At 38.9% G+C, this 69,890-nt stretch overlaps 5 protein-coding genes, 1 long non-coding RNA gene, 1 other non-coding gene and 1 pseudogene across 26 annotated transcripts; 5 read left to right on the top strand and 3 right to left on the bottom strand.

Annotated features, from left to right (window-relative positions):
* LOC130744263 (uncharacterized) overlaps positions 1-4,812 on the bottom strand; it is a 6,270-nt pseudogene extending 1,458 nt beyond the window's left edge.
* A 4,426-nt stretch (positions 4,813-9,238) lies between these two features.
* On the bottom strand, positions 9,239-15,003 carry LOC130744262 (uncharacterized). The gene is made up of 8 exons (XM_057596453.1): positions 14,973-15,003; positions 14,759-14,787; positions 11,250-11,495; positions 11,082-11,159; positions 10,819-10,944; positions 9,795-9,888; positions 9,497-9,554; positions 9,239-9,245 (listed from the first exon to the last, which is right to left on the bottom strand). The coding sequence occupies exons 1-8, from the start codon at positions 15,001-15,003 to the stop codon at positions 9,239-9,241; spliced, it is 669 nt and encodes a 222-aa protein (XP_057452436.1).
* LOC130743177 (uncharacterized) lies at positions 11,680-21,057 on the top strand. 18 transcript variants are annotated; one of them, XR_009021384.1, is made up of 9 exons: positions 11,680-17,405; positions 17,686-17,791; positions 17,910-18,003; positions 18,961-19,441; positions 19,638-19,738; positions 20,437-20,489; positions 20,592-20,665; positions 20,809-20,896; positions 20,980-21,057. XR_009021384.1 is itself a non-coding variant. In XM_057595313.1 (7 exons), exons 1-6 carry the CDS (start codon positions 17,202-17,204, stop codon positions 19,714-19,716), a joined length of 600 nt encoding a protein of 199 aa, XP_057451296.1. In that variant the 5' UTR covers positions 13,199-17,201; the 3' UTR covers positions 19,717-19,738; positions 20,809-21,049. The 18 variants fall into 18 exon arrangements, 2 of the variants coding, with proteins under 2 accessions (XP_057451296.1, XP_057451295.1); XR_009021383.1 differs by lacking the exon at positions 20,592-20,665 and having other exon boundaries at positions 20,437-20,464; XR_009021381.1 differs by lacking the exon at positions 20,592-20,665.
* Positions 21,058-21,134: 77 nt separating this feature from the next.
* LOC130743179 (uncharacterized) lies at positions 21,135-22,024 on the top strand. The gene is made up of 2 exons (XR_009021391.1): positions 21,135-21,202; positions 21,774-22,024. It is a non-coding gene; the product is annotated as an uncharacterized LOC130743179 (long non-coding RNA).
* Positions 22,025-25,949: 3,925 nt separating this feature from the next.
* On the top strand, positions 25,950-26,056 carry LOC130709597 (small nucleolar RNA R71). Its single transcript, XR_009010075.1, has one exon. It is a non-coding gene; the product is annotated as a small nucleolar RNA R71 (small nucleolar RNA).
* Positions 26,057-35,877: 9,821 nt separating this feature from the next.
* On the top strand, positions 35,878-56,461 carry LOC130743176 (plant intracellular Ras-group-related LRR protein 6). Its single transcript, XM_057595310.1, has 21 exons — positions 35,878-36,005; positions 36,084-36,147; positions 36,289-36,425; positions 36,549-36,635; positions 41,681-41,756; positions 45,539-45,613; positions 45,699-45,768; positions 45,873-45,950; positions 46,036-46,096; positions 46,226-46,304; positions 46,404-46,494; positions 50,980-51,040; positions 51,125-51,186; positions 51,289-51,359; positions 52,056-52,193; positions 53,080-53,184; positions 54,311-54,435; positions 54,568-54,664; positions 55,106-55,180; positions 55,498-55,553; positions 56,069-56,461. The coding sequence occupies exons 1-21, from the start codon at positions 35,941-35,943 to the stop codon at positions 56,142-56,144; spliced, it is 1,749 nt and encodes a 582-aa protein (XP_057451293.1). The 5' UTR covers positions 35,878-35,940; the 3' UTR covers positions 56,145-56,461.
* A 3,069-nt stretch (positions 56,462-59,530) lies between these two features.
* LOC130743174 (uncharacterized) lies at positions 59,531-64,632 on the top strand. 3 transcript variants are annotated; one of them, XM_057595306.1, is made up of 6 exons: positions 59,533-59,834; positions 60,182-60,286; positions 61,379-61,502; positions 61,880-61,930; positions 63,194-63,245; positions 64,236-64,632. In XM_057595306.1, exons 3-6 carry the CDS (start codon positions 61,383-61,385, stop codon positions 64,424-64,426), a joined length of 414 nt encoding a protein of 137 aa, XP_057451289.1. In that variant the 5' UTR covers positions 59,533-59,834; positions 60,182-60,286; positions 61,379-61,382; the 3' UTR covers positions 64,427-64,632. The 3 variants fall into 3 exon arrangements, with proteins under 3 accessions (XP_057451290.1, XP_057451289.1, XP_057451288.1); XM_057595305.1 differs by lacking the exon at positions 60,182-60,286 and having other exon boundaries at positions 59,534-59,834; XM_057595307.1 differs by lacking the exons at positions 60,182-60,286; positions 64,236-64,632 and having other exon boundaries at positions 59,531-59,834; positions 62,509-63,244.
* A 1,519-nt stretch (positions 64,633-66,151) lies between these two features.
* LOC130744261 (uncharacterized) lies at positions 66,152-67,585 on the bottom strand. Its single transcript, XM_057596452.1, has 3 exons — positions 67,415-67,585; positions 66,736-67,090; positions 66,152-66,633 (listed from the first exon to the last, which is right to left on the bottom strand). Exons 1-3 carry the CDS (start codon positions 67,583-67,585, stop codon positions 66,566-66,568), a joined length of 594 nt encoding a protein of 197 aa, XP_057452435.1. The 3' UTR covers positions 66,152-66,565.
* Between the last annotated feature and the right edge of the window lie 2,305 nt (positions 67,586-69,890).

Raw genomic sequence — 69,890 nt, 5'->3', positions numbered from 1 at the left:
CTCTTGGAGTAAGAGCATCCATCGGATCAACCTAGGTTTTGATTCAGCCTTCTTCAACAAGAACTTTAGAGCTGCATGGTCAGTGTACACAATAATTCTAGAACCTAGCAAATATGATCGAAATTTATCTAGAGCAAACACAATAGCTAGAAGTTCTTTTTCAGTGGTTGTGTAATTCGCTTGTGCAGAATCTAAAGTTCTAGATGCATAATATATTACCCTAGGCAACTTATCTACTTTTTGAGCAAGGACAGCACCCAATGCGTAATTAGAGGCATCACACATAAGCTCAAAAGGGGCTGTCCAATCCGGTGCCTGAATGATAGGAGTGGTGGTCAAGGCTTTCTTGAGGCAATCGAATGCCTCTCTGCATTTCTCATCAAAATCAAACGCCACTTCCTTCTGCAGCAAGTTAGAAAGAGGAAGGGCTCTCTTGCTGAAATCCTGAATGAACCTGCGATAAAAACCTGCATGGCCAAGAAAAGAACGCACCTCTCGCACGCAAGAGGGGTAAGGAAAATGTGAAATAACGTCTATCTTGGCAGGATCCACCTCTATGCCTTTGTTAGAAATCACATGACCTAGAACTATGCCTTGCTCTACCATAAAATGACACTTCTCATAATTCAAAACAAGGTTAGTTTCAATGCACCTATGCAAAACTTTATCCAGATTATCTAAACATGTATCAAATGAAGATCCGTAAACAGTGAAATCATCCATAAAGACCTCGATGCAACTCTCTAAGAAATCACTGAAAATACTTACCATGCATCGCTGGAATGTACCAGGGGCATTGCATAGGCCAAAGGGCATCCTCCTATAGGCAAAAGTTCCAAAGGGACAAGTGAATGTGGTCTTTTCTTGGTCCTCAGGAGCAATGTGAATTTGAAAGTACCCAGAAAAACCATCAAGAAAACAGTACTGACTTTTACCTGCTAAGCGCTCAAGCATTTGATCAATGAAGGGCAAAGGAAAGTGATCCTCTCTGGTTGCTTGATTGAGCCTCCTATAATCAATGCAGACTCTCCAACTGTTTTGCACTCGAGTAGGGATAAGCTCGTTCCTCTCATTCTTCACTACGGTAAGTCCTGTCTTCTTAGGGACCACTTGAACTGGGCTCACCCAAGGGCTGTCAGAGATCGGATATATAATTCCAGCTTGTAGCAGCTTGGTGATCTCCTTCTTCACAACATCAAGTATCACTGGGTTGAGTCTCCTTTGTGGTTGTCTTACTGGCTTCGCTCCTTCTTCCAAGAGTATTCTATGCATGCACATGGATGGACTAATCCCAGGAATGTCAGCTAAGGTCCAACCAATAGCTTTCTTGTGCTTCTTTAGTACTTGCAGCAACTTTTCCTCTTGAATTTCACGAAGGAGAGAGGAAACAATGACAGGGAGCTTCTTATCATCCTCCAAGTAAGCGTACTTGAGGTTATCTGGCAAGGGCTTAAGCTCCACTACGGGTGCCTGCAAAACAGATGGAACCAAACTAGCAGATACAGTTTCTGCAGCTTGCACTTCAACAACTGGGTTAGTGCAATCAGATTTCTTAACATCTGAGTCAACAACAACAGTGTCCAAAAATTGATCAATGCAAGAATCACACATTTCAGTAGCAGTACATGTATGACAAGTGTATGACCCAGTTAGTGAAGGAAAATCAGAATCATGTAGGAAATCAGATTCATGTTCATCAAGCAGTTCATCAAGCAAATCAATATGAAACACAGAATAATCTTCAGGTGGATGTTTCATAGCATAAAAAATGTTTATCCTAACCACAATATCACCGAATTCCATAGTCAGTGTACCAGCATAAACATCTATCTTGGTTCGGGCTGTCTTCAAAAATGGTCTCCCCAAAATGATAGGAATTGTATTACGGGAAGATCCTTTTTCCATTTCAATCACATAAAAATCAACAGGGAAAACAAGTTCACCAACCCTAACCAAGACATCCTCTACCCAACCAGCAGGGTGTGCCGTGCTCCTATTTGCTAATTGGATGACAACACCCGTAGGTTTTAGAGGTCCAAGTGAAAGTGATTTAAAAATGGACATAGGCATCACATTAATTGAAGCTCCTAGATCTAGCATGGCATTTTCAAATTTAGTATCACCTATGACACAAGGAACAGAAAACGTACCTGGATCCTCACATTTTTCAGGAACATCAGAAACAGGAGCAGGTTTACCAGCTTTACCTATGATTGTAGAAACGTTTCTCCCCATGCGAACTCTTTCATTTCCCTTCAACTTCCTTTTCTGAGTGCATAATTATTTCAGAAACTTTGCATATCTTGGAATTTGCTTGAGTGCATCAAGTAGAGGTATGTTCACCTCCACTTTCTTGAATATCTCCAAGATTCCCTTATCTACCTCTTCCTTCTTTTTGCTTGGCATAGCTTTCGGAGGGAATGGAATAGGAATGGAAAGTGGTTGTACTTGGAAGGTTCATGTGGCAGTGGTCTCTGTCTCCTTTTCAGGTTCAGGTTCAGGCTCTGGCTCTGGTCCATGATCTGCATCAATTTTCTTCCCCGACCGTAAGGTGATGGCGCTCACATTTCTTGGATTGACAACCGTCTGAGAGGGCAGCTTATCAGAATTCTGGGACTGTAGCTGGTTTATTGAAGTAGCCATCTGTCCTATCTGGTTGGTCAGATTCTGAATAGAGGATCTGGTGTCTTGTTGGAACTGCATGTTTTGGGTTGTCATCTGCTTCAACATATCCTCCAATGAAGATTCTTTAGATTGCGGTGCAGCAGGGTTGTTAGCCTGTTGTTGCATTGGAGGAGGAACATATGGTCTAGCATTATTCTGAAACGGTGCTTGGGCAGGTTGTGACTGATCAGACCATCTAAGATTTGGATGATTTCTCCAGCCAGGGTTATATCTGTTAGATGACAGATCATAATTTTGCTGAGGTCGATTATTGAAAATGTTGGCAGCATATGCTTCAGGATTTTCATCTGTAGGTTCCTGCAGAGAAGGACAAACATCAGTATTATGGTTTTTAGTGCAAATGCCACAAACCTTTGCCTGTTGTGAAGGTTTGTTCTGGTTCATGGCCAATTGAGTAACCAAGCTGGCAATGGTTTCCATCCTCTTCTCAAGCTTGTCCATCCTTGGATCTGTCCCAATCTCATTAACAGTTTTAACAGCATCATTACTCCTTGTGTGAAACTGCTGAGAATTAGCAGCCATCTTCTCAAACAACTGCCTGGCTTCAGTAAGAGTCATGTCATTCAATGCACCTCCACAAGCAGCATCAATGAGATGTCTCTCCATGTTGAGCAAACCCTCATAGAAATACTGAACTAGGAGCTGCTCGGAAATCTGGTGATGGGGGCAGCTGTGACACCCGGGGCTGACGAGGGCGGGGAGTGATCGCCGGTGCAGTGAGGCACGGAAAAGGAGCGGCTCCTGGCAGGCTTCTAGGCGGAGGGTCACAGAAATGAGCCGATCTCACACCCGAACAAGAGGTATTCCGAGACTGTGTAGGGATGGACTATACAGTTGAGGAGGGCATATATGATTTGATTGTACTACCCATAACAACAAGTTGCAACTTCTTTTCGGGAGCCCAACTGATAAGAACTCCATGGTTAAGTGTGCTTGCCTTGGAGCAATATCGTGATGGGTGACCTCCTGGGAAGTTTTCCCGGGAAGTGCGCGAGTGAGGACAAAGCGCACTGAAAAGACTCGTGTTGTTACCGTGAGGCCAGTCGTCAGATCGGGATGTTACAAGTGGTATCAGAGCCAACCTCTCCCAGTACGGTGTGGTTCGAGGACGAACCAAGCGGAAGCTGGTGGGCCTGTGACACCCGGGGCTGACGAGGGCGGGGAGTGATCGCCGGTGCAGTGAGGCACGGAAAAGGAGCGGCTCCTGGCAGGCTTCTAGGCGGAGGGTCACAGGAATGAGCCGATCTCACACCCGAACAAGAGGTATTCCGAGACTGTGTAGGGATGGACTATACAGTTGAGGAGGGCATATATGATTTGATTGTACTACCCATAACAACAAGTTGCAACTTCTTTTCGGGAGCCCAACTGATAAGAACTCCATGGTTAAGTGTGCTTGCCTTGGAGCAATATCGTGATGGGTGACCTCCTGCGAAGTTTTCCCGGGAAGTGCGCGAGTGAGGACAAAGCGCACTGAAAAGACTCATGTTGTTACCGTGAGGTCAGTCGTCAGATCGGGATGTTACAGCAGCTCACACATAGTGTCTTGAATCTTTCCCAGTATTCATGTAGAGTCTCTCCATGTAGCTGCCTGATTCCTGAGATGTCTTTTCTGATTAAAGTTGTCCTAGAGGCAGGGAAGAACTTCTCAAGAAACTTTCTTTTCAGGTCGTCCCAACTTGCAATGGATGAAGTAGGCAGGTCATACAGCCAAGTCTTTGCAGTTCCCTGAAGGGAATGAGGAAAAGCCTTCAAACATATATGATCTTTGTCAACTTCAGGAGGCTTCATGGTGGATATGACAGTACGAAACTCCTTGATATGCATATGAGGATCTTCACCTGCAAGACCACCAAACTTAGGCAATAAATGGATTAGTCCAGTTTTGAGTACACATGGTACATCCTCAGGATACTGGATACACAAGCTTTCGTAGGTGAAATCAGGTGCAGCCAGCTCCCTTAGTGTTCTCTCTCGCGGTCCTTCTTCAGCCATGTTTTCAGAAACTGCAACAAATTCAGAATCAGAATCACTTAAATGAGGATCAGTAACAAAAGCTCTACGTGCTCTAATTAACCTATGAAATTCTCGATCTATTTCAGAAATAAATGGATGCAAAAACCCAGGATTTGCCCTAGTCATGCAACACTAAGTATCCCAAATAGAATAAGAATGAAAGTAAATTTTTTTTTTTTCAAAACCCTAAAAAAACTTTTGGCGGAAGGCCTTTTTTTGCGTTTTTAAGAATCGATCTCACGGCTAGCCATCACAGATGAATTGGAATTTTTTTTCTACCCCAAAAGCATATAAATTATGTTGAATTCCGAGTTCTGGAGTAAAAGATATGGCCGTTTGAAGTTACAGCCTAATTATCCTTCAAAATTCACTAATCCTTACCTTCACAGTACCTGCGTCAGAGATCGAACTTGTTAATACTACTAATAATAATACTAATACTACTAATACTACTAATACTAACTCTATTAAACCTTTGGTAAAGACGATACTCCCCGGCAACGGCGCCAAATTTGATCGAGGTCATACCCGATACAAATAATTAATTTAGAAAACTGTAGTAACTAGGAAGTGACTCCTAGGTCGTTTCCCAAGGATTATCGTTTCAACAAAGACTCAGTATTAAGGACGCACAACGCACACACACTGGGGGGTTTTGTGATTCAGCTCAAAAGATTAGCAGAACATAAAAACAGATTAATATGATACGTAAAGACGGACGAATCCCTTTGTTCAGTATATCGCTGCTCAATCACGGGTATCTAAAGATCAATTCTTGTTATTAGTTTCCTAGTTCGTGAGAATTAATTAACTAAGCGATAACTAATTCACAGATTCCTAAACTAAGCGATTAAGAATCTTTTACGCCCTAATATGAACTAAGCGAACATACATCATCTTCTATTTCTAATCATAAGGAATTAAGCAAACCTAAGCCAAAAGTAGAGATGAAGAAAACTAATCAGGCGAATTCTATTAAGCACTATACCTCAAGAGCGCGATATACTTTGCAAAGGAATTCGTTCGAAGGGAATTAGCCTTCCATGGATGGGGCGAATTCAGCAATTAATTTGGAGGAAGCAGGGAATAAAAGCATAAACCCTAGCAGAGCTCTAATAATTACTGAAAAACGAAAATTATATTAAATAATAGCAGAAGGCAAAAGGTAATTGTTTCTCTCAGCACAAACCCTTAAATAGGAGCTGAGATCACAAATCCTAATCAAAATCAAATCCTAAAAGATAACAATAAATCCTAACAAATCCTAAAGATAGAGTTTTAAAATAACAACCTAAATAAGTTTGAATCTGAAAGATATCAAACTTAATTTATTCCGAAATTAAATCCTAATATTTCCTAAAATACAATCTTCACTCAGCACAATCAAATCTTCATTCCGCAAATCTCCAAAATGCCCTTGATGTCAAATAAAACCTGAAAATAAGAATAAACGTAATTAGACCAAATAATAGAAATCTCTGTCAAACAAGGTCAATTAAGTACGAATAATCATTAATAATGACAAATTAAGGCTATATAAAATGGGTATAATATTGCTCATCAGTCTTATTCTAGCAATAATCAACTGGAATCTGGAAATCATATCCTCAATGGATTCGTCAGGTTCCATTTGGAAGGATTCATACTGCCTGATCAGAGACAACGCCTTTGTCTCTTTCACCTTTTTGTTTCCTTCATGTGTCATCTTTAAGGAATCAAGGATACACTTAGCGGAATCACGATAAGTAATTTTCTCATATTCTTCATATGAAATGGCACTTTGCAGAATAGCTCTTGATCTGTGATGATCTCTGAACTCCTTCTTTTGATCTTCACTCATCTTCTCCCTTGGGATCTTTACACCATGTTCATCAACAGGAGGGGTGTAGCCATCAACAACAAAATCCCAGAGATCAGGATCAAAGCCAAGAAAGAAGCTTTTGATTCTGTCTTTCCAGAAATCAAATCTCTGACCATCAAAGATAGGTGGTCTTGCATTGTATTGATATTTGCTTGTAGTAGTGGTGGAATCCATGAGTTTTTCACACTGGCCCGGATCTACTGATAACTGTTAAGTGTGGTAATCAGAACTTGCGCTCTGATACCAATTGAAGGTATGAAAAACGACTAGAAGTGGAGGGGGGGTTTGAATAGAGTTTTGAATATAAAAACTTTCCCCTTAAGATTTAAAGTAAATATTTTCGGTTTATCTGAGATAGATGGTGCTGCGGATAAATATAGAGAGAAGAGAGAAGCACACAAGTATTTTATCCTGGTTCACTTAATAAATCCCTCAAGCTAATCCAGTCCACCCGTTAAGGTGATTTCTTCCTTCTTAGAATGAAGGCAATCCATTATTCAGAGTTTGTTACAACTGCACTAGCAACCTGCTCAGTGACTAACAATACAATGAACTAGTAAACACTAAGATTCACTCTCTTACTCTTCTCAAGGATACTGACCTAACTGGTCCCTTAAGGAATCACCACTAAGATACACAGATCTTAGTCTTCTTAAGGATATTGACCTACCCGGTCCCTTAAGGTAAAACAAACAACTGTTTGAGGTTGGTGTTTACAAAGGTTTTCTTCTGAATAAGCTAAGTGTAAACTAAATACGAACAGATGAACAAAGTGGAGGCTTGAATATTTTCTTGTATTGCAGCTCTTGGTTTCTCTCTCTTGTCTTTCTTCTTTTCTTTAGCCTTAAATAGTCCAAGGTGCAAAGGATATTTCTGTTCAGAGAATGTGACCGTTGGAGGGCATTTCTGGAACTTCCAGAACCTGCTGTGGCTTAACCTTGGTAGGTAGGCTTGTCAGAATAGTACACTGCTCTTGTACTACTTGATAGAGACATTTTCCTTTAACCATTGACTTTGTTCTGACGACGCTTCAAGTTGGAACTTGTGAAGCTTGGTGATTAGAGTCAGAGGGAAGCTTGGATCCTCTGACCTTCGTAACTTCTGCTTCTGGACCTCAGAGTAGAAAGTACTTGGTCTTCAGAGCCAGCTTACTCTTGGACTTCAGAGTTTTCACTTCTTAGCTTCTGGACCTTCCGAGCCTCTGGACCTTCAGAGCCTCTGGACCTTCAGAGCCTTTGGTCTTTAGATCTTCTGATCCTCAGAACTTCTGATCCTCAGATCTTCGGATCTTCAGATCTTCTGATGAATATATCTTCTGGTATCAGAATCAGAACCTGTTTGTCAAAACACTCAAGACAAACGTTAGAGTACCATAATTGTTCATCCACAAATAAATACTTGTTATCATCAAAACATAGAGTTGTACCACATGACCAAATCTTGATCTTACAATGGGATGGTCATTGTTGATGACTATAGCCGCTGGACATGGGTACAATTTTTATCCCGCAAGACTCCTTATGAATTGTGGAAGAAAGTAAAACCCAACATTTCTTACTTTCATCCTTTTGGTTGTGTTTGCTATGCTCTGAATACTAAGGATAAACTGCATAAGTTTGATTCTAAATCTTGTAAATGTCTATTACTTGGTTACTCTGAACGTTCCAAAGGCTTTAGAATTTACAATACTGATGCAAAAACTATTGAAGAATCTACTCATGTTAGATTTGATGATAAGCTTGACTCTGATAAGTCAAAGCTAGTTGAAAAGTTTGCAGATATGAGTATAAATGTTTATGATAAAGGCAAACACTACAAAAAATTCGGCTTTTAGCGGCGGTTAAAAAGACTTTTAGCGGCGGTTCTAGCCGCCGCTAAAAACACTTGAAATAACTTAGCGTCGGCTGGAAAAGCGACGTTAAACTTGGCAACGCAAAAAATTTTGCGGCGGTTAAAGTTCAACCGCCGCTAAATTTAGCGGCGGCTAAAATTATAATTTAGCGGCGGCTAAAATTATAATTTAGCGGCGGTTTAAGCCGCCCCTAAAGAAATAACTTTCTCTTCTGTTCCCAACACTTAGCGGCGGTTACAACCACCGCTAATGTGCAAACTAGAAAATTTTAAAAACTCTGTTGTTGTTTCAACCACTGCTTATATTGCATTTTTTCAGAAATGATAATTTAAAATCGATCGTTAATAACCACAGATAAGACTACCAAGTTCAAATCTATTTGTCACACAAGAATCATTTAAAATCAATCAGCAATCAAAATTATCATGCACAAGATAAAGGTAAAAACTTATATATGCAACAGAAAATCCTAAGGTCATACCAATATTGGCTAAGAGTCTACCATGATTGAACTACATAAAAGGCACAATAATTTAGCTCCATGGTATATTCATCCATTTGAACTGCATAAAAAGTATATTTATTGGCTGGTCTGGAGCACATTATGTTTAACAATCAACCATTGGGAGAATGAGAACTCAATTAAAACTTTAGAAAAGATAAGATTTCCATAAAGGAAGATAAATTTGTAAAACAAACCTCACAAATTTGTAGATGTTGTTTTCTCTTCTACTCATGCAGCTGATGAGACTCAGCTTTTAAGCAAAGGTACCATCCAAGTAACTCAAGGCATTACTTTCTCTAAACTCTTCCAAGTTCCAAGTCTACCTCCTGCAAATGAAGAAAAGTAGGTTAAGAAGCATATTTAAAGAACTTGAAAAACAAAGAAACCATTGATTGTAAAAATGAAATATACAAATAAATGGGAATTTGAACTAACCATAAATTTCTTTGACCATCAAAATAATATAATGCTGCCCTTGATGTGCTCAACACCCAGGATTTTGTTCCTAACTAGCCCAGGGTCCAGCTTTGGAGTTCAGACATTAATCAAGTATAGCAATTAGCAAGGAAACTCATACCTCTTGTTTTCAACCTTTCCTGCAGATTTTAATTGTTTAATGGCAGCAGGTGCAGATGCTGCATGAGAGAAGACTTATTTAAAGGATACCAATATTAAGGTATCCTTTAAATAAGGTTTATTTAAAGGATATGTGATATGTCACTTAGGACATGTGTATAAGCAAAAACTATTAGTTGTCAACATAAACACTTATCAAGTTTCCAAATAGATACCACTAGCTTCGCTTTTAATTCATATGTCTAAGGGTGCACTATAGCACATGGAAAAGAAAAACCAATAAGGAAGTAAGATTTTACCATTCTCTCCTGGCTTGAGACGACCACTAGGGAGTTTGCAAATTGTGTTTCCAATTTGTAAAATAAGTGCACGGAGATAATTGTGCTCTTGAACCTGCAAAATTAATGCATAAAGCTGAGACATGACAGTAAACCAAATCTTCAAAGAAATTAGATGGAAGTAATGCCATAGACAAGAATCTAAAACAACTGGTAAGAAACTACAATACAAGAACAATAAGAGAGATTAGCACAGAGGAATTTTCCAGAGTTACCTTGCTTTGTATGGTCTGAAAAATCAGAAATGTTCCCGTGACACTACAAGATAACTTGCAGGAAATTTCACAGCTCCATAATTAATGAAAATGATCGAGCATCGGCAAACAAAGCAGAACTATCAATTCATTCACTCAAAATCAAATCGGCGCGAAGGAAAAGAGATAAATTGGGATTTGACGACCATGTAATGGAGCCAGCCAGAGAATATTTCTCAAGTTCATGGAATCATCATGTCACATTGGTCCCTGAAAGAAGAGTGGCAGATTAAAAGAAAAACAAGCTTCTTAAAAGAGTATCAAGATAATAGACAACAAAAAGTTTATATATGTGTGTGTTTACAAGTAGTTGTTAAACTTAGCAACATAAAGATTATCTCCACTCTCCCCACGTCATGTTCTCTCCCTCACAAGCAAGTGTGCACAAAAACTAAGAAGCATCACAGAAGATTTACATAATATAACACTAAATTCTTCCAAACACAGGGCCTACAAAAAATTGGAAGAATAGCATAGATGACTGTAACCGGAACTATTCATAACATTTATAGAAGCAGATAGTAATTCACCTTTCTAACAAAAGCCCAAATTGTACGGGAATACCCTCATGGAATCTATCAAACAAGAAATCATTGGACTTTCATTTCTAACAAGCTGAAAAACTTTCACAAAGTAAAATATATCTATGATACAGGAAACAAATCTGCCTCTTGAACATGTAACAATCAGAGAAAGGTATCGCTATGAACATACAAGATACCAAGTCTTACAGTGTCCACTGCCAGAAACATGTAATCGTGGAACAAATCAAACTGGTTCAAGCTAACCTTGAATCCACCAGAGGGGCCACGATCAGCAATGAGTTCAAACAAAAACTTAAGAAACAGGTTCAACTCCTACAGAACAGTGATGTATCTAAAAACATAGTTTCATCATAATAACTGATTCAAAACAGAACAACAACTATTACACTAACTATATAGCTTATGAGTATAAGATTGTGTAATGTGTAGATTGTTCATCTAACAGAAACCTGAGAAATGAAGTGTCTGCCATATGGAGTTCTGGTGAGTTGACAGCGGTTTTTGTTTGATCCTTCAACATCAGGTACCTAAGCAATGACATCAACAACAAAGAGTGCAAGTTAGGTTACAATGGTGAATGGTGAGGAAGCAAAGAGAAGCGTGAGAGAGAGAGTAACTGGAATGGTGGTTGGGTCAAGAGCGCGTTGAATGGCAGCAGGATCACCACCGGAATCGACGGCGATGCGCGCCAGATCCAAAACGGGCTCTGGCGGAAACCAAATTAAGTTTTCCGCCGCGTCTCTAGCAGTTGGGCCGGTGAGATTAGTGCCGGCCGGGCCAAATTTCTGATGACGAGACTCCGGCGGTGAAAGAGGAACGAGGACCTTGAGGTGGCGTGCTACGACAAGGTTGACAGTTTGAGACTGAGAATTGGAACCTAACAGAGATAACAAGTCTGAGGGAGTGGCTTTGGGGATTGGATTGAAGGTAAGAGGAGCGTCGTCACGATTGGAGAAGAAGGGTATTGTCACTAGGGCAAATTGATGTGGGTTAAGCGGTTAGAGGGAAGATTGGGAAAAGGAGAGGGAGAGGGCGAGAGTCTACTAAGGGAAACACTAGGGATGGTGCGTGGTGGCTGCGCACAGTCAGTGACTGAAGGGTTTGGAGGTAGAAGAGCGAACAGGGATGAAGAGAGTGAGGTGAAGATTGAGGGGGTAAGAGGTTAGGGATTCTTCAGAAATGTGTTCACATAGGAAAGTGGAAGAAAGGGGGAAAACCGTGTTGTGTTATAGATATTTTGTAATTTTGAACCCTTAGGGGCGGTTGAAAGCGACGCTAACGATAAATCAACCGCCGCTAAGTGGAAACCCTGAATCCTAGTTTAAGACGATAGCGGCGGTTGAACGAGCCGCTGCTAAAAAACCGCCGCTAAATTCCGAATTTTTTATAGTGAAAGCTCCAGAGGAAGCTGAGCCAGAGGAAGACTCTCCAGAGGAAGTTGGTCCCTCTGATTCACAACCTCAGAGGAAGAGCAGAATTGTTGCCTCTCACCCTAAGGAGTTGATTCTGGGAAATAAAGATGAACCCGTCAGAACCAGATCAGCATTCAGACCCTCTGAAGAGACCCTACTTAGTCTTAAGGGATTGGTATCCTTAATTGAACCAAAATCAATCGATGAAGCTCACAAAGACTGGATTCTGGCAATGGAAGAATAATTGAATCAATTCTCCAAGAATGATGTTTCGAACCTTGTCAAGAAACCTCAAGGTGCTCACATCATTGGAACCAAATGGGTTTTCAGAAACAAGCTGAATGAAAAAGGAGATGTAGTCAGAAACAAAGCAAGGCTAGTTGCTCAAGGCTACAGTCAGCAAGAAGGAATAGATTATACTGAAACATTTGCTCCAATAGCAAGATTGGAAGCTATCAGGCTGCTGATCTCATTCTCAGTGAATCACAACATAATTCTTCATCAGATGGATGTTAAGAGTGCCTTCCTGAATGGATACATCTCAGAGAAAGTGTATGTGCACCAACCTCCTGGTTTTGAAGATGAGAAGAACCCTGACCATGTTTTCAAATTGAAGAAATCTCTCTATGGTCTGAAGCAAGCTCCCAGAGCATGGTATGAGAGACTTAGCTCATTCCTTCTGGAAAATGAGTTTGTAAGGGGTAAAGTAGATACAACTCTCTTTTGCAAAACTTACAAAGATGATATTATATTTGGATCTGCTAATCCATCTCTTTGCAAAGAATTTTCTGAGATGATGCCGGGTGAATTTGAAATGAGTATGATGGGAGAACTCAAGTACTTTCTGGGAATACAAGTTGATCAAAAACCAGAAGCTACTTACATTCATCAGAGGAAGTACACAAAGGAACTTCTGAAGAAGTTCAATATGACAGAATCAATAATTGCTAAGACTCCTATGCATCCTACATGCATTCTGGAAAAAGAAGATGTCAGTGGAAAATTATGTCAGAAGCTCTATCGTGGAATGATAGGTTCACTTCTATACTTAACTGCATCTAGGCCAGATATTCTGTTTAGTGTACATTTATGTGCTTGATTCCAATCAGATCCTAGAGAAACTCACTTAACTGTTGTTAAGAGAATTCTCAGATATCTGAAAGGTACCACTAACCTTGGCTTGATGTATAAGAAAACATCAGAGTATAAGCTTTCAGGTTATTGTGATGCTGATTATGCTGGAGATAGAACTGAAAGAAAAAGTACTTCTGGAAATTGTCAATTTCTGGGAAGTAACTTAGTCTCATGGGCAAGCAAGAGGCAATCTACTATTGCACTATACACTGCAGAGGCAGAATATATCTCAGCAGCTATTTGCAGCACTCAGATGCTCTGGATGAAACATCAGCTAGAGGATTATCAAATCTTTGAGATCAACATTCCAATTTATTGTGATAATACTGCTGCAATCTCACTCAGTAAGAATCCAATCTTACACTCAAGGGCAAAACACATTGAGGTAAAGTATCACTTTATTAGAGATTATATTCAGAAGGGCGCACTTCTTCTGAAGTTTATTGATACTGACCATCAATGGGCAGATATCTTTACAAAGCCCTTAGCAGAGGATAGATTTAAATTTATACTGAAAAATCTGAATATGGACTTTTGTCCAGTATGAAGATGGATCAGAACCTCGGACTATGATGCTGTATCATCAGAAGATGTCTAGTTTAGAAGGTAGCTTAGTCAGAAGCTGAGTACCCATTGGTGCTTACTCTGAGACAAGACAGTAAACGTGTGTCAGTTCATTCTGATGCGTTGTTCCTTATGCCTTTCGAATAATCTGTTGTAATGAGTGTAGTTGTGCTTATTCTCCACCGTGTGTTTTGTGTATTAACTGTTCATAATGATATCTTTAATTTTCAACCGTTGATTTTACTTTTGTTTTACAATCAACAACGGTTACTTTCTAAAAACCACTACACACACACGTTCTCCATCACTTGTGTTATTTTCTTCTCTCTCCTGTTTGCAAAAAACCCTTACCTTCCTCAATTCTCTCTATCTCTCATTCATCCCTCTTCTTCCCAAACCTCCAACCTTCAACAATGGTGAGATCTGAAAGAGCTGATTCCGGTGAAAGGTCTGATTCCGCCGATGGAAGAGTGTTTCCAAGAATGGTTGTGGGTCTTCCAACAGGGCAAGTAGGTTCTGTTCTGCGTCCCAGATCGACAGAGGGTGCTCAAGCACAAATCCAAGATGCTGAGGATGTTATTCCTTTGTCCCAAAGAAGTTGTGCAGTTACATGCGTCTTTCCTCCAGAAGAACTTCAAGTTCTTGCTGAATGGCGTTTCGACCTAGACAACATTGCTGCTAATGGGGTCGATCTTCGTCCTGAAGTACAGGCTCAAGGCTGGGAAGGATACTTCAATAGATTGCATGGTCCAGTCTATGATAAACTTGTGAAGGAATTCTGGAAGCATGCTCATTGCAACGAGTATCAGGTGGTGTCTTTTGTTCTGGGAAAAAGGATCATCATATCAGAGAAGTCTTTTGCAAGACTTCTGGGTGCAGATACAAGTCGTGGCTACAGATTTCAGATGCAAGAGTCCAAAGTCAAGACAAGTACCAAGGAGAAGGTCAACAGGGCCTTATACTCTACATGGAGACCGGGCAAAACTGATTGCAAGACTAAGGATCTTCATCCTGACCTGAGAATCTGGCACAAGATCCTCCTGAACTACATAAATCAAAGACCAAAAGGAAGCTCTCCATATTACATCAATTTCACTCAGAAGGTGATGCTTTTCTTCATCAAGGAGCACAACAAAGTCTGTCTGCTTTACTTTCTCCTCTCCTATCTGAAGGAGTGCATCAAGAAGTCAAGGACTACTGCTTCACCAAAGTCTGCCATCAAGTAAATACCTTTTGGCAGATTACTGTCGGACTTCTTCATTGAGAGCAAGTTGATATCTGCTCTGACCAAAGCTGGGTGCATAGAAGACCTAACAACAATTGTTGGAGATGTCTTCACTCCCACATCACTGAAGAGAATGGGCTTAGTGGAAACAAAAGTTGAGGTTAACCCTGCTACTTCAAAGTCAAGAGGAAAAGACTCCCTCTGAAGGACTACCCACTCTGGTCAAAGGCTGATGATCCAGAGGCTATCATGATCTATCTTTATGATCTGAAGCAACAAGGCTTTGTGATTGACGTGGATGAATTCTTCAGAAATCTTCCAGAGCCTCCGGATTTTGAGTCTCCCAGAAAGAAGAAGACCAAGAGAAAGCAAGTGGAACCCTCTGAGACACAGGATCCCTCTGATGGTGATGATGATGATGATGATGAACCTCCACCTCAGAAGAAAGCAAAGAAGGTCAGAATTGCAAAGCAAGTCATTCATCTGGAACCTGCAATCTCTACCAGAGTCACCAGATCTGCAGTCAGAGCTTCAAGTAAGTTTATTGCTCTTTCTGATGATGATGATTTAAATCTGATTGATGCAATTTCTGCTACTTCCAACCCCGAACCCTCACAAATTGATCAACCTACATCACACACTTCCCCACCTAGGGCTTCATTCTTTCAACCCTCCATTGAGGAAGAACCCCTCTGGAAAATGCTTCAAACCCCTAAGTCCACTACACCAACCTCACCCATTATTCTTCCATACAATCCACAAACCTCTGAACCAATGGTTTCTGAGACACAAGCTCAAGAGATACCAAACCCTGAAAAATCCAACTTTGAGCCTCAACCCTCTGATCACTCAAATCAGGAACCCTCTGATAGAGAAATTCTCTCTCCTGCTCCCTCTGTTTCCTTTCCAACAAATGTTCCATTTTCCTCTCCTTCAAATAAATCTGAAGCTTCTCGCCAATTCTTTCAACTTGCCAGAGAAAGAGTTTCAGAACTTCCTGAACATTTCTTAACTGTTCCTAGTCCAAACCGCTACTCTGGACCAAGGCCAGAACCTCAGGAAGCACCTGATTTTCCAATCCATGTTGTCCCTCTGTCTTCAGTAGCACCACCTCGTCCTCTTTCTCCTCCACCTCAAAATGAAAACTCTGTCTCTGACTAATCTCCAAATCCTGAGACTGAAGTTTCTCATCAAAACCCTGAGACCAATCACTCTGAACCCCAAACTGTGCAAATTGGTTCTCCTCATGGTGTTTCGAAGCTACAAGTTGCAATCATCCCTCTTCATCTGAAACCCATCTTTCTATTGTTCCCTATACCCAAGTCAGACCAAACACCCTACTTGATTGCATCAACTTTTTTAATCATGAAGCATCTTTAAGGGTTCGCAATGTGCAAGGTCGCACTGACCTTAGTGAGAAACCAGACTTAGTTGCTGAAGACTGGGATCGTCTTTACGCTTGGATGCTTGACCAAGCGGCAGTGATGCTGGGTTTCCTGACTACTGAAAGGGATCAAAGAGTTGAAGCTGCCAGTCAGCGTTTCAGAAGAAGAGCAGCTCTGAATGAACAACTGTTGAGAAATCAACTTCATGCTGCTATTGAAGAAGTTAGAAAGAAGAAAGAACAAGAGGAAAAAGCTGCAAGGATTGAAGTAGAACAACGTGAAGCTGCAAGGTTGCAAGCTTTGGAACAAGCAGCTAAATTACAAGCTGAAGTTGAGGCACTAAGAAATCTATCACTTGGAATCATTCCATTTACTGATGTTGCCTCCACATCTGCTAAAGTTCCTCACTCTGATCAAGCTGGTCCGTCTGCTCAACCTCAGTCAGATTCAAGACTTGATCTAATTGAACAAAGACTTGATTCTCATGAAGCTCTTCTTCAGAGTCTTAAAGAGATGTGCACAGAACTTCTGAAGAGGACATCCAAGCCTTAGTCTTTAGGAACTCTCTTTATTCTGCTTTTCTACTATGTTACTATGTTTTTCGCGTTTAACTCTGGTTCTTCTATTCAATTATCGTTTTTATATATGCTTGCATAATTCTTGTTTATCATTACTTAATTCTCACTCATCTACTACTTCTTATTCTTCTACAACTGTAGCTAAAAGACCTCCAATGGCGGAGCGACACGTGTCCACTTTTGCTGAATGTTGTTTTTTATTTTTTTTTTCTCTTTGCCAGCTGTAATACGACGTCGTTTCTCAGTTTAGGTTTATTTCTCTTTATCTCTCATGAATCTCTTTCTACCTGCTCCGCCGGAGCTGTCGTGTTTCTCCTCTCCCTTGCTACCAAATCCGCCGTACCATTCGTCACCTTCTGATTTCCTGATTTCTCTCCTTTGCGACTGTAGCAGCGTCACATATTCCCCGCGTTTCAGCTTCTTCACATGGCTTTTCCGGCGTTGGCTATCACGTCGCCCGTCAACTATTACACCGGTAAGCTTCATAACAATTCTTCATTGATCTCAAACCCAATGTTGTTGAGCACATCTTATATGTTTCTTCCTAATTTTTATCCTTTATTTGAATTTTCTATTGATTAAATGTGCTTTTTCTGGGATTTGGTACAACCATTCCCCATTGTTAGGTTGGGTTCATCAGTTTTTTATGCATCTGTCATTTCCCATTCTGATTTGAAGTTAGGATTAGGTTTTTAGATGTAGGGTTATAGGTGAAATGCTTTACACAACCTCTTCTCCTTTTAATTTTTCCTCAGATTCATTTGCTTATAAATGCTCACACAACCCTCACTCCAGCACCATTCACACAACCCCTTGCTGCAGAAATTGCATTAACTATGGGTCAATCTGATTATTTGGTTGGTGAGTGTACTGTCACTCATTAAAAATATGTTTAATTTGATTTTTATACATTTTATCTCTATATATGAAGATGTTTATTAGTCCATTTGATCATTCAATTTTGTTTTTTTGTATGAAGATGTGATTGCCTTGGTAGGTGTTTCTGAGGAGAAGCAGTATCTGAAGAGTTCCATAGTTACTAGGGTTATACAGATTGAACTAACAGATGACAGGTATTCATGGTCCACCTTCACCCATGTTTAAATCATGTTGTTAGACCCATAATTGAAGCTTTGCCTAATCTGGAACTATAAGTTTGTAGTAATCTTTAAAATATTATCCAAGTCTACTAAAATATGTGTATTTTCATTGATCTAATCATTAATGAGTTATTTCGTTGATTATATTTAAGAACGAATTTGACTACATTAATAAAAAAATTGTTTTTCTCATCCCATGATTACTTGTCTTGATTAGTTTTTAGTGCTCTTGATTAGTTTTTAAATAGTATGCATCAAAGGTAAATGTAGCTCAGGATTTCCCTAAATTGTATTTAGAATGTGTTATAATAAGGATCATGTACATATCAGTACAGACTGACATTCTCTGTTCTATATTTTTATGTTTTTTTTTGGATAGTTAGCAATTATCAGAAGCAAAACGGAAGCTATTATTTTAACTCGAACTAAGTGATAAGATAAAAGCATCATTTTGATGCATTCAGTGAAATTTCAATCTAATAGGATTAACCCCTTAACCTTTTAAAACAAGTATAAATCAATATATATTGCACCAAATGCTCTTCTGGTACCATCAGATTTGCTTTACTGCAATGCTGGATTTATATAGAATACAAAATGGGATTATATTTAACTGTAGTGCTGAATTTAGCTTTTCTCTTTGAGTAGTGAATTATAATGACTCAAAGCATGATAAATGATGAGAAGGAGAGCACCTTATCTAAACTCTACGAGAAGGAACCAATAGAAGATTTCATTTTTAATAAGATTTTAAAATTAGCATTCTAAAGATTTTATTATGTTTCTATTTCACGGTAACTAGCAGTTGCTAACTCATGTCTGTGTATTCAGTTATGATTCTTTCATATTATATTCATACCAATTCAACTTTGTTCTTTACATGCTCCTCCCAAGAAATTTAATTATTTTCTTTTTGAGCAAACTCTGCAGAACACAGAAAGTGGAAGGCAAACAAGGAAAGTGTAAGTAGAAATAGCACCACTCACAAAAAATGGTAGTTGATTTAACTGGTAGGTGATTCTACTTTTCTAAAATCTGTATGAGTTGATGTGAAGTATGCTTTTGAATTTAAAATTAATAATTCTTCAGCACATAGAGCCACTAGAGTGATTTGAATTTTGAAGTGTCTATAAATGATGCTAACATGCTGTGTTTGTTCATTGACAACTGTCACTTTCCTACAATTTTCTGGTTGCAATTGGTATGAACAAAATGGTTTATTCATTCCCTTTATTTCTATCTGGCTGTGTTTTGCATCAAAATTTCAAAGTACATGGGGTTTTATGCAGATTTATTTGGTTTTATATTTTTTATTGCTTCTTTCAGGTGTTTCAAATTGTCAAATTCCAATTTCCTATACTTCTCTCACTAAATCACTATGTTGTGAGCTGGTTCTCATTGGCTCTGTTAAGTACATTTTCTTTCCTCCCTACATTTTCTACCTCAAAATCAACTTCGCTGTCTGCTTTAATTACTTTTGGATTTGTTATGTCTCTATTTACTATTATTGCTAATGTCCACTTGAAGTATATTAGGTAATGCAACTATTAATATTTTTACTTTGAAGTAACTTTTTAACACTCCTAATTCAATATCTTTATTTGCAGCATTGGTTTCTATTATATGGCAAAGATCGCAGTAACACCTTCAATAGTTATGCACTCATGTAGAATTTGTTCTGTATAGGAAGAAATTTTCTTGGCCCAATGTAAGTGTATTCACTTTAACTGTGTCCCAAACCTAGAGAAGATAATTGGAGAATTGATCGGAATGATTAAATAAATGAAGAAAAGAAGAATTGTATTGAATTGTGGAGAACCAAAACAATCTTCTAAGAATTTCCCGTTCAACAAAGAATTTATCCTTTGACATGAACTTTCTAAATCCAACAGTGAATCCTTTGTACTATTTTCCCTTATTTACCTGATTAAGTCTCCGCTAATTAGCTACCTTAACTATTTTAACCTCTCTATTTTATCTTTATATCCTAAAAGACTTTGCTTGGGTATCAATATAACCATATATTGATAGTAGTAAATAGGAGTGTAATGGGTCTGGTAGAATTAAGGGGCTTTATAATTAACTGATTTGGAATGTGTGAACATTTTGTTCTATGAACTCTTTGTCAGCAAGCATCCATTGTTTTGACATAAAATAAATGCTTGGAATAGTTAATCCCATCATTTAATTATGAGGTGAAGTGTATGACTTAAGCATGTCTCTTAAATAGCCTCTACCCTCTTGACTTAAGCATGAAATAGTTAATCCTACAAGTTTGTAGAAAGTAACTTAGTGTCTGAGTAGATTTAGAGGGAACTGGCCTATGACAGCAGCTCAAACTCAATATAACCAAAAGGGTTTAGTCACCTTAGTTCCTAAGATGTATATATGTTGATGATGATGCAGGAAAAATTGAAACAACTTGGAACAATAGGTGAATCCTCCACTGTTTGCAAAGAGTAAGCAAAGCAAAATAATATCAATTGCATTCCCCTTTTCAATGGTTTGGTATATTACATACAAACAACAATTTTTATTTTAGTTACTTTTAATTATGCAAGTGATGGTTCATCCATTAAGCTATTTGAAGTGTCATTTCAAGTATTGAATCCATTGCAGTACCTCTCCTTCCATTGTAAGAGACCATCTTCATGTTCATGACAAAACTTTTCAGGATCCAATGTTCTGTGAATTTTCATATAATAAAGAAAGTATATAATATATTATTTTCCAAAAAGAGGATATGAATTGATGACATGTAAAGTGTTTGGTTTGCAGGGATCTAGCTTGACTAGCAAAATCTTATCAAAATGTCTACCTATATGGAAGGAGCAACCTGCATTTCACGTGTCACATGTGTATCTAGGTTTTCTATTTTCATTGACATTTTGATTTTTGATATAGCCAAATGGCATAGTGTAATTATTTTATTTTTCATTTGTATTGTAGATACTTTTCATTGCAATGGTAATCTTTGGGTGACAACGGAACAATATGTCTTTCAAGCTTCTGCCTCATTAGGCATGTATAATTTGCTTTATCTTCCTATGTTCATTTCCTTACATGTTTTTAATGAAACTTTTTTCTCCATGAAATGCAGATATACAAAATAGCTAGATATAAACCAGAGTCATCTGAAGCTACATAAGATATGCATTGTTATATACTTTATGTATGGATCAAATTTAGTATATTAGTCAGAACATGGATTGAAGAGATCCTTTGTGTGTCTGCAAGAATAAGAAAGCATTTTCCTCTATTGTTATATGTTGATAGCTTAAAGAGGTCAGGAGTGGTTACATGAAATTTACTGACAATGTAAAACTTTATAGTAATTGTTATGAAGATATATTGTGCAGTAATCGTGATAAATTAAATATGTTGTGGATATAATTTAATAGGGATCACCATTGGGCTTATGGGGATTGTGGTCTTTTGAATGGAGGGACTGAGTGGGTTCAATACAAGATATTTGGTGGTTGTTAAGGGATTGAAGCCTTACGACATTGAAGTCTAATTTTGATAAACACCCTCAACCACTAACACTTCTTTTTTCTTTCCATTGGCTGGATTTTTTTATTTGTTTTCATTTCAAATTCATTGGGGCTTTGAAACCAGTTATTTGATGTTCTTTCATTTTAATTTACACGCCTTCTTTTCTATTCTTGAAGTGGTAACATCTTCAACTTTGTTACCATATTGTGTATTTTCACTGATTTCTCCAATGTCTGGTCCTGCTTCAGCAAATTCGAAACTTTATACCCTGGAAGAGAAGCATGAAAGATCAGAGCAAGGGTTATCAGAAGGGGAGCTCCATAGTTGGCAGTTATGATCTTGAATTTGTTGTATTTGCTAAAGGATTGTCTGCCACTGACATCAATGATTATATAACTTTTATCACATAATTAGTCTGAGCAAATTGTTGAACATATTGATGCACGGGTAACAGGATAATTTTCCTGTGTTTGTATAAATATTTTCTTTTAGTTTCAAATATCACCCTTATATACTAATATGTTATTACATTTCAACCAATTTTTCATCTTTTACAGTTAAGATTGCGTCAAATTACAAGTCGACACGGGGTCAAACACAAATAACATTTGAAACTCATCTAATTCATATATATAAGAAAGCTAAAACATTTAAACATAAACATAAGATAATAACAATATATAAGTGGAATGTTAAAAAAAAAACGTGCTTGACTAATTAAAATTGTATGTTTTAGTAAATACATCAGACGTTCAAAAAAAAATACATCATTGTATTATTTTATATATATTAAATTATCAATAATTGTAGTTAACAGTGAAGTTCGTAAAAAATTATCCTTGCATTGCACGGACAAACGGGTATAATCCTAGTACACATTAATCAACAAACAAGCTTTTTTATTTATTAATAAGATAATTCATACAATGCATTGATACATTTAAAAGGGAGGATTTTTCCTCAATACTCTACATTGCCTATGCATCGCTGCTTTCTCAAGCTCCAGACAATGCTGCCTATGTTCTAAGAGGACTAAGCTTTGGCGCAGCTCCTGCCTCTCAGGACCCTCCGCCACAGTCTCCAGAGCCGCCTCTGTTGCTCTGATCTCCTCATAAAGCTCCAGCTCCTTCTGGAAAAATACTTGCATTTCCTCCACGAATCTGAGGAAGTCTCTGAGGATGTTGTCCATTTCTGGACTCAGGCTCATGCCTAATAGCCGGTTTGTCAGACTATAGACGCTCGGTTCCTCTGGATGGCGCACATTAATGAAGAGATCTTCATCAAAGGCCTTCTTCCTCAATTGCTCGATGCATGCTATGAAGGATGCCATTGCAATTTTAAGTTCAAGTGAAAACGATATGTGAAGACTGTTATGCTTTAACTGATATTTATAAGCTAAGTTCAGTCAACAGAAGTTAATGCTGAAGCAGTTTCTCGAGGATTGTTTATTGGTAACAGATGTTTACCTTTAACTCCTTGGCCGGTGGTAAACGTTCCACTCATTCATTTAATCTTCTGCATATGCATTAATTAAAAACGTTTTCTTTAATTTCTAATTCTTTTCTCCATCTTTTTACACTTAGACCTTTTCTAAGGGGGAGTACTTTGTACATCAAGCTAAGTTTTTCACACCCCGTGCTTTTTGCTTATGACAAAAGGGGGGAGTATACAACCAGTTTTTGATGTGTAAGCTGTGTTAGTGTGATTTCTTTTTCTTTTGGAGAATTTAAGAGTTCCACTTCCACTCTTTATGACCATAGATCTGTCCGTGGGCATTTGCAAGGAATACATTTTCACTTCCTCTGAAGTGATCATATGCTATATTGGTTAACTCTGATAATTTTACCTTGCTCCTGACTCTGAATATTTATGCGCTCTGATATTCACATATTATCTATGTCATAAATTTCACTCTGAACTCTTCTATTATTTAGCTCCGAATCTGGATATTACTAATGTCTTCATTAAGTCTTAGATTCAGGGGGAGCTAAGCTCAGAATCAAGCTGTGACTTGGATTCAGAATGAGCAAAATAAACCATTCACCTCAGGATAAGTTTACCTCTATTCTCTAAACTCTGAGTGAATTCAATTTATTGTTTAAGAATTGTTCATCAAAATACTTGGTTTTGTCATCATCAAAAAGGGGGAGATTGTAAGATCAAGTTTTGATCTAGTAATACAACTCTATGTTTTGATGATTACATTTTAACTATTATGTATGAACAATTATGGTACTCTAACGTTGTTTTCTGAGTGTTCTAATGACAAGCCATGACTCTGGTCTTATTTCACATAATTCAGAAGCACTTTGCTAAAATAGTAACCTCTGCAACGCTTTCGCACGTACTATGTTCAATCTGAACAGTAGATCAAGCTTCAGAAGATCTGAAGGTTATAAAGCTCTGATATAGATTCAGTTCACTAGAAGCTCTGAAGGATCAGACGCTCTGAAGGATCAGAAGCTCTGAAGGTCCATAAGCTCTGAAGGTCCAGAAGTTGAGTAGTGAAGATCTTGAAGTCCAAGAATAAGCTGGCTCTGAAGACCAAGTACTTCTCCTCTGAGTCCAGAAGCAGAAGATACGGTACAAAGGTCAGAGGATCCAAGCTTCCTTCTGACTCTGATCACCAAGCTTCACAAGTTCCAATATGAAGCATCACTCTGATCAGAAGTCAACAAGGATAAAGGTCATGTCACTATCCAAAGTACAAAAGCAATTGTACCATTCCTGACGACCTTACCTAACTTATTCAGCCACAGCAGAACCTGGAAAACCCAGATCTGCCCTCCAACGGTAGCATTCCATGCAAACTTCCAAACCTAATTCCTTGGAGTATATAAAGAGGCTAAAGATGAAAGATGTCGTTTGAAGAAACTTTGTAGAAGCTCACGCGAAAATCAAATATTCTCTCAAAGCATTCTTTCTTCACATTGTATTAATTGTGTTTACTATTAGCTTTCTAAGAAGCATTTCTTTGTAAACCCAAACCTTCAAACAATTGTTTGATTTTCCTTTAGGAGACCAAGGTTGGTCGGATCCTAGAGAAGAATAAGAGAGTGAATCTTAGTGATAGCTAAGTCAGTGTATTGTTAGTCACTTTGCAGGTAGCAACTGCAGTTGTAACAAACTCTGATTAGTGGATTGCCTTCATTCTAAGAAGGAAGAAATCACCTTAACGGGTGGACTGGATTAGCTTGAGGGATTTATCAAGTGAACCAGGATAAAATCATTTGTGTGCTTTCCTTAACTCTTATCTTAGCACTTTTGTCCTTGGTGGTTGAAGAGATTTATTTAAATCTCAAGTGGGTTGAGTTTTAGTTTTAAAACGCTATTCAAACCCCCCCCCCCCTTTCTATCGTTTTTCATACCTTCATCAACCCCTCTATCTCCACTGGGATAGTAAAACTCCCAGGATCCCTTCTCTTCTTAGGCATTTTTCTTTGCAAAATAGCACTACACTCCTCGATCATCATTATAGTTTCATCAACCTCACTCAACTTTCTTCTTTTACTTAGGATATCCTTCATGAACTTAGCATAGACAGACATTTGTTCCAAAGCATCGGAAAAAGGGATATCAATATGGAGTTTCTTAAAAACAACCATAAATTTTGAAAACTTTTTATCCAAATTCTTTCTAGCCAATGCTTTAGGAAATGGAACTTTGCCAAGTTCAGGAATAGGATCATTCATCACTCTAGTTTTAATTGGAACACTCACTTGCTCCTCAACTATTTCCCCACTTTTTTCTCCCTCTGCTTTCTTTTCTACCCCATTCAACACTCTACCACTTCTAGTAGTCATAGCAGAAGCACTTTCTTGTTCAGGATTGGGGATAGTATCGGAAGGAAATTTACCTTGAGGCCTTTCGGCTATTTGCTTGGCCAGCTGGCCAAGTTGGTTCTCCAAGTTCTTGATAGCCGCCTCTTGGTTCTTATAGTTGCTCTCCGAGCGGTTGATGTAGCTCTCCAATAGCTCCTCTATGTTTTTCTTGCAACCACCATTTTCACTGACTTGCTCTTGGACTTGTTGAGATAGTCCAAAGCTAAGACCTTAGAAACCTTGATTAGTCATTATACAAAAATTACTAACATGAGGCCCTCCACGAGCCACACACTCCACTTTGGCTACTGTAGCACCGACCAAATTGGTCGCCTTTATGCGATTTTGAATCTCCGCATTTGTTCGGATAGTTGCATGTTGGAGGCCAAGACCTTGTCATAAGCTTCAACTTCAATCATACTCCTTCGGGTTTGGCGATCATTTTCAGAGTTCATGGCTCTCGCTGCCATCTTTTCTATTAAGTCATACCCCGCTTGTGGGGGAAGAGCATCGAACTCCCCACTTGAAGCCGCATCTAGGCCAAACCTCCAAGAGTATTATTGTACACCATCATAAAATGTTGCAAACAATTCAGCTTGGGTGAGATTGTGTTGAGGGAATTTCCTCAAGAGCTTCTTTAAGCGCTCCCAAGCTTCATAAATATTCTCTTCAGCGGTTTGCACAAAAGTCATGATGTCTTTTTTCAACTTCCTCAAAATGGCTCTTGGGAAGAACTTTGTTGTGAACTTTTCTGCCAAGTCCTCTCAAGTATTGATACTCCCTTGAGGTTGTGAATTCAGTCATTCCTCAGCTACATCCTTTAGGGAAAATGGAAACAGGCTCAACCGAATTGCATCCGCCGGAAACATCGTTCACCCGATAAGTGTTGCAATTCCGGATGAACCTCTCCATATGTGCGTGAGGATCTTCCAGTGCACCTCCACTATATTGGCTTTGGCTCACCAAGTTGATGAATGTCGGTCTCAACTCAAAGTTTCCCACTCTCTCGGGAAAAAAAATGCTCCCGGGATAATCATAAGAGCATCTGCAACAAAGAAACTTAGAGTATCTTTGTGACATGTCATTTGAAATAAAGTTTCTTAACTGTTGCAGAAAATGAAGTTTCTCCACGTGGCAAGCAACTTTGCTCCAAAGTTTCTTTGTAGAGAAACTTTGCTCAAAGTTTCTCTTCCAAATTTAATGATTAAAAATAAATAAAAAACAAATAAAAACAAATAAATAGGTAACTGGACTTACAAGAAAGTAGTGGGGTATATTGTAGGGTCCATTTAAGAAACTTTTTAGAGTTGCTGGGTAGGAGTAAAAAGTGAGTAGAGTTGATTAAAGTGGTTTAAATGACGTGGCATTACCAAAATTTAAATTAGAAACTCTAATGAATTTCTTGGATAATGATGGTCTAACTCATGGTAGCTGAAGTGAGTTCCCGAAGAGACCGGTTGGCATTCTAAACTTCTTGTTCACATAACCGGAGGGTGATCCCCTCTTGGATTCTTGCCTCAATATGGGCTTGCATCTCCTCCTCCGTCATTCGGCCATCCATGACGGTATCTCCCGTGAGACTTACCTGAAAGTGTGACACTAACACAGAGAAAGATTAGTAGCACCAATTATAGACAAAGTTCAAAACAAAAATAAAACCACAAACTAAAAACTTAACCAAAAACCACAAACAATCCCCGACAACAGCGCCAAAAACTTGTTGGTCAATCGGCAAGTGCACAGATATCTCCGGGTTTTAATATCGAATCCACAGGGATTGTGAGAGTAGTGGGTTTAAGCGCAAAGTTTGTAGTTGCAAAAGCAATAAAAGATTTAATTGTTTGGTTTGGTTGTTGTGACAAATTGTCAAGAAAGTAGTAGTTAAAATGATGAAAATATCAATTGATAAAAGTGTCTTGGGTTATCGATCATCTAATCCACTCTAGCCAACCTATCCTATGCAAATGAGACCTTGATTCATTCCTTGTTGTTCTAGCCTAGTTAACTACTTGTTGATGCCTCATACAAGCAATTCCCTCAAACTGAAAGTTAGGCTCAATTCCTTGTGTACCTAATCATGCATTTGAGGCTCTAAGTTCTTTATGTTCATGCCAACAAAACCCAACCCTTCCTCTATTCCTAGTAGCAAGCATAGAAGGATATTCATGTCCCCAAACTACAACAATCTTCCGATATGATTATAGTCTAGTCTATAGCAAGATGTACTGTAACACCCCGATTTCGGTGGCATCACTTTAGTAACCAAAAAGAAAGTTAAAAGCGGAAAAACGTGAATATTTTTTTTTCGATCGGTAATTGTTTTAAATAAGTAAAAGCTTGCCGAACTAATGAAACATCGACAGAATATAAACATGACTAATGTACAGATATATTTACAAACCCCACTGCTAGCAGCAAACCACGTCACGAGTAACCTCCAGTGACGGGTAACCGACAGAAAGTAGTGCACGTAGGCAAATAGGTACAAACCGGAACAAAGTGTCAAGTGTGCAAGATACAGTCCTCCATAAAAGATAGGTCAGCCAAAATACCTCCTAATCTGACCAACTCACTGTGATCCTCGTAAAGAGAACCACAAGAAAAGCTAAAGGTCGGAAACCTACCCTGCCCAAAACGAGAAACTGTAGACCAGAGCCAAGACGCTACTCCTACTCTAATCCCTACAAAAGGAGTACTATACACCACCCCCAACTACGCACCACCGTGGTCGTCGTCTGAAACCGGATCCACGACGATCAGGTCGATGACTGCATCGGTCCTCACAGTGGGAACTACGGGCACTGTACCCGATCTCAGGGCAGCAGCAGCCGCGACTGTGGGTGAGCTAGACTCAGATGAAGCCCCTCCTACAGGCAACTCTTCTGAAGGGTCCTCCTCGTCCTCAGCTGATGGTGGCGGTACCTCAACTCCAGGGCCATAGTGCATGCCTGGTGGTAGGTTAAAGCTAACCGTGTGGCGTCTCAAGACTCCTTGCGTCAGGTTCCCCAATCGGTCCACGTGGTCCTCCATTATTCGCCCCGTGTAGATGGCTCGGTGAGTGGCGGGGTCGACCACCCACACACCCGGGGTGTCGGTATCCAGTAACTCAAACCTGGTCCCCCCCGAAGGGACGACCATCTCGAACCATTCGGCCATGGACATCTGACAAAAAGGGCATACATAGCCCCCCCATACACAGGTAGCACGCGCAAGGGTCAACTCAAGGAATTACATAATAATACATCCAATAGGCACAACTTAAATAATAGCCACATAGGCTCAATTATGAATAATAACATTTTAAATTGTATATCCTGTCAAATGAATAAATAACAGTTGCAAGCATTTAACATGTCTTAGACAACGATAACAAATAGCAAACACATCCAGCAACTAAATCAGCATGAATGGTGCATGAAATGCAAATGCTAAGGAACAAGATGCATTCCGGAGGGATGGGCACCAACGAGTCAGTCCTAACACCAGCCACGGTGGGACCATTTCCGCTCGCGTGTCTCTTATACCAAACAAAGTGTAGTCAGATCAGCAGTAAACCCTCAGGCCTGCCATTTCCGTCTGCTACCAAGAATCACCGCAGTGTTCTTACATGGAAATCCGGGTCTTATGACCATTTTTGGAATCCAACGAGGTCCGGCAATCCCACCGTGTATTAACCCCAATGAGTGCGTGAATGCAAGTGGTTAGCCAAACAACGTCTCCGACCTCACTCGTCACGTCGTCACGTGTTCTAGCTAACTAATTGTCTCTAAAAAGAATACCCTAAGGTAAATGTCGATTCTGCGACAAAAGACAATTAATTACAAAAGTAACTCATGATGATTTCTCGAATCATCCGACTCATCTCCATCCAATGGTCAAAAACTGCTCAGCGAGCAAAAGTACCAATGTACTAGGAAACTACCCGTTTCCGGCTTATCCTCAAGATAGCCCAACAACAAATCAGCTCATCGAGCGAAAGAGCATCAAGGTACTCAAAGCTTATCAATTCTTGACTTATCCTTTAGATAGTCGAACAACAAAACTGCTTCTCGAGCAAAGAGTATCAACATACTCGGAAACTCATCAAGTTTCCCCAAACTCGGACTCGGCGACCCTTCTCATTTTCCAAAAGCTAGTATTCATGTCTTAAGCTCTTAATTGAATTTGTAATCATTAAATAAAGGTTTAGAGGTTGTTTAATGTCTTATGAATTTTCCCTTGTGAAATAACTCCCATTTAGTTTTATCTCAAGTCCTATAAATTTCAAAAGATCCCATAATCCCAAATTATTCCCAGAGAAGGTCTCGATCCATCAAAAACAATATCAAGGGTCCGAACCTCGGTCCGTCCCGTCAGACTTCCAAAAAAAAATCACGATAAATCCGGCATAATCGCCCGTTATCCTCACTCTGTCGATTAACAGATATATGTGTACTTGCATAATCAAGACAGTACAATCCAACAGTCATGACACATATATCAACACATTGGAGAATAACCATGTATCACATAGCATATAGGGCAGATATCACACATCCTAGATTAACCAGGTAGCACATAGCACATAGGGCAGATATCACACATCCTAGATTAACCAGGTAGCATTTAGCATGTGAATCAACCTCAATACAATCAAGCAATAAAAGATTATCAATTGTCAGCCGTAGCCTCAGAAAACATTTTTCCCAGTCAAACACAATCAAGTGCATAAACAGTAAATCAAGTCGAATTCGTCGACACCTAAATCATTATCTAGTATTCAGTGAGTAGCCCTCACCTGTAGGTTCTCCAGGGTGTTTCTCAAGGTTTCCTTCACAATCCTCCTCTTGAACTTCACAAAGTTCTTCAAATGAGCCTTAAGACAAATTCACACAAATCAATCACAATGAGTTAGAAACTCATGAAACAATACGTAATAGGGTTACACGTAACATTACTAACTCCAAAGTACGACAAACTACGCGTTAAGACAAGTTTTCGAAAAAACGAAATTCCCCCCCCCCCCCTTGATGGAGCTCTCGGCCACTCTCCATAAATAGGAGGGCCGATTTTTCTTCGATCAAACTTGGTTCCTAGGTTAACATTAGGCGTAACTAAGACGGTTCTAAGCTCAGAAAAATTTTCGGATCAAAAACTGTCGCAGGGGTATTTTGGTCATTATTTTCAGCTCATAATTTCAAAACTGGATTTTCAAAAAACAAATTGGATGGGGACGTCAACAACGACGTTTATGACGACTAATCCTACTAGCACGAAGCTAAGTCGTGAATTTTTAACGTAAAGAACGGAACTTTGCCCAGAAATGGGTTTTTCCATCAGAAATTGATCCCGGCGGCATTTCGGCGACTTTCAGCAAAATGTAATCCACTAAACACGCTCAGGAGCATGCAGGGAATAAACTTAGACACTGAAATCAGCTTATTTGGACAGTTTTACAAAAAGCTCAAAACTTTGAGCACAGAAAGACATAGAGAAAAGCGATAGAAACGACGATCAGAAGAGAGATATGGTAATCCTACCTCAAGGTCTTCGATTTGCAACGATCTGTGCAGCAAACGGGCAAGAAATGAAGAAAATCAGAATCCTCTCTCTCTCTCTTGGGGCTCGCGGGTTTGGGGAAGAAGGTGGGGTGGTTTTTGAAAATTTTTCATTTTCCCGCTATTTATAGGTTTCGGGAAATTTGGAAAAATGAAAATTTCGCGATTCCGATTTCTCCTGCGTAATCCTCGGAGAATTCTAAGATAGGTTCTGGCGACAGAATTCCAAAACTCAAAGCAGGTTTCTTGGAAATTAATCAAATGATCAAAAGTCGGTGTAAACCGGTTTTACCCGAAAACTACTTTTTGCAGTTGATGTCGGATGAGAAAACTTTGTTCTGAAGAAAGATTAGAAATATCGAGAGAAATAGATGAACGCGGGTGGAATCTTCGTTTGAAGCTCGGAATAGAAAAGGTCGTCATCGTCCGTTGGTTTTAGGGTTTCTGAGCTATCAGGGATTCGATTTCGGCAAACCTCCGAGTATCGGAATTTGACGTTCTTACATTCTAGGGTTTCGTAACGAAACGCTGGTTATGGCAAGGAAAAAGAGAAAGTCTTATATTCCTCTAGAAGATTTTTGGAAAAATTTCCTATAGTGTTCCAAAGGTGGAAGTTAGTTGGAAATTATATTCCTATAGTGTTCCAAAGGTGGAACATAGTTTTGTTTCCTAAGGTTCTTGTCCTAGGTTTTAAATGCGAATATTAGTCGTGCTACAACTCTTATCGACTTTGATACAATCTTTAGCCTTTCTTGAACTTTCTCCTTCACAAATTCATTCCATCCATTTACCCCTTGTTCAGGTTTTCCCTTCACGTTACATCAAATTAATCGTGAAAAGAAATTTTATTCTGTTCATTCCAAACTTAAAAGCTTGGGTCTCACATGTACATTCAAGCTAAGCATACAAATGGAATTGAAATTCAAGGTAAAATGAAGAACAAAGGCACAGAGATAGGAATTATCACTAGAATTTCATAGAATCACTTAAACCCAAAGAAAAAAGTAAACTAGCCACTCATGGCTAGATAATCCATGCAAGAAATGTAAAGAAGACTTGGAAAATACAAGGTGGAAGCTTCCCACAAGCCCCAAAAGCACTTCCTAAGCTTCAATACTTCGTAAAATTATAAGAGAGAATCAAAAGTCCTGAACAAAATGGTGAAAAGTCGTATTTATATGCAAATTGGGCGAACAGGGGCGCTCAAGCGCTGCCCTGGGGCGCTCAAGCGCCCAAGTGGCAGAAGCAAACTTCCGGCTACTGGAAGGCTGGCGGCGCTTGAGCGTCAGACTCACGTTCTGATGGTCTTTTTGGCTTCTTGTAACCCCCCCCCCCTTTTGAATGTTTCCATCAATTCTTCATGTTTTTTGGCCTTCCCTCTTCATGAGTTACAAGCTAAAATACTTAAGGACCAAGACAAGGAAAAATATCAAGAAATTCAAAGGGTTTTAAAGCACAATAGTCCTCAAAATTCCATGGAAAACACATGCAAGTCCTAAACTTTATAAAAATGCAACAAAGACCCTTATAAAACTACATAATTACCAAAACTAAACAAAAACTCAAATAAAGATAAAAATGCATGAGAATGCATGAAACACTACATGAGACAAAGAGAAAAGACTCAAAACTCACAAATAAATGACCCTAAAAACACTACTAAAATAGGGTCATCACTAAGCAGTTTTTGACCATCGAAATTGGATGAGTCAGATGACTCAAGAAGTCATCAAGGGTGATTGTGTATTTAGATATGGAGTTTTATGTTGCCCCACAGTGCCAAAAAATGCCCCCACGACCCACATGACCATACCTTTCTATACTTCCAACTTTTTACCCCATGGCTCATACGATTTACTTTTGATTCATTGTTTTGTTTTATTCTAAAGCTTTTGATCCATTGTTTTGTTTCATTTCCCCCTGTGTACAATATCTATGGAATTATAACTTTATTAGTATTTTTTACCCGTGTGTGATACATGAGGGATATTTTACAGATTAAAAGAACAATTTTTTTAGATATTTGAAATCATAAATTTGTAAGTTTTTTTGTATTGAATGTTTGTTTTATTTTTTTTAAGTTGCTATTTGTTTTTATTTTTTCTCTTTATTTTCCTAAATGGTCAATTGATGGTTATTTTTTATGTATTAAATAGTTTATTACATGAAGTTGAAGTAACATGTATATGTTAAAGATAGATACTGAAAAAAACTCATTGATCAAACCCTACGACTTAGTGTGTTGATTATGATACTAGAGATTAGTATCGCGTCTATCGGCTATAGGAAAAGTTTGTTTAAGAAAAAAAAATTTATTTACCCCACGATCCAAAAGTTCTGGATCCGTCACTGGGTATGACATCAGTTGGATTCACATACACCATTAGTTTTGGCTACATGTGCAATGAGCGTGAACTTGAAGTTACATGAGCACTTCAAAAACTGAGGGGGTTGATACTTAGGGAGGAGGATGTGCCTAAAGTCATGGTTACTGACAAAGGTACTGCTTTGATGAATGCAATTGCAGCCACATTCCCTACAACTACTCACTTGTTATGCCAATTCCATATTGCTAAGTGTGTGAAGGCAAAGTGCAAGCTTACTATCCAACCGAAGGAGACGTGGGAAGATGTCGGGGACGCATGGAGTAAAGTCATGTATTCTGAATCAGCGGAGGAGTTCAATGCGAGTATGAACTTCTTGCGTTCACTAACTGGGGAGCACTCTGAGTTCATGCAATACATCAAGGAAACTTGGTTGTCGTTAAGCATAAGTTTGTGAAGTATGCTATTGACCATTATATGCACATGGGTAACACAACTACAAACATGTATATTCTTATACACTGCATTTCATTGTATGCTATTCATTAAGTATGTATTAATGTTATTCTTTTGCAGAGGGTTGAAGGTGCACACGCAAAACTCAAAGCGTGCATGAAAGATATTAAAAGTGACTTGTGTGTGGCTTGGACAGCTATACATAGGTGCACACTTCTCCAACATACAAGGATTAATGCTGCTTTTCAGGAAAGTATATTCATCAGGGAGCAGACATTCAAGGAGAAGTTGTACGACAACCTACGTGGTGTAGTCTGAAGATATACACTCATGTTGATCGCAAAGGAGAAAGCACATGTTGGAAAATGCGTTTGTACTATCTGGAGGATACAAGACCTCCCTTGTTCATGTCAGCTTGGTATGATGGCGTCTATTCCATTGACGGTAGTGGGCCAACATTGGAGGAGGCATACATCAATAGCTGCACCTGATGAATCCCAACCTATTTTGGGATTGAGCATTGCGACAGAGTTGGAGGTCATTGCGAAGATGTTTGAAGAAGCTAATATTCCCAGGAGACAAGCTATCAAAGAGAGGCTTCGGGAGATTGCATACCCAGATCAGAATTCTTTGCGTCCTCCTCCAAACAAGTTGCTTACAAGGGGTCAACCTGGTGAAGCTAAGGGTTCAACCAGACGGAATCCTTCATCTTGGGAGCATGTTGATAATCTAGTTCAATCACTACAAGCTAGCAACTCAACCCTTCCATACACTAAGGTTCCTAAGACCCTCTCAACAAGATGGAAGAGCATAACCCCGAAACAATCTACACCAAAGAAGAAAGACAAGATGATGGAAAGCAATTCACCCGAGCTCGGGCTCCCCCAACCGCCACTGAAACCCAAAGTTTACTCGGCCAACTACATTCATGAAGTGCCCGAATTCCTCCGTGAATATGTAATTGACATTGTGAATGTTTACGATGATGGGAATTGTTGATATAGATGTATTGCTTCCTTGATGGGTAAGGGGGAAAATAACTGGCGTGAAGTTTCGGCAAGCAATGATAAATGAGCTTACATCACGCAATGCCGTCTACCTTGATTTGTATACCACCAACAAACATTACTATCAGGTACGACAAGCCGTGCATCTTGCTCCAAACGAGTTTGCAACAGAGGACAAGTGGTTAAGCATGCCTGATATGGGGCACATTATTGCTATGATGTACCAGATTGTGTTCGTGACCTTGTCGATGAAGGGGTGCTCCACCTACCTTCCTCTCACCGGTCCAGTGCCACATCCGTCAGAGCACACGATTATGTGTTTGCTCCTTGTCAACAACAACCACTAGGTGAAGGTACTGCTCATTATTACATTTAGTATGAATTTACATTACAGAAGATTATAAGGTACTTAACAATATAAATCATCATTTTTTATGCGCATATGTCAAGTGACTTTCCTTTACCGTTGGTTAATCCAGAATGGCGCTATCATTGTACAGTTGAAGCTCGTGGTTGGGAGAGACCATACCTGGATCGCATAGCCAGATTCGTGGAAAACATACCAAAGAGCGATGAAATCGTAGATCTCGTCGATGACTAGCTTGTTGATGTTGTAATAGTTCAAGTGTAACATTGTAATATTAGTATAATGTAACATGTGACTATGGTTATCATTGTCATTAACTGTTTGGGTTTATGTTTATGTTTGAGGATGTCTTACTGTTTCTGTTTATGTTAATATCTGCCAAGTTTCTGTTAAAATTCGCACATTGTATGTGCGACAATCATGCACTCTCAGCATGCGTTATGACCACTTTTATAAAGTGCGAGGACACTGGCACATCAGTTTTGGTACAAATTAATCGCACCATGTACATTCTTCAACACCGAACATTCATGGTGCATCTACATCGCTCTTGGACATGTGCGACAAACTCTCTCTCCTAGAGTGCGTTCGAAAGGAGTATTTTCGAGTTTCTAGTATTTTCTTTAGTCTGAACTAGTATTTTCTTTAGTCTGAATAGATGGGGGGGTCTGAATAACAACTTCCTATAGCTAAACTTTACTGCATATGTTATTTCGCACTCTTGAGTGTGAAATTAAATTGTGTTTCAACATTATTGTATTTCACATTCTTGTAAAATTATAATTTAAAAAATAAAATATTTAAAATTGAAAATAAAATATTTAAAATTGAAACAAAATTGTATTTCACATTCTCCCCTCCTCTCTCCTACTCTCCCATTGCTCGATCTGCGATCACGGTTCCATGGATCGGGTGCTGAAAGCAGCAAGATCATCCGGTTCTCTGAACCTCTCCAATCGTTCCCTCAGGTACCGCCAAACTCTCCACCGTTCCTCCTTTCAATTCAATCTTCTCTTTCATTGACGCATCGTTGCTTCCACTTGCAGAGAAGTTCCCGATGAAGTTTACCGCAATCTGGAAGGGCTCGGTAGTGACGATAAGTGGTGGGAGGTACTGTACCTGTTACTCTCTTTTCCCTTTTCTTCTGGTTCGATTAGGATCATGAAGATGATAGATAACAATGCTATTGCTATCTGAACAAAACTTCGAAATGAAATGTGAAGTTGTCATTTGTGTTATGTGGTTTTGCAGGCTGCGGAGCTTCAGAAGCTTGTTTTAGCTCACAATTGCATTGAATCATTGAAGGAAGATATAAAAAATTTACCTTTTCTTGTTGTGTTGAATCTTAGCCACAACAGCCTTTCCCAGCTTCCAGCTGCAATTGGAGAGTGAGTGTTTTTTTCTTGTTTCTCCCTATTTTTAAGAAAGTTTGAATTTCACTTGAATTAATTGTCTGAAATTTTAGTTTCAGAATTCTTTGCTGAATTTTCACTGTTGTTTCTAATTCACAGGCTACCTCAGTTGAAAATGTTGGATGTCTCGTTCAATTCGATTGTTAGAATTCCGGACGAAATTGGATCAGCTGCGTCTCTTGTGAAGTATGCTTTATTCCTTGTTCATTTTCCATAGGCCAATATAGAAAACTTGCAGTTCTCCTGTAATATGTACTTGCACTGTAACAATGGTGCCTGGCTTGTATAGTTACTTTTCATTTTATGAATTTTTAAAAATATAAAATGAAAGAAATTTATCAATTAAAGGTGGTACCAGGAAAGAGTGAGTACTTGAGGAGTACTAAAACTTTTGTCACTAACATGAGAATGTTAGGATTAGGGTAGAAAGAGGGAAGAACAGAGAGAGAATCAGAGAGAATTAGAGAGAATAGGAAGAGAAGTTTATTCATCTGCAATCATGAGTATTACAATAGCTTTTCTCAGCTTATATACACTGCTGTTATTCAACACACTTAACCAACTAACAAACTCTTAACCGACTCTAACAAACTCAACAAACTATTAACAACTTCTTAACTGCCTAACCATTGTTTAACTGTAACATATCCCTCCCCACAACAACTTCCTTGACCTCAAGGAAGAACTGACAAATCAACAGGAGTAATATCTACAGAAGTGTCAAACAGTGGATATTGCTTCTGCAGGTTATAGAGGACCTCCCATGTAGCTTCCTCCGGTAATTCACCATGCCAATGAACCAGAACCTCAGTGACTGCTCTGTGTTTCTTTTGCACCATTCTTCTCTTAAGAATTCTGAAAGGTGCCCTTGGTTGATCCATATTACCCCAGTCCTCGGGAAGAGGCTTATGCAACACCTGATATGGCCCAAAGAACCTAGGGGAAAGTTTCTCAGAAGCTCTATACTGAGTAGAAGCTTGTCTATATGGTTGCAGCTTCAGAAAAACCCAATCACCTTCCTGGAATTCCCTGTCAGTCCTATTCCTATCTGTCATTCTTTTCATCCTGGCCTGAGCCCTAACCAAATTGCCCTGCAATTTCTTGAGCATCTCCTCTCTAGCCAGGAAACTTCTGTCAATGGCCTCCACATTAGTGCTTTGGGGAAAGTAAGGCAAATGTAAAGAAGGAGGCTGACCATACACCACTTCAAAAGGAGTTGCTTGGATAGCAGTGTGATAACTTGTGTTATACCACCATTCAGCCAAAGGTAACCAATTAACCCATTCCTTTGGCCTCTGCCAGGTCATGGACCTAAGGTAGTGCTTCAGAAAAATATCAGCAAGTTTTGGAGCTGTATAAGGGTGAGATAAAGGAATAAAATGAGCATATTTACTCAGCCTATCCACGATGACCCAAATAGTCTCCTTTCCATGGGATAATGGCAGTTTGTCAATGAAGTCCATGGCAATATTTTGCCATATGCCACCTGGAATAGGCAAGGGCTGTAACAAGCCAGGTTTAGCCACAGTTTCATACTTGCATCTCAAGCAAGTCTCACATTTTTGGATAAAGAGAGACACATCTTTGCTCAACCCTTTCCAATGGAAAAGAGACTTGATTCTGTGGGTAGAAGCTTTAATACCAGAATGCCCTCCTTGATGTGAAGAATGTAACCACTGTAAAATTAGCTCCCTCACATGGAGATCTGCGGGGACAACCAATCTATGCTTCCTGAATAACAAATCATCCACCACCTTGTAATGAGGATGAGAAAGAGGATCAGCTAAGACTTGACCCTTGAGTTGCTGAAGTGTTGCATCAGAAGCATAAGCCTTAAGGATGCAGTCCCACAATTCAGTAGAAATAGAAGAAACTGAAAGTTGCAGCAATTCACCATGAGTGGCTCTGGACAATGCATCAGCCACCACATTCTCTTTTCCCTTTTTGTACTGAATGACATAGGAGAGACCCATAAGCTTGGTAACCCATCTATATTGTGCTGGAGTGGACAGCCTCTGCTCTAATAAGAACTTTAAGCTTTGCTGGTCAGTGAGTATAGTGAAGGGCTGAATTGACAAGTATTGGTGCCATTTGGTAACAGCATGCACCAATGCTAACAACTCCCTATCATAAACTGAAAGGAGTCTATTCCGAGGGGAGAGAACCTTGCTGATAAATGCAACAGGGTGTGCATTCTGAAGTAATACAGCCCCTATGCCTGTGCTAGAAGCATCTGTTTCAACCATAAATGGTTTGGACAGATCAGGAATAGTCAAAACAGGAGCTTCAGTCATAGCATGTTTCAGCTGGAGAAATGCCTTATGAGCAGCCTCAGTCCATAAGAAACTATCCTTTTTAAGTAGGTCAGTAAGGGGAGATGCCAGAATACTGTAACCCTTGACAAACCTCCTGTAGTAGCCAGTGAGGCCAAGAAATCCCCTTAACTGCTTCACTGTGGAAGGTTCAGGCCAATCCTGAACTGCTTGTACCTTGGCTGGATCAGTTGAAACACCATTGGCAGTAATAAAATGTCCCAAATACTCAATTCTGGGAGTGAAGAAAACACATTTGCTTTTCTTAACAAAGAAAGAATGAGCTCTCAAAATAGTGAAGACCTCCCTAAGATGTTGAATATGTTCTTCCACAGATGAGCTATAGACAAGAATATCATCAAAGAAAATCAATACACTTTTCCTGAGTTGAGCAGAAAAGATGGAATTCATGGCACCTTGAAAGGTTGAAGGGGCATTGGTTAAGCCAAAAGGCATAACCACATATTCAAATTGCCCTGAATGAGTTTGGAAAGCTGTCTTTTCAACATCTTCTGGCCTCATTCTTAGTTGGTGATACCCAGCTCTCAGGTCCAGTTTAGAAAAAACTGTTGCACCTCCTAACTCATCAAGTAAATCCTCCACCAATGGAATTGGAAATTTAGCTTTAATGGTCATCTCATTCAACCTTCTATAATCCACGCACATTCTCCAACTCCCATCTTTTTTCTTAACCAAAACAACTGGAGAAGCAAAAGGAGATGAGCTAGGTTGAATTACCCCTGAATCTAATAATTCCTTCACCATATTGTCTATCACATCTTTTTGGGCTGGTGGATATCGATAAGGTCTAAGAGAGACAGGGTTAGACCCTTCTTTCAAGATGATCTTATGGTCATGAATTCCCCTAAAGGGAGGCAAAGTTTTAGGTTCTGCAAACACATCTTGAAATTCTTGCAACAACAAAGTTTGTTGTTGTGTTACATCACCCTGAGAACTCTCAGCAGCAGTGAGATTACAACAGACTAAGCCCTCACAACAAGGAACCAAATGCAACATACAACAGAGTTTATCCTCTATCATCATATGATTCAATTTAGCAGTAGAAACTACCCTAGGAATCTTTTCCTCAAAAGCATGCAATTTTACTGGAATATCTCCCATTGTAAATTCCATAACCAAGTTAGCAAAATCCCAAGATATTTTACCCCACTGTTTCAGCCATTGCATACCCAGAATTAAATCACAACTAGTAAGAGGTATAGCAATAGTATTGGCAGAAAAATTATAACCTTGCATCTTCCAGTGGACATCCTCACACCATCCTGCACCTTGTATCAATCCACCATCTGCTACTGTGAGTTGGATAGGTTGTAGAGGCTTCAATTGTACTATGCCTGCTTGGCACAATTTCTGGTTAATGAAATTGTGTGTACTGCCAGTATCCATAAGCACAAAAATCCTCCTTTTTCCAATCCACCCTGTCATCCTCATCATAGGTTCTTCTGAAGAATCACCATGTAAAGCATTGAGAGAAACAGTAGGAACACTTGGTGCAACTTCACTGTCCTCTTGTACCACTTCTTGTTCCTCATTGGCTGGCTCCATATGATCCACCTCCATCAAAAACACTTGTAATTTCTTTCTTTGGGAGCACTCATGGCCAGGAGAATACTTCTCATGGCAAAAGAAGCAGAGATTCTGGGCTCGATGCTCATCCATCTCCTTTGGAGTAAGCTTCCTCTGGAAAGTGTAATTTGGTTTTCCCAAAATACTCTTCTGCGAATTGTCAGGTTGAGTTCGTTTGTCAGGTTGGAACACCTTCTTCTCAGCAAGAACACTTGGATTTTTCTTCTCTGACCAACTTCCATAGCTTCTGGAAGCAGGACCCATTCTTTTCTGCAACAGTTCAAAACTCTTCTCCTGTAGCTTCGCCATTCTCGTGGCCTCCAACAATGTTCGAGGAACGAACATCTTGACGCCATTGCTGAGTTCTGCATTGAGACCTCCAAGATAGCACTGCAATTTCTGATTTTCTGTTAATTCTGTGCGTCCTATCAGATTGTCGAAAGCTTCTTGATAATCATCCAAACTTCCTGTCTGTGCCAAACGCTTGAGTTCTTCCATGGGAGAATCAAATTCCAAGCCGAATCGGATCTTGATTGCAGCAGCAAAATCCGCCCAAGCCAGCCTTCCCACTGAGCTCTGTTCCAAGCTCTGGAACCATCGAAATGAACTCTCATCGAGTGCGATGCTAGCAACCGCAACTCGATCATCTTCCGGCGTCGAATCCAACGCAAAGAAACGCTCACACTTCGCGAGCCAAGAATCAACGTCGTCGCGATTGAACTTTGGAAAATCCAAACGCGTCAACCGAGTAGCGACGCGGTGCTCGCCGTCGCCTCCACCACGAGTCCGTCGCGTCTGTGACAAATCTGTTACCTGCAACCCAATGCCTCTCATCACCTCCTGGAAGCCATTGATTTGCAGTTCAATGCGTTCTTGCAGTTCACGCATGTGCCTTGCAATGTTGGGTTCGATCGTCGCTGCGATCCTTTCCTCCGCCTCACGAATCGCACTCTGCCACCGTGTAGCGTCAGCCATGGCGCTCCGAGAATCGTAGGCTCTAGATACCAATGTTAGGATTAGGGTAGAAAGAGGGAAGAACAGAGAGAGAATCAGAGAGAATTAGAGAGAATAGGAAGAGAAGTTTATTCATCTGCAATCATGAGTATTACAATAGCTTTTCTCAGCTTATATACACTGCTGTTATTCAACACACTTAACCAACTAACAAACTCTTAACCGACTCTAACAAACTCAACAAACTATTAACAACTTCTTAACTGCCTAACCATTGTTTAACTGTAACAGAGAAAGAAAGTTGACATTTATTTGCACTCTATTTGTTTGCATCTTTTCCTTGCACAAATCACTCAGCTTTTGCTGTTACTCTTTTAGGTTTGATTTTTCAAACAATCAGCTCAAGGAACTTCCAAGCTCACTCGGAAGATGCTTAGAGTTGTCTGACTTAAAGGTAATGTAATGCCGTAATGGCCTTGTCTTGCTGAAATTTCTGGGTTTTGATGTTGGTTGTGTGGTTGGCTGAAGCTGCTTATCTGTCATTAAAGTGAATTGCTCAAATTATGCTTCAGACGGTTGCTAATTCAAATGTAGTCAAGTTTATCTTTTAGGCTTAATCCTCATATTAGTCCATGTCTTTGTGTCGCCGTCTGAACCAGGTCCCTGACCGGAAAAATTTGTGGATTAAATCCCTCTCTTTTAAAAACGTATGGAGCCAGTCCTCGCCGGAGCTCCGAGCTCTAGCGAGTGATGAAATGGCACGCTGACTGGGTTTATGAAGCTGACGTGGAATTAAAAAAATTAAAAATTAAAATTACACATCATAAAATTAAAAAAATTAATTTAATTAAAAACCTAAATTACCTCAAATTAATCAATTAAACTTATTAATTAAAAATTATTGATTTTAAAAAATCCTAAATCCTAAAACTAACCCAGAATCTGAAATCAACCCAAGTTAGGGTTCTATCCACTCACCTTTCTTCTTCTTCTCTTTACCTTTCTTCCCCAATTTCCCCCATCCTCTCTTCTTCTTCACCACCCTAACCCGACAAACCCCAATAGCCACCACCAACAAGAAATTCCCTTCATCTGCTTTCGTTTCCTGCACTGGACAAGGGCTTTCCCTCTCAGTCTTGGCTCTACCTTCCTTGCCTCTGCTCGCGAGCTCCTTCTAGCCATGACCTTGGCCGCGAACGCTCGACGAGGTAGACAGAGCTGATGTCGTAGGAAATGAGGAGGCGAGAGAATCGTAGTTAGGAGGGGACGATGCAGCGGCTGGGGGACTCCGACCGGATCTGGTGGATGGCGGGAGGTGATGTTGTTTTTCTTCTGGTGCGTTTGTTGGCTGTTTTGAATTTTCTGCACTGGTGCTGCTCTATTTGTCTGTTTCCTGATGTGCCATGTCTCTATTGTGGGATTTTGTCATTTGCTCTCCCTAGGTGTATAACAGATCTGGTTGTGAGGTGCATTTCGTTTTGGGTCTGCCTTAGTGCTGTTGTAGGGAACAGATCTGGGTTCTTTTCTTTTGTGTTCTGGGATTTTTCTTCTCATCTTCTTCATTTCCATCCATCTTAATCCTTTTTTTTTGAAATTAAAGATACATGGGAAGTATGATATGGCAATGCAATTGTATCGAAGGTAGAACTTGACAGTAAAGTAAATGAAATACTCCCATTCCAAATTAAGAGGCACTGTAATTTAGATAAACAAAACTGATAAATTGCAACTAATGTAATCAAAGCAATATATCTTAATCCTGGAATCACCGGTTGGTTAAAAAAATATGAATTGGAATTAGACATGAAGATGAAGATGAAAGATTCAGGTTTAGAAAACTTGAAGATCTTCATGAAGATGAAGATAATTGAAAAATAATAGATGATGAAGATGATTAAAAAAGGTTTTGTTCTGGGTTGATTGGAAATTTGGGGGGGAATTTCTGAATTGGGGCTAATTTTGGGGGATTTGTTTTTATTAATCAAATTAGGTTACTTGGTATTATTATTATTTTTAATTTAATTTAATTTAATTTTATGATGTGTAATTTTAATTTTAATTTTTAATTTTTTTTAATGCCACATCAGCTTCATTAACCCAATCAGCGTGCCATTTCATCACTCGCCAGAGCCCCAATCAGCGTGCCATTTCATCACTCGCCCGAGCTCCGGCGAGGACTGGCTCCATACGTTTTTAAAAGAGAGGGATTTAATCCACAAATTTTTCCGGTCAGGGACCTGGTTCAGACGGCGACACAAAGACAGGGACTAATATGAGGATTAAGCCTATCTTTTACTATGAATATAAATGGAACTTTGTTGCGGGGGCCTACTTTTGTGTCTCTGTTAATTTATAAAGTAGAAGCTGATCGGTAATAATGAATACTTTCATGTTTAGCATCCAAACTGCAATTCTAAGCAAGGAGACTTATATGCTCTTTTGGTACATAATGAAGGAAGCAGTTCCCCTTACAGTATCAAGTAACAAAAGTAGTATAACATATTTGTTGGTACTTGAAAAGGATAATTTTTATTCAGTAATGATTCTTCTGAGTTGTTTTTGTATAAAATGGCATTTATATAATACATGTAGAGTAATCCTTATAACTATCTTCCTATAATAGAACTACATTATAGGGTACTAAAAATGTACAAATAATAATTAAACTCTCAACATTCCTCCTCAAGCTAGGTAATAGATATCCATCTGATGGAATCAAGAACCGAGAAAGTGATTTTATTCAAGAAATAGAGTCCCAGAACTGGGAACCAGAGCTTCAAGGTACAAGAATGGAGAAAGGGAAACCCTAACTCCCCCTCTGGAATGTTCGAGAGTCCAGTCTCTCCTAGTTCCTACTGAATTCCTCCTCTCTAACTACCCTACCCCTCTTTATTTATACCCCTCACTAACTGTGATAACAGTAACAGAAACCGCTAACAACTAACTGCTTCTAATAACAGATTTCAAGGCAAAACTATATCCTTTCTCTTATTTCTCCTCTCATATACCTTCCTAATTGGAGGTCAATACTCATCGCCATCATTCCCAGCTCACCAATAAGTTCTTGAAACCACTCTATAGGAAATCCTTTAGTTAACACACATCTGCCAATTTATGTCTTGAACGGACATAAGTAATAGTAATCCAACCAAAATGTAGTTTTTCTTTCATAAAGTATCAATTTCTCTCTATTTGCTGTTGCACATCAGTTTTGTTGGAGTTTCTTCGTATTTAATTTTGAGGTCATTCAGTACTATCTTCTACCACGGTAAAATCCTTTTCCCACTGAGGCCGAGTATATGGATCACAAGACGCCATTGCGCTCAGTGTCTCACCAATTCCCTGGGCCATGGCTCAAAACAGGCAACTACATTTTTTTTCTTGCTCCTCCATCCAACTAAATTCCCATCTAAGAACAAATGGTAACTAGAGGTTGACCTACTATCAATTATGGATCTTGCATACTCAACATTCGTATAGATTTCAATAGATAGATTTGTTATTATCCCAAAAGCTTAAGCTTATATTTCTAACTCGTCTCCAAATGCGAGAGCCCATTTAGCTTAAAGCAGTGGACAATGAAGAGACCCACCTACCTTGTGTTGAAATTCAAATTTTTATAATGAGAGCAATGAGGATTGATTCCAGACCCTTAGTCATAGAGCATTTGACAGCATGTCATGAACCAACTATCCCAAAAGCTTAATCTGTTAGGTGAAGGAATATGAATGGGTTTTTTATGTTATATCTCTAACAGTCCTCACTCTCAAGTCATGCATGTATTGGTTGACAACACTACCTGCATATATGAGATAAGGCACAACAACGATGAAGGATGCCGCTCAACAGCCACAATGAAGGCGATCTAGGGTTAGGGTTTTTGTTGAGGAAGCAAAGTTTCTCTGATCGAGAGCTTTGATACCAACATGAAAAGAATAATTTTTATTCAATAATGATTCTGCATTGCACATAAGATATATGTAGACTAGTCATTATTGCTACTTTCCCATAATAGATTTATAACTCCATTTTAGGCTACTAATCTGTCATAATACAGGAAATTAAAAAAGGAACTGTACAAATAATAATGCAAAATGACAATAGAAACTCAACATTGATTAATTTATTTCCTTGTTCCAAAAGATTTGTTTTATTCCTGTTACTCCCTGAGAGCCTTCTTTCTTGTTACTTTGACATGTGCATGAGGCATTTCTCTATATGATACTCTATTTGCAGGGATCAAACAATTCTATTGCATTCTTGCCAGAAGATTTAGCAAATTGTTCCAAATTGTCTAAGCTAGATATGGAGGTAGTAACTAATTAAAAACCTAATGGCCATTAACTAGTATATTTTTATCCAGTACTCTTATTATACATCTTTTTGTCCTTGCCAGGGAAACAAGCTAACAATGATATCTGAAAATCTCATTTCGTCATGGACAATGCTTACTGAATTGAATGCATGTGAGGGCCTTTGTTCTCTAAATACTCACAGAGTATCAATTATTTCATTCCTGTGTAAATCCTTTAATTTGGTAATCTTGTTTCAATTTTTGCCACTGCTGCAGCAAAAAATTTGCTGAATGGCTTACCAGTCAGCATTGGAGGCCTTTCACGTTTAATTCGTCTGGACCTCCATCAAAACAGTGAGTTCTTTGAACAAAGGGTTCACTATTTTTTTGTTTCTCTCCTTTTACATCTTGATATAGAATTTTCTGTGTATCTGTACAGAAATCTCATCAATCCCTTCATCAATAATCGGCTGCCATTCACTCACGGAGTTTTATTTGGGGTCAAATTCTAACCTATTCTGATGCGAATCTTCATATTATTAGAAGTATACAATGTGTTTGGTTTTCTTCTACTTGAAGCTTCTATATTTCTGATGCATATTGTACTTTATTTAAAATGCTCAATTTAGGAGTAACAATATTTCGACAATACCAGTGGAGATAGGAGCCCTTTCTCGACTAGGGACATTAGATCTTCACTCTAACCAGGTAGCTAAAGAAAGAAATCATTTTTTTTCCGGCATTTACTTCTATTATGTCAGAAAAGAGCACTTGTAATGTAATCTTATTGACTTTGTGTATTTACAGCTGAAGGAATATCCAGTAGAGGCATGCAAATTGAGTCTTTTGGTCTTGGATCTTTCAAATAATTCATTGAGTGGGTTACCCCCTGAAATGGGTAAGTTCAGCATGTTTTGGTACTACGATAGTTCTAGCTTGCCTTGTTTCTGAAAGACAACAATGTTGCTAAGGAGAACAGTACGAGTTTCTAATGAAAATATAAAGGAATACAAATTCAGTATCTAATAGAATTTCCAAGAAACTGTAAGTTATAAAATTGTAACTCAACATTTGATAGAACCCCCACGTTTGGGCCTTCGGGGTCAAGTGCTCACACTGATCCAGTGATTGAAGTGCCTGAGGGAAGGCCCAAAATTTGGCAGGTTTACAGTAGAAGAAAGAGAGTGAGATCAGGAGGAGTTAGTTAGTGAGCTGTATCCTTGATTAAGGGGATTGAGGTATATTAGGAGAGAGAGGGGAATGTTGCATCATTCACGTTTTCTATTGAATAGTTTTAGGAGAGAATAACTCTTTGGAGGAGTCATAGACTCTGGATGTATTTCGTTCAGTGTTATCAAATCGCGATCACGGACCATCGCGGTGAGCCAAAAATCCGCTATTTGGCGGCGAATAGCGAAAATAACGGGAATAGCGCGCTATAGCGGGCAATAGCGCCGTCACGATTAGCCAAAAATCCGCTACGCTATAGCAGCATAGCGCCACTATAGCCGCTATTTGATAACACTGATTTCGTTCTTATGAATTGAATAAAATTCTGTTTCTGAAATTACCTAGTTCTATCATTAGTCCGACCTGCCACCGCCACCGCCGCGCGTTACAGACCTTGCGAACACTGTTCATCTATCACTGTTCACCCGTGGACAGTACTGTTCTTTCAGGTTCGTCCAGGAAGCTAGCCTTGTGTGTTGTTGTCCATGCCACCAAAGATGGCAGACAGAGTCGATGCGTTAGAGGCACGAATGTTGACGTTGGAAGAGTCGATGCGACAATCCCTGGTAGAGTTCCGACAATCTGTGATTCAGGAGTTTGCCAAATTGCTTTAGGGTCGTACACAGGAGAGACCAGAGGGGGTTTCCTCTGAGGACACCGCTTCTGAATTCAAGATGGCAGTGAAGAAGGTGGAGTTGCCACTATTTGAGGGCACAGATCCGGTTGGCCGGATAACTCGTGCTGAGACTTACTTTGAACTTTTGAAGTACAGGGAACATCGGAGGCAGTGAAGGTGCGTTTGGCCAAACTAAGCATGGAGGGAGCCACCATTCATTGGTTCAACCTCCTCCGCGAAACAGAGGATGATCTCACTTGGACCAGACTGAAGCGAGCTTTGATATCTCGTTACGATGGATGCCAGAGTGCCAATCCCTTCGAGGAGCTCAAAGATCTTACGCCAACAAGCAGCGTAGAGGATGACCTATCAGAATTTGAGTTTATATCGTCTCAGGTAGAGAGGCTACCAGAGGACCAGTACCTGGGGTATTTTATTGGGGGCCTCCGACCGGAACTACGCTTGCTTGTCCGTACCTTTAACCCCACCAACCGTTTGCAGGCCATGTGAATTGCGCGTGATGTTGAAACTGAGATGGAAGGCGCACTAACACCACGCATCGGAGGATCGAAAGTGTGGAAGGGAAGTACAGATTGGAACGGTGGATTGTTTGAGAAATGTGGGTTCGACTCAGGATCCGAGTCTGGCCATGATCCAAACTTAAAGTAAAGGGCCTTATGGTTCTGGCCCAAATGCTGCAACCCAGACCAAGGGCGGAGCATCCCAATTCCAAACCACAGGCCAACCACACAAGCAGCAACGACGGCAGACGCATGCAAAGCGACGACCGTCACCAAGGTGACCGGAATCGTGGTGTTAAACACTTTCCTTACTCTGAATTGATGAGTCGGAAAGCACGTGCGTTGTGCTTCAGGTGTGGCGAACGCTACCATCCCCTTCATCAGTGTGCTGAAAAACAACTCAGGTTGGTAATATTAGGAAACGATGAGACAGTGAATGAGGTCGGAGAAGTTATTGCCATGCTCAGGTTGGTAACTGGAATTGCAGGGTCAGACTTCAGGGAAAATATATGGGGAGAAGGAATCAGCAAGCTCAGGTCATACAGCTTCTCTGCACAGCTTTGTCAAAGACAGTGTTGGAGAGTTAGACTCAGTGCAGAACTATACTATTCATGGGTTCTGAAGGCTGTCTTTGGGATATCCTCTTCCTTCATCATAATCTGGTTTTAAGTCCAATTTGAAAAATACCTTTGCATTGCCCAGTTCATCAAGCAGTTCTTCAATCACTGGAATAGGGAATTTGTCAGGTACAGTGAGCTTATTTAAGGCCCTGTAATCAATGCAGAATCTCCACCCCCCATCCTTCTTCTTCACTAGGATTACTGGACTGCTATAGGGACTAATACTGGGTCTGATTATGACAGCTTGAAGCATCTCCTGGACCAGTTTTTCTAGCTCATTTTTTTGGTAGTAAGGGTACCTGTAGGGTCTGCAATCAGGTACTGAAGCTCCTTCCTTGAGAGTGATAGCATGGTCCTGGCCCCTCCTAGGGGGTAGACCCTGGGGCACCTCAAAGATCTCTGGAAATTCAGTCAGCACAGTTCCTAGTTCTGAGCCCTCTTCTCCCTCAAGGTCTGATTCCAACACACTAATGGGACATGCCAGGTAGTATCCACTGCCCTTATCTTGCACAACTTTCCTCATGGTCTTCCAGGAAGCTTGTGCTTTGCACAATGCTGGGTCTCCTTTGAGTGTCCTCCATTGTTCCCCCTCTGCCCACCTAAGAGCCAAATTCCTGAAATTGGCTTGGATATCTCCTAGATTGGCTAGCCAGTCCATTCCCAAGACCAAATCAGTGCCTCCCAACTCCATGATGAGGAAATTCTGTGTCAGTTCAAAGCCTTGTAGCTGTATGTTTAGATTTCTGCACACTCCTCTGTTTTCTTCTAAGTTTCCATTTCCTACTTCAATCACATATGGAGGTGTGTCCTGTACAGCCAATTGCAAATTCTCTACCAGATTCTTATTGATGAAGTTATTGGTTGCTCCACAGTCAGCAAGAATCAGAACCTTGTGTTGTGCCCATGCAGCTCTCCCCAAACTTTGAAAGATTGGTTGGTGGTGGTCAATCCTTCTCTGTTGTGCAAGGAAAGTCTCAAGGTTTTATTCTCCAGCATCAGGGTTTCCTCCTCATTTTCACACTCCAGATAAGGAGGTTCCTCCTCTTCATCTTCCTCTTCACCCTCCATCAACACTATGGCATAATTTTTCATCCTACAAACATGCTCCCTGTTCCATTTTTCCCCACATTTGAAACAAAGACCTTTCGTACTGCGATCTTGCAATTCAGCCTGAGTGAGCTGTTTCCCTCCATTGTTCTTGGAAGCATTTCGAGACCCTTGTTCTGTAGGAAGGACTGTTGCCTTTCCTCTTTGTCCATCAGTTGTTGGACTAGGCCTCACAAAGGACTGAGAGCTCGAGTGTGCCCTTTGTCCTTGAACCCTCGCTTGTCATCGTCCCAACTCCTACCTCTCCTGATTGCAGCATTTTTTTCTCTAGTAGCAGGGGGAAATAACTTCAACTCTGTCTTCACCTCTTCCTTTAACCCATTCAGGAAGATCCTAGGAAGGATGGCTCTATCAGTTCTTCTGAGCGGCGCAGCCACGAGTTCAAACTGCTCTCTATATGCCATCACACTGTGGGTTTGCTTGACACTCAGCAGGGGTCCATACGGGTTGTGAACCAACCCGGGTTGGAACCTTCTTACCACAGCTTCTTTGAAAGTTTCCTAGGTCTTCTCGGTGGTTTGCTCGTTCCACCACGGGTACCAGTTCAAAGCTCTGTCTTCCAGAGCCACAACGATAATCTCGAGCTTGTCGTCTTCCTCCACCCCGTTGAGGCTGAAATAGCGCTCAACCTTCACCATCCACCCGTACGCTTCATCGCCGTTAAACACCGGGATCTCCACCTTCCTGCCGTGCATGGCACGTCGGAGCGCTCCCGAGCTGTCATCGCGGTGGTCGGAATCGCTGGAGCTGGTAGTTCGCGACGGGGTTCGTCGCACGGTGTGCATCGATCGGTGTCACCCCGGACTGCGACGTCGATCTCGAGTCTCCAGCAGCCGTTGGATCTCTTCCAATCGGGTCGTGTTGGTTGCATTCTCAGCTTGCATCAGTTGGTTTTGAGCTTGCAGTATTTGTGGCTGCTACTGCTAGTATTTGTGTCTTGGCATCACTTATTCTTCACAACGTAAATAATTCTCTTCACTGGCATGGTTGAATCTCTTCTTAAGAGAAATTTGTTGTCTGGGATTCACACAGTTGCCAATAGAGTTGTTCATTCTGCATCCTGACCAAATTTATTGTCTGTTGTCTTAGGGTAATCTCTGCTGCAATATCATCTAGTCAATGGCTACAGGCTACCATTACCTAAGAATCTGGCACTAAGTCCAGTTTATGTATTGGTTATGCCTGGACATTTTGTCAATGGGCCATGTCACATCGTAACTTCCTTATAGTATGTTGGAAATAATTTACATGAATGAAGAATAAATACCCTACTATTTTATCTTGTTTAGGCAAGATGACTAGCTTGAGGAAACTTCTGCTTAGTGGAAATCCTTTACGAACTCTTCGAAGGTACAGCGAATGATTTGGTCGTTTCTGCAAGAAATATTCATATTTATATAAGTGATTTTGACTACTACTGCTTTTTCTCCCCAGCTCATTAGTCTCTGGAAACACACCAGCGTTGCTGAAATATCTCCGCAGTAGGCTTTCTGAAGGTGAATATATGTTACAATGTTAAATGCAATAGCATTATGCATATTACTTATGCTTGAACCAGCTACTTATTTTAGATATAATATTTTGAAATTCTTCTTCAGATTCTGAAGATAAGACCATAACCAAAGAGGAAATGATTGCAATGGCTACCCGATTGTCTATCACTTCAAAGGTATGACATCCCTTGAAATGGAAATATTCGTTCTGTAGATTGCATAGATTTATTTTTATCACTAACTGTTTATAGTCTGTTTCAGTCTGTCAGTATCCCTATGTGCATTGGTTGCTTCAATGAGATTAGAAAGCCACTTTGTATAACTGCATAATACTAGTGTCAATAGTTGCTTGAATACATACAATATTTCAGTAGAACTCATGGTGTATCCGTGTATGTATTCTTCTGGTAGTCACTTGATCATACTTAATATTCTGGTATAACTTTAACTATCAAAGTCAGGCACTTCACATAATGCTTATAATAGACAAAAAACCAAAATAGTTTTTTCCTTTCTTTTATTTCTTTTGGTTAGGGAATTTGGTAGGAATGTTGGCGGTGTAAGAATACTTTAGGGATAAGAATAACAAAATCTATGTTTTCTTATCCATCAATCAAAATTCAAAGCATTAACATCCGGGATGACTACAGTGAGTATGACAATGTGTTAATTAACGATATTATCTTGTTCTGAATTGCAGTCATATACTGGACTTACAAATGAACCCATATGCTTTTGATAACTTGAGTTTTAGATTCATTAAGCCATTGTAGACACTTCTATTCTGTACAGTATTTTTCCTTCCTCTTCAATATATTTAGCCTGAAATTAATTTCCTTGCTAATTACCATTCTGTTTTTGATTGTGTTCAGGAACTTTCAATGGAAGGGCTGGGGTTGAGTTCCATTCCATCAGAAGTATGGGAATCAGGGGAGGTCATTAAACTTGATCTTTCCAGAAACTCTATCCAGGAGTTGCCAGTTGAACTTTCTTCTTGCGTTTCCCTTCAGGTTGAACCTTATCTTCTGGTCTTATTTCCTATAAAGATGTCATCACAAGTTAGCGCGATTATCTGCTGGTGGCTAGTTCTGATGGACTCTGTCATCATTTTAATGAGTTCCTTACCAAAAAGAATCTGAGTCAGCCTGTTGGTTGAATGGAAATGATATAAGTGATTGGGTCATTTAAATTTTTGAAGATATAATTACTGCAATAAAGCTGAAAAATATAAGCTGTGTTTGTAAAATCTGAGGACTCTGTAGATTGATTTTGAAATGCAACTTTGTTGTTTAAATTAATAATGGTTTATACTGTTTGTGACAACTAGTTGTGTGATTTGTGGCATATTTTTTTGGTAACTAATTTTACTTTCCTCACACTGGAAGAGCCCAATTGCATTGTTTGGCTATATGTATTAATTTGAATTGATTGCAAGCTTTTTCAACTATTTTCTCTTTTTGGTTTTATTTTCTTAGCTATTCACTATAGTATTTTTTGTCTACACATTTTTCTTTTTAAGTTCTTATTGTGCAAGTTTCTGTGCTTACACTGATATTTTTGGACAAAATTTTTGGTAATGACCCTTAAAATTCTCATTAAATCTAGAGAGGAAGATGTGTTTTATTCATTTTATTCAGATTTTCTCTTAATGTAGTATTTCTGTATGGTTAACCCTTTTCTTTCTGTTAAGTATGATTATTTCATGAAGATTCATGCTTAAAGCCATTTACTGATGTATTATTAATGAATAATGATCTCTAGCTGTAAATTATAATAATATATTGATTGATTGAGGTTTAAGGCAGGGAAAGAGTACTTAGATTTACTTGTCATGGGTTGAGCTGCTGCTGATCTTAAACTCTTCTAATAATTCGTTTGCGTGTTTGTGCTTTCCAGACATTGATATTATCTAAGAATCAAATTAAAGACTGGCCAGGTTCAATTCTTACATCACTCACGAGCCTTTCATGTTTGAAACTGGACAACAATCCCCTCAGACAGGTAAGTAATGATGTGGAAGCTTCTTCAGTTCTTTTTCTTGTAAATGAGTAATGGTATCAACATGTATTCAGGTCCCAGGACATTATTTTTTAAATAGGTATATGCTTTCTCCAATTGTAAAATCAATATTAAGAACTCTTTTTCTCTCATTGATGGCCATTTCTGTTATGTCTTAATCTTCAGATAAACAGAAAACAGTGTATGTTTTAATTCCTTTATAGACGTATCTGTTAGAATATAATATAAAACCATTGATGTGGCCCTTACCTAACAGCTTAAGCTTTTGGGATAAGTGGTTGCTTGACATGGTATCAGAGCCTATCTCAGATCCATTTGCTGTGGAGACTCCCCATATTTGGGCCACTCGTTGATGTTCATTCCACGCTCCAGATGTCCAACCCTGGGCGTGAGGGGGTGTGTTAGAAGTCCCACATTGGCTAGATGATGAAACTGGTATTATTGATGGTAGAAAACGATTACAGAAGTAGAATCCCTAACCGAGAATCACTGAGACTCCAAGTCAGAGATCAATTGTACAAGTAATTTGGGGAATTGGGGAAGAACTCGAATCTAGGGTTTGCTATTGATTCCCAATGAATCAATTCCTGGTTCCACAACCAGTTCCAGTTCTAACTACCAAAGATCCTTCTTCCTCTCTAAGCTTTAGCTATTTATAGTCTATTCTAACATAACTAACTGCCAGCTGTATATTCTGACTTATTTACAATTAAGTCCCTGAGATACTCCTATTACACAGCTCTGGTCCTCTTCCTAACATACACATGTTTCAGAGATGGCTTAACTCGAGAGCTAACAATAGAGATGTGGCCAAACAAGTGCTTATAAAGGGTAGAGCAACCCTCAACTCTTGAGCAAGCTTTTGGGTTGAGTTAGGTCTCCCTTTTCAGTACTTCTTAAAACTGCATGAGGTTAGATTTTTTAAAATCGCCATGTGCTCTGCTCTGCTGTATGTAATGAAGTATTTCCAGAAATATTTTCTTCTCGCAGTAGATACCATAAATTATACCTGAGAGTAACATAGAATTTCTGTGTCAATATGCTTTTTTCTTTTCTATAAATCCAAATTAAAAGTTTGATATGACTGATCTTATCACTTGAACAATAGATACCTTCAGATGGTTTTGAAGCCGTGCCTAAGCTTCAGATCCTGGATCTAAGTGGTAATGCAGCTTCCTTACCAGATGGACCTGCATTTTCTTGTTTGCCATTCCTGCAAAAGCTTTACCTGAGGTTCGTTAGTGGAAAGCTATGGAATGTATGAGAAGACATCACCACACACACACACACACATATTTAACTTTCATATACCTTTATCTTCTTTGGAGCTGGTGGTTAACTTTCACTCAAATCTCAACATAACAGAAGAATGAGACTCAGTGAAGTCCCATCAGAGATATTGGGGTTGCATCAACTAGAGATTCTTGACTTGTGTCAGAATTCCCTTCAATCGATTCCTGTGGTAAAGTTCTATTTACTTTTGGGTAGAAAACATGAATTAGATTTGTTTTTATGCTTCATTTTGATTAAGGTACTGTGAGAAGTTATGACAATATTCTTAAACTTCATACTGGTTTGTTAATAACTCTAACTTAGGGTCCAGCTTGTTGTATGCATGCCCTTTGTTTCATATCTAATAAAAGTTTATATTGGCTTGATAGTAGTTTCTCAGTTATGGAGTTCCCTAGTTTTGCTCTCAATTTCTTAGATTTCTTTATGTTTAAATATGATGGATAATGTATTTTTATAGTTAATACTTCAATGTTTCATAAATTCGGAAAGCAAACTAACATGTGTCATTGATCTCTAAGGTCTCAATTATACACATGCATGCAGTCAAGAAAACTCAGCTCGTGATATATAAATTTGCTGATTCTCCCCCTTTGTTTAAACTTGCTTTCAGGGGCTAAAAGATCTCACTTCTCTCATGGAGCTGGATCTATCTGATAACAACATTTCAGCCCTTCCGCCTGAGCTGGTGAGAAGCAAAAACTATCTCCTCCCCCAAAAGAGGAGAGAGGGGGTGTTCATTTTGTTGACTTAATTTAATTTCTTCATCGCGAATTTGTGATTAGATCGTATTATCTCACCCAAACTTAGGTGGTGCTAAACTTCTCAATGTTGGGCATGCAAAAGTGTGAGGAATTAAAAAAGACAAGAAAAATAAATAGAAATATTTTGACCGAGGATCCATGCTGTCGTCATATTGGTCATCTTAGTTGCATCTGTGAAACTTATTGCTTGGTTTTGTAACTTCGTTTCATTACATTAATCTTGATATATTAATTTGATCAGGGTTTGCTGGAACCAAGCCTTCAGGTATTGAGACTTGATGGGAATCCAATCAGAAGGTAACTTAATTCTGCTATGAATTTCCTTATGCTTTCTCAAAATGGAGAACTTTTTCGATAATAATATGGATTCTACAGATTTCAGATGCGGAAAGATTAACCTAAAAGATCAGTTTCCGATGGTCAATATTTTGTACTCCTTGAAGTCCTTTGGATATGTTTCGTTATTGTTTTCATTTTCTATTTCTACTTTTATTTACAAAAGTAGTTATTTTTATTTTGTTTCTTGTTCTTTAATATCTACGTAAAAAATGTGAAAATAAAAATTCTTATTTTGCTGCTTTCTATACCAAAATTTTGAAAGCAAGAATCTAAATGAAATTAAGGTGGTAATTTTGTAAAACTAAAAAATGAAAACAAAATAATTTTTAAAACCAAACAGCCAAATTTTACTTCTGTAATGTGTCCTAAATTCCCAACAAAGCAGAAGCAATATATAAAGATGAGCTAGATCTTCACTTTAATTGCTAACATTGATTGATGAAATCTTAACAATTTGTCTGTTATTTTTTCAGCGTACGGAGGACTGTGTTGGATAAAGGAACAAAAGCTGTTCTGAAATATTTGAAGGACAGATTGCCAGAGGCCTGAACACCAGTTTAGTTCTTCGAAAGTATTATATTGGAAATGGAATATCTGTTTTCATGTGTGCTATTTCATGTAATTTATTTGTACTATTTGAATATTAAAAAAAAAACATTAAAACGTAGCTTGCTTGAGCTTGAATATAGTGAGTCTGGGATGAGAGGAACTCCTGCTATACTTTTTGTTTCAGATAAATGTCGTTGATTGGCTGTTTTCATTTATTTTATACAGGAAGAAATAAACATGGACATGTAATATTGTTGTAATGGGTGTAATGTGTATTTGAGATTTCCTTTAATACAAAAAAACCTTTTGGAGAGTCAGTCCCACAGGATGTGCATGTCTCCCGACTCGAATAAAATTACCTTATGTGGAAGACACTTTCCTACGCAAAAAACAAAATCTTATTCAAGTGGTTGGGAAGGCTTTCTGCGAATATTTCACATACAAATTCATTTATTATGCGCCTCAATGTATTTCGGGGAGAACAAGCTACCTCTGGGTTCAAGTGACATATCACCCCTAACCACAACTCATTTGTTGATTCTTCAACATCAGTTGGTTTGCGTTAAAATTTTAGGTTATTATAGTATTGCATAATTTCGGACGACACATGAAATAGTTGGAAGTCTTCAAATAATAACTTACACTATGTTTGGTAGAGAAGAGAGAGACAGAGAAGAGAGAGTAGAGAAGAGAGAAGTTGAGTAGAGAGAAATAGGTGAGAAATAGAGTAGATTTAAGAGGTTGTTTGGTATGATAGAGATAGAGGACAGAGAGATGAAAAATAATGAGGTGGAAGAGAGAGAAAAGATTAACTTTAGATTAAAATAATATTTTTTTGAAAAAAAGTAACAAAGTGGGGGTTAAAAACCGCCACTAAGTTGGCTAAAAGTTGAAAAAAAAAAATGCAGCCCCCGGTTACTTTTCAATTTCTCTCCAAATTGGAGAGACTCCAAAAAGGGGTGGGCCCCACCTCTACAACCCCCTCCTCCCTCCCTCCTCTCTCCCACCAAACAAGGTTACTTCCCCCATCTCTCTCCTATCTCTCTCTCTTGCATATCTCTCTCTTCTATCTCTCTCCTAACAAACAAAGCATTAAGGTTTCGTTTGGTAGAGTGGAGAGAGATAGAGAAGAGAGAGTAGAGAAGAGAGAAGTTGAGTAGAGAGAAATAGATGAGAAATAGAGTAGATTTATAAGCTGTTTGATATAATAAAAAAGAGGAGAGATAGAGAAGAGAGAATGAGGTGGAGGAAAGAGAAAATGTTACTTTTTATATTAAATAACAATTTTATTCAAGTAACACTTTTTTCTGGCGGTTTGTTGATTTTTGTGGGACCTCGTAACCGCCAGAAATGTTAAAATAAAGCCAAAAAAATCTGATTTGTAGCTCACGTGGTTACTGTTGAAAATCTCTTCGATTTGGGGAGAGCAAATAAAGCTGGTGGACCCCACGTTTTCATCTCTCTCTCCCCTCACTCATCTCAAACCAAACAAGGGTGGTTTCATCATCTCTCCTCTAACTCTCTCTCCCCTAACTCTCACTTCTCTAACTCTCTCCTAACAAACAAAGCATAAGTGGTAAGAGTTATGAAACATATGGGTGGAAGAGGGGAATGTTCGGGGAAGGAAATAGTTGGAATTATACTCCAGGTTTTATGTCCTGAAAGAGTAACTTAACTTGCTTTTTGATACAATTCAGGGCTGTTGATTTGGTACAATTTAGGGTCTTGATATGGCTTAAAGTTAATGAAAAACAATTCATGGCACCAACCAATCTTTGAATGGTCTACAAACCTGATGGCATGCATAAGCTCTGTCTTCCAAGTTGAACATTCTGAATCATAATGTATGGTTTTGCTAAAGGGTACTGGATTTGGACTCATTTGTGTTGGCTTCCTGTGAATATTTCACATACAAATTCATATATTATGCGCCTCAATGTATTTCGGGGGGAACAAGCTACCTCTGGGTTCAAGTGACATATCACCCCTAACCACAACTCATTTGTTGATTCTTCAACATCAGTCGGTTTGCGTTAAAATTTTAGGTTTTTATAGTATTGCATAATTTCGGACGACACATGAAATAGTTGGAAGTCTCCAAATGATAGCTTAAGTGGTAAGAGTTAGGAGACATATGGGTAGAAGAGGGGAAGGTTCGGGGAAGGAAATAGGTTGAAATTATACTCCAGGTTTTATTTTCTGAAAGTGTAAGTTAACTTGCTTTTTGATACAATTCAGGGCTGTTGATTTGATACAATTTAGGGTCTCGATATGACTTAAGGTTAATGAAAAACAATTCATGGCTTCAATCTTTGAATGGTTTACAAACCCGATGGCATGCATAAGCTCTCTGTCTTCCAAGTAGATCATTCTGAATCATAATGTCTGCTTTTGCTAAATGGTGCTGGATTTGGACTCATTTGTGCTGGTTGCGTGTTGGTATGATATGTTGCATCATGGGATAATGTGAAGTGTTCATATAATGGTCTTTATGGAATTGGTGTCTATGCACTTTGTCTTTTTATTTTGTATCTCTTCTATTCTACTTCTTGTATTATGGGTTGGGGCACCCCTTGGGCTCCCTTTAATACAAGTTTTGGCTTATTAGAAAAAAAGTTAACTTGCTTTTTCCAAGTTAAGAACCAGGTATTGAACTTAAGGGAGGCCACTATAGAAATTTAGTAAATTAAAGTGGGGTGAAATATGGGAGTGAGAAAATCAATTCCCAAGTTTGGGTTGGTAAAAACTAGCTTACAAAGACCTTTGGGTCAGTTTAGCTTGACTCACATAATTTGTGAGCTCATGCGGGTTCGGATCGGGTTGAATTATGCTGGGCTAGCCCGATCTTTTATTTATTGGTTTTGGGTCCAAATTTCTAGAGAGCCCCTGAAAGTCCAAATTTCGCTGCCATCACTCGCACACGCCTCTCTCCGTCACCCTCCGCCGCTCGCACACGCTGCCATCGTCCCTCTCACCTGGTGAGGTGATTACTACTAATGATAATGTGTTTAGAACTTAGTATCCTATTTTTTAGGCAAAAATGTATGAAGCTACCTTATACTTTAACCCTTTTACAAATAGACAATTGTGCCTCTTGACTCCATTTGGTGAACTGGGTGGTGTCACAGCGTTGAGGAGTGTGAAGGTGATAGATGCTTACTCTCGTAATTTATAGAAGAAATAGAGGAATTAAGTATAACATTGGATTGTTATGTTTTATGTAGGGATTCAGGTTACTGTTCTCAATTTCAATCCGTTATGTTTGAATTTCTTCAAGTAGTAAATATTTCCTCAGACCCACTCACAGGCTAGGTGTGGCTTTAGCCACACCGGTTTTTATTTTTATTTTTTTAAAAAAATTTGTATGCTTGAAATTAAAAAAAAGAAAAACCCTCAATAATCGTACGCTCTCTGCCTCTCTGTTTTCTCTCACGACTCACGCACGCTCTGTTGCTCTCGTCCTCTCTCTGCTCTCCAGCCTCTCCTTCATTCGAAGCTCTCTCTCTGTTCGTGCCTCTCTCTTTAGCCTCTCCTTCAGTTGGCTGTGTCACAACCTCTCTCTGCTCGTGCCTCTCCTCTCCATCGAACTGATCGAAGCTCTCTGCCTCAGTGCCTCTCAACTGCACGCACGCGACGACCGACGAGGGTTTGGGACGGTTTTCTGATTTCTCAGTCACTCAAAGTCAAAAGGTAATGCTTTCTGCCTTTCTCACTTCCCAGAATTTTCTTTGTATTGGGTTTTCTGAATTCTGATTCTGGAAAAGGGTTTGGGACTTTGGGTTCTTGTTCTAGGGTTTGATATCTCTGTGGTGGAAATTGAAATTGATTTCTCAGTAAGTATCTCTGTTGGCAAAATTGAAATTGAATTGATTATTGATCAATTGATGTCTTCTATTTTTCATGAACTAAACAAGCAGCTAACAGTGTCCTCCATACAATTGTATTTCAATTCTGTTCAGCAAAAAAGATGAGATGTCATGTAATGATAGCTGAATTTTCTTTCCTGAATTTTCTTTCTCACTTCCCTGAATTTTCAGATCCTGGAAATGGCTTAGATGCAAAGCAAATGGGTTTTCTTACTCTTATTATGAGTGGCATACAAACCCAATTATCTGTTTAGAAGGGTTGTCATAGTTAGCAAGGTACAAGAGATCTGATATACACAAATTGATGTTGGGATGCTTGCATTCATATGGGTGGCAATTAGAAGTTGATTAGCAGTTGTCTAGGCTATACTTATTGGCACGGAGCTGTTAGCATGACCATGGGGTATCCAAGTAGTATACTAAGGGGGTACTGGCTTGTGAAAATTTCTTTGCTTGCTCTGGTTGTTTGCTGCTATCGCCATCGGCTAGCTGAAATTTTCCTTGTTAGCATTCTGTTCTCTGTTTTGGTTTTCTCTTAGATAGCTGTAGTTTAGTGTCTTGGTTGATAGTAAATTCTATTTATGTATGTTGGGTTGGGGCACCCCTTGTGCACCCTATTAATATTATTTGGCCTTTCAAAAAAAAAAAACTTCCCTGAATTTTCTTCCTAATGATAGTTGTAATGAAATAAAATAAGATGAGATGAAATGTAACATAATATAGCTATCATTCCATTATTGATTACATCTACTGCAAATTGCTGCTGTTGCTGTCTTTACTGGCTTGTTGTTTTCACTGTTTTCTTGGACTATAAAGTAAACTCTTCTATTTCCATGAGAAACTTTCTCTCATGGTTTTATGTATAATATTTCTCTTTTTAAAAAAAATAAATATTTTCAATATATTTTAGTCTATAATTGCTTTTATGTTTAGCCTCACTGATATTTAAGGTCTGGATCCGCCACTCTCGTAATTTATAGAAGAAATAGAGGAATTAAGTATAACATTGGATTGTTATGTTTTATGTAGGGATTTAGGTTACTGTTCTCAATTTCAATCCGTTATGTTTGAATTTCTTCAAGTAGTAAATATTTCCTTAATTTAAGCTTGTGTGTGTGTCTTCTGTTTTGGTGTTGCTGTTTAATACATTCTTGAGCTGTTGATTGAAAGTCAAAATCTTAAGTTTTTGTTTTTGATGTTTGAACCTAGTTGAAGATTTTCCTGTGGTTCTGGTCTGTGGTTTTAACTATAATTTTCCTTTCTAATTGTCATTTATTTTTATAATCATGCATTCATGTGTATAAACTCTCCTTCCTCCATTTTAGATTTGTAATGGTGTGTTAGTTTTAACTACCAATCTATGTGCAGGTATATGGAGGCAAATGCAACATCGCATTGTGATAATGAGGATCAAGATGAATATGTTTTGCTTGACTTGGATGGTGTTTCTGACCTACTTGACATTCCACCAAATGCAAACTATGTTCTAACTGTAACTTCCCAATTTGCAGCCCTTGACTTCATTTTTTTCATTGTGTTTATCAAATTAACCAGCTCTGTAAATTTTCAATACTGGAGCATTGATATTTTTCTTTGATAGAAACTGGATTATTTTTCTTGATTCAATTGCTATCTTACTACACAGCTCACACCATTTAGGATTTTTTCCAGAACTTCTTGTGTATCAATTCCATTAAGCATACTGCTATATTACCTCTCGAACTTCTAATTTCATTATGGTTGCTTGCTTTTCTTTTTACTTTTCTTTTGCATTGTTCTTGTAATTTGTTGTCCATAAGCAACCTTATTCTTGGTATACTGTATTTTACCTAGCAAAGTATGCTTACGTTAAGCTATTGTTATTTACAGGGCCTTGATACTTTAAACCCAGTATTGATCATTGATGACAGATTTAAGCTGGTAAGTTGTCTGCTTTAAATTCCCTATAGCCCTTTAGTTTTTTTTTTCTTTTATAATTGAGAATTTTTGGGTTAAGTAATATTTTGATGCTCTCATTTGAATTTGTTGAAGCTTATAGTGATGAAATCTATCCATTTGATATATATATATATATATATATATATATATATATATATATATATATATATATATATATAGGGGGCATATCAGGTGAGAGTAGTGGTTTATGGTGATAGATGAGAGGAATTAATTCTAACCATTAGATCTACATATACGGTGAGGATGCAATCTCATAAATAACTGCACGTTACTCTCATTTACAACAACTTTCTAATACCACGTGCGACTTTAGTCACTCTCCCCACACGCCTCTCTCTTCCTCCCCTTTCTTCCCTCATCCCTGTACGTTCTAATTTTCCTTCAAACCCCCGGTTCCTAATATTTGGTTTTGCTTATGCCAGAAGAATTTCAGCTTTATTAATTCATCAATCTCTTCATAGAATGTCATTTTAAATGGACTTTCCAAGCTATTCAATTCACTAACAAAAAATCCCGTTGAATCTTCAAAATTGGATCAGGTGTTTGAAGAAGAAGTCAGAACAAAGAGACACTTACAATCAGCCATGGAGTCCCAAATTCCAGAAATCCCCAATTCATATCAGCCATGGACTCCCAAATCCCAGAAATCCCCAATTACGATTACAGAACTTTCGCAGCGCAAGGATTATTCATCGCTCGAAAGGAGGGTGGAGTGAAATAGAGCTTTGGTCCACTGGAACGCTGCGAGGTTGGAGTTGGCAAAAACGTCGTTGGGGACCCTGGCAGACGGCGAGAAGATTGTTCAGAGAAAAAACAACAGAGAAGAGGCAGAGTACAAGAGGGAGGAGAAACAGAGGGAATAGGTCACGTGAGTTGTTTAAAGGGAAGTTTAATCTCAACCTTATATTTTAATCTAAGAGTTATTAATTATTCCTCTTATCTCACCATAAACCACACCTATCACCTGATATGCCCCCTATATATATATATATATATATATATTTCTTTGATACTATGTATAGGATTAGCCAGATAATTATAATGCTGTATTTCAAATGAAGTTCCAGCAATGAAAAGTTGCTTTTATCTGTTTTCATTATTCTTCTTCCATTTGATAATTTGAAATTTTTAAGATGGGGATTCAAGTTACTTCAATTCTGTTTTTCCATTCTCTGAATGGATGATGGTCTTGTAAGGTTTATTATGGTTTGTTGTTGTCTACAGATCGGGGAGTATGAGGAGACAATTGGCACGAGTATTGCCTTTACAGAACAAGGTGAGTTACAGTCCATGCTTGTAAAATACTTCTGAAGAAGGGAACTAAGTCTTTAGTCTTGGAAATTATTCGATGTTTCCCGTGTCTTGATACCCATTTTCCTTGTTGGCAAAGAGTCAATTTTTTTTTTATACTAGTTTCCTTTGAATAGATAACTGATTTCCAAAGCTGATATTTCTGTCATAGTGTCATGTATTAAGTTTACCAAATAAACATTGGAAAAAACTTAGATCAAGTTGCATATATTATTTTCATCAAGTTCTTCATTCAAATAGTGACAAGTTAATTTTGTTTTTAAACGTAAATGGCATTCACCCAAAAAAAAATTTGGTTGAATTTAAAAAATTATGAACATGTCATTATATAATTGGAAACCTTGATGTAAAAGATATAAGGAACTTGATGTAAGTTTTATCCTAAAACGTTTACCTGTAAATATTTCGTAGTGGTTTTACTGATAGTTTTCCTTGGTCTCCCCCAACTTCGAACTACTGGCCTATAGTTCTCAGCTACTTATCTATTGGCATAATTACTAGCACCTGTTGTTAGTTGACGCTGCATCTCTTTCAGTAATCATATTCATATGTACTGTTTATTCCATTGCAATGGTATATAATGAGGTTTAGTTTTGCGTTGAGAAACCTCCAAACCATGGTTTTGACAAAAGCTACTACCTATTGCTTTTGCCAAAACTAGGGTTTTGAAGATCCCTAATGCAAAACTAGTTCATGTAACTATTAGTTTCAAGCAAAGTCAAAATTAAACTTGTAGAAGTTCATCCTATGAAGGAGCATCCTCTGTTTATTTTTATTTTTTCTCTAGCTGCCAATCAAATGGTCAGTTAGTTTTTGTTGCTAGAAAAATAGCTAACCTTTAAGAAACTCATGTTGTTTGGAAGACATGCTTGTGTGAAAATACTTAGTTTCATTTGTTTCCTACTTATTATGACTGCCCAAAATAAGCTGTTTGATCAAGAAGCCCTTTGTGCAGATACCCGAGTGGTTCATGAAGTGACAGGACCATCCGAAAAGAACTTTTTCTCCGGCACAAGACTAATCGATTCAAGGCAACCTTCAACAAAGCAAGTAAGACCATTGTGTCAGCTTCACAAGGTTCTCAAATTTAAATTATCACCTGATTCTGAAATTCGAATTTCCACAGCTGAGAAAGAGGCCAAATGAATTTGAAACCTAATATATGTTCAGCTTCTACATATTTTGTAGATTAACTAAGAACATTAACATGGATACTGATTATTGATGGCTGTATACTTTGTCTTTGGTGAACAATGGATTGCTGATGATTTGTGTACAGAGAACCTTGTATGTTTAAGGATCACTGTGTTTCTTCCAGATGAATAATTATATGTTCAAAGAGCATTTTTCAATAGGGGCCACATCATTCTTTGATATATATTTAAGGTCATGCCTTATAATTTGTCAATCAATAAGTTAATTTGTATTTGTACCTAAAATAATTTATCATTGACTTCCAGTTTTCTTCTGAGAACCGACGCTATTATCGAAATAACAAAAATGCACAATTTGACTTAAATAATTATCTTCTATTAATCTTTTGTCATGCAATTCTAAAATTGTATTCTATTTTAACGTGATCAATAAGTCATGCTCAATGATTTAAAAAAAAAAAAAAAGTCATGCTCTATTTTTTTTATGTAAAAAAAAATATTGTTGAAAGAGAACACGTTTTATTCACGGGTGAGTACAAACTACAAAAGTCACCCAAGTCTAGACTCCGGATAGAAGTAGTGAGACGGATTTATTCCCTTTTCTCCTTAGTAGAGTAATTTTTTTTGAAATATCAATATTATTGAAAACAGACCAAAGTCTGGAACTGTTACATTGCCAAAATTATTGAAAACAGACCAAAGGGTATTATTCCCTTTAAGCTATGGATGATTGCTTTGATCTCCGCTTCATACGCCCATCCAAACCCAATTCCCACAGCAAAATAACCCAACAGTTTCCTATTCGAGTCGCGAATCACTCCTCCCACCCCACTTGGGCGTGGATTACCCTTCGATGCTCCATCGACATTGCATTTAAGAATTCAGTGTCTAGTGGGAGCCAAGATACAGATCGGGGAATAGATATGGGAGTAGGGAATCGTATGCTACCAATGTTCCTTGTTATCTGGTCTATGTCAAAGGGGCCGCTTGGCCAAGCATTCTTTACCCACCATGCTAATCTCATCTGATACATGTGCCGAATCTCCAGCTAATCCACCGGTTTTTCTCTGAAAATAGTGTTGTTTCTTCTAATTCAAATTGCCCAGACAAGTGTTTCCCATATTGTGTTATCCATTGCCACTTCCATGTGTTTCCCATTCCTCCTTTAAGGTCAACAATGACTCTGGACTTGACCATGACATTCCCACACCTTTCATTATGTTATACCAGAAATCTCTTATATGAGAGTAGAGAAAAAATAGGTGATGATTATTTTCTTCCCTGAGATTGCAGAAACAGCACAAGCCATTAGGGGTGTACAAAGGACGGGTTAGGACGGGTTTAGATTGACCCTCACCCGACCCTAAATAACGATCGGGCCAATTTGTAGACCCTAACCCGTCCTTAAACCCGGAACAACCCGACAATGATCGGGCCTAACAAGGACCGGGCCGATGTAGGACGAGGCCGGGTTGGCCTGAAGGACACTTGAAGCTTAACCGAAAATAATAATCTGATAAATTTTTAACTTGAAAATTAAAATAAATAAAATGAACAAACCATCGTGCCGCCCTTCATTCCCAAGTACTAGAATAATCCTCCATTGACAAGTACAGATATAATTATACAGTAGAAAAAGAAATATAAAGTATAGCAGCACCCATTCTTAAAAGCAAGCTTCACCTAGCATACAACTTCAAGTAAATAGAGAGGAAAGCTTTAATATTTAGTTGGGAGAAATATCTGCATCAATAAGTCTAATTTCCATAATTACAAAAAGTGTCTTTAAATCAAATTGCAACACCATAAATTTAAGGACATGCATCCCAACTCTTTCTGATCTACATAATAACTCTATCTGATCTACTTAATAATCTGCATCTGTATACAAAAAGACATGCAGAGCTATATAAGACTCTTCTATTCATCCAACAGAGTCAGCCTATACAAAAAGACTACGACTGTCCAATTAAGTCAACATGCATAGCCTCTTGCGTTCTAAACTACTTAATAATCTGCATACATATACAAAAAGACATGCAGAGCTATATAAGACTTCTCTATTCACCCAACAAAGTCAGCCTATACAAAAAGACTACGGCTAATCTCCACTTCATAGTTGCTGTCCAGTTCAATCAACATGCATAGCCTCTTGCGTGTCATTCCCTCCTTGCGATTCATGAATCTTAGAAGAAACATCTGCAAAATATATAAATCAGTTAGATATCAAAATTAAATTTAAAGAAATCAACTGAAAAAAAGTAAAGAAATCAACTGAAAAAAGTAAAGAAATCAACTTACCATCAACAATCTTCTCAGTGCTATCAAATTGATCAATCTCTTCATCAAACTTACAACCAGCCGGATTTATCCAATTTTGAGCACAAATAAGAGCTTCAGTCATTTTGGGAGACAAAGAACTTCGAAAGACATCTAGCACACGCCCACTAGTGCTAAAGCAAGATTCAGATGCCACAGTAGAAACCGGAATAGCCAATACATCACGAGCTATGATAGAAAGTATCCTATATTTAGAAGAATTGCTCTTCCACCAATCCAAGATGTTGAAATCAGAATTATCATCAGAATCCACTATCTCGTCATCCAAATATCTCTCAAGATCAGATTTGTCTGAATTCGCTTTAGCCTTTTTTTGCTTTTATCCAGTAGCAAAAGTATAAAGGCAGATATGTTATTTTTTAAAATTAATACTCGGGCCGGGCCGGGTGACCCTAGGGTCAACCCTAACCCGACCCTACCTGACACCGGGTAAGAAGTTGGACAACCGGTTTGAGTCCCTTTTTAAATTTCGGGCTGGGTCCAAAACGGTCATAAACGTTCGGGCCGGGCCGGGTCATCGGGTCGGGTAGGGTCCTGAACACCCCTGCAAGCCATGATCATCCTGTAACACCCCTCTCCTTCTCAAGTTTGCTTTTGTAGCTAACTTATTATGACACACTTTCGAGAACAATAGACTCACCTTTGGAGGCAGAATTTTCTTAATCTTTTCTGGTATTATGACTGAATCCTCCGCCTGCACATTCTCATCAACCCAAATGCACAAACCGCGAACCGTGAAAAATCCGTTGGCACTTCCACACCAAATCAAGTAATCTTCTGAATCTTTGGCTGGTGTTATAGAGTTGATCATATTAAGAAATGCGGTATACAACTCTAGCTCCCACCTAAAGAAAGCTCGCCTAAACGAAAGGTCCTAAACCCATTTGTCCCTCACAAACAATCTTGTATCCAAAATCAGTGCCAATTTGTTACTGCTCATCACAAACAACCGAGAAAACTGGATGCTTAGAGGTTTGAAATTAACCCATGGGTTCATCCAAAACCAGGTATTATTTCCATTCCCAACCCTACAAAGCAGTTGATCCTTGAATCCTACAGCAAGTAATGAGTCTTCCTTTAGCACAACAATATTTCTCTCATAATGCATGATCATGAGCCTCCCTCTTCCATTGCAGAGTGTAGCAATAATGTTCTGTCATCCCATTTATATTTGCCAACAATTATCCTTCGCCACAGACTCTTTTGCTCTATCCCAAACCTCCATGCCCACTTGACCAACGAGGCTTTATTTTTCCATGCTAGATGCCCCAGCCCAAGACCACCATGTGAGCTTGATTTGCAAACTACGTCCCATGGTATCCAAGTCACCTTCTTGCCCCTCTCCTCTCTTCCCCATAAAAAGGCTCTGAAGATTTTTTCTATCTCAGATATTACACCTGCTGGAGTTTTGTATAGACTTATCCAATAGACAAGGATTGAATTAAGCGCTGCCTTGAGAACTAGTAACATTCTTCTCAAAGGTGTGAATTTCATGTTCAACCTGGCCACCACCAGCAGGAACCTCTTCCTCAGCCACAACCTCTACCTCAGCCACAACCTCCTCCGCAACCACATCCGCCTTCTCAGCAACAACCTCTTCCTCAGCCATAACCTCTTCCTTAGTGTCAGAACTCAAGTATACTACCTCTTGGGTAGGGGGTTCATCATGCCCTTTTTGACCAGGTTTTGGATAAGGGAGATGGGATGATGTTTTGTTCTTCTCTTTCCTCCCTTTTTGACCAGGTTTTGGATAAGGGAAATGGGTTGGTGCTTTGTTCCTCCCTTTTTCATCTTTAAACCTATTTCCCCATTGATATTGAAAAACCATATCATGGTTTTTTTCAAAACCATAAAATGAAACCAAGGTAGGAACAACATAATAAAGAAAACCTCCACATAATCCTGTCAAAACTTTCAACTTTACACAATTTCCCTTAGGGTCAGGGACCTCCACCTGAGTCTTAATTTCATTTTTCTTCTTTTCATAAAAATCTTTTGGCAATTTCATGTGAAAATCTTCCAGATTTATAGAGATTGAAAACATTTGGTGACTTCTACTACTAGAGCTGTAAGATCAAGTTTTGATCTAGTAGTACAACTCTATGTTTTGATGATTACAAGTTAACCTTTTGATATGAACAATTGTGGTACTCTAACGTGTTTTTCTGAGTGTGCTATTTACAGGCTCTGACCTCAACTCAATCTCACACAAATCAGAAGCACTGTGTATAAAGAGTGACCCAAGCAACGCTTTCGCATTCACCATGTTCAGTATGAACAGTGGAAAAGCTTCAGAAGTTCTGAAGTTATACAAACTCTGATGTGGACTCAGTCACTAGAAGCTCTGAAGATCCAGAAGTTCTGATAACCAAGAAACACTGAAGGTTCAGATGTTCTGATGGTGTAGAAGACTTTGAAGTTGCAGAAGCTGAATAGTGGAAACTCTGAAGTCCAGAAGCAAGAAACTCTGAAGGCCATGTACTTCCCTCTGAGTTCAGAATCAGAAGATACAATGGTCAGAGGATCTGTGCTTTCCCTCTGACTCTGATCAACCGGCTTCACAAGTTCCAATATGAAGCATTCCCCTGATCAGAAGTCTCCTAGGTTTAAAGGTCGCGTCGCTATCCAAGTACAAAAGCAACTGTACCTTCCTGACGACCTACCTAACGTTCTCAGCCACAGCAGAAGCTGGATTTTCCAGAACTTCCCTCCAACGGTAGCATTTCCCATGCATATCTCAACCCTAATCCTTGGAGTATATAAAGAGGCTGAAGACTGAAAGAAACGGCTAAGTAGAAGCATTCACATACGCAAGACAATCTTAAATTCTTCTAAGTTTTCTTTCATCTGAAATTCATTGAGTTTACTATTAGCTTTTTAGAAGCAAATCTCTTGTAAACAATTCTTTGATAAACAGTTTGTTTAGTTCCTTTAGGAGATCAAGGTTGATCGGATCCTAGAGAAGACTAAGAGAGTGAATCTTAGTGTGAGCTAAGTCAGTGTAATTGTTAGTCACTTGTAGGTTTCAAGTGCAGTTGTAACTCTTACCTGATTAGTGGATTGCCTTCATTCTAAGAAGGAAGAAATCACCTTAACGGGTGGACTGGAGTAGCTTG

This window comes from Lotus japonicus, chromosome 3, assembly GCF_012489685.1.
Source record: "Lotus japonicus ecotype B-129 chromosome 3, LjGifu_v1.2".
Taxonomy (NCBI): Eukaryota; Viridiplantae; Streptophyta; class Magnoliopsida; order Fabales; family Fabaceae; genus Lotus; species Lotus japonicus.
Note: the sequence above shows the minus strand (reverse complement) of the source record. Positions and strands in the feature narration are given on the sequence as shown.

Bases quoted from the DNA above. Each gene is read 5' to 3' on its own strand.
- LOC130743176 (XM_057595310.1), top strand. From the start codon at position 35,941: ATGGATCGGGTGCTGAAAGCAGCAAGATCATCCGGTTCTCTGAACCTC. The intron at 36,636-41,680 runs GTATGCTTTATT...TTACTCTTTTAG, and splicing joins TCAGCTGCGTCTCTTGTGAA to GTTTGATTTTTCAAACAATC. The intron at 52,194-53,079 runs GTTGAACCTTAT...TGTGCTTTCCAG, and splicing joins CTTCTTGCGTTTCCCTTCAG to ACATTGATATTATCTAAGAA.
- LOC130743174 (XM_057595306.1), top strand. From the start codon at position 61,383: ATGGAGGCAAATGCAACATCGCATTGTGATAATGAGGATCAAGATGAA. The intron at 61,931-63,193 runs GTAAGTTGTCTG...TGTTGTCTACAG, and splicing joins TTGATGACAGATTTAAGCTG to ATCGGGGAGTATGAGGAGAC. The intron at 63,246-64,235 runs GTGAGTTACAGT...CCCTTTGTGCAG, and splicing joins TATTGCCTTTACAGAACAAG to ATACCCGAGTGGTTCATGAA.
- LOC130744261 (XM_057596452.1), bottom strand. From the start codon at position 67,585: ATGATCAACTCTATAACACCAGCCAAAGATTCAGAAGATTACTTGATT. The intron at 67,091-67,414 runs GTGAGTCTATTG...ACTGGATAAAAG, and splicing joins AGAAAATTCTGCCTCCAAAG to CAAAAAAAGGCTAAAGCGAA. The intron at 66,634-66,735 runs GTAAGTTGATTT...TATATTTTGCAG, and splicing joins CACTGAGAAGATTGTTGATG to ATGTTTCTTCTAAGATTCAT.
- LOC130743177 (XM_057595312.1), top strand. From the start codon at position 17,202: ATGAATCTCTTTCTACCTGCTCCGCCGGAGCTGTCGTGTTTCTCCTCT. The intron at 18,004-18,960 runs GTATTCATGGTC...CAAACTCTGCAG, and splicing joins ATTGAACTAACAGATGACAG to AACACAGAAAGTGGAAGGCA. The intron at 18,993-19,356 runs GTAAGTAGAAAT...TGCTTCTTTCAG, and splicing joins GGAAGGCAAACAAGGAAAGT to GTGTTTCAAATTGTCAAATT.
- LOC130744262 (XM_057596453.1), bottom strand. From the start codon at position 15,003: ATGAAGAAGTCCGACAGTAATCTGCCAAAAG. The intron at 11,160-11,249 runs GTTACTCTCTCT...GTCATTGCTTAG, and splicing joins TTGACCCAACCACCATTCCA to GTACCTGATGTTGAAGGATC. The intron at 10,945-11,081 runs GTTTCTGTTAGA...ACTGTTCTGTAG, and splicing joins GCAGACACTTCATTTCTCAG to GAGTTGAACCTGTTTCTTAA.